The sequence below is a fragment of the Hyperoodon ampullatus genome (genome assembly GCF_949752795.1).
Source record: "Hyperoodon ampullatus genome assembly, chromosome: 3".
NCBI lineage: Eukaryota > Metazoa > Chordata > Mammalia > Artiodactyla > Ziphiidae > Hyperoodon > Hyperoodon ampullatus.
In genome coordinates this window covers 25,288,674-25,356,082 of record NC_136916.1, presented here as the reverse complement: position 1 = coordinate 25,356,082, position 67,409 = coordinate 25,288,674, and the positions used below count along the sequence as shown (strand labels likewise).

General features: G+C 44.7%; 1 protein-coding gene across 1 annotated transcript; it reads right to left on the bottom strand.

Annotated features, from left to right (window-relative positions):
- Positions 1 to 14,274: 14,274 nt before the first annotated feature.
- IL15RA (interleukin 15 receptor subunit alpha) lies at positions 14,275 to 58,917 on the bottom strand (the record flags this gene model as incomplete). Its single annotated transcript, XM_079700538.1, has 7 exons — positions 14,275 to 14,425; positions 17,264 to 17,348; positions 21,931 to 21,963; positions 22,539 to 22,733; positions 24,819 to 24,911; positions 26,686 to 26,880; positions 58,836 to 58,917. 7 exons carry the CDS (start codon positions 58,915 to 58,917, stop codon positions 14,275 to 14,277), a joined length of 834 nt encoding a protein of 277 aa, XP_079556664.1.
- Between the last annotated feature and the right edge of the window lie 8,492 nt (positions 58,918 to 67,409).

Here is a 67,409-nt window from a genome sequence, read left to right as displayed (position 1 = left end):
GGGCTTCCATGATTTCATTTAGTTGTTAATGTATTTTTGTGCACAGTTTTCTGTAGAAGTTTGTTTTGTTTTTACACCACGTAAATTGGGAGAAAAAAATAATTATAAGCTAGTTCCAAATATTTTTCTTTGGTTCATTAATTTTAAAATAATCCCTCTTATTTGATAACTTAGAGGAGTTCTTTTTTCAGTTGTTTAAGAATGTGCAGTCTACTGATAGCAAGTTCTAGTTTTTTTGTTTCAAAGTTAGGATTTCTGATTTGTCTCTGTCTTTGACTTTATCGTGTATATAGAGGTTCTGATGCAGAGTTACTCATATAAAAACAAATTCTGTTATGTCATAATCCATTTGTTTAGAAGGTATTTGAAATAAAATAAAAATTATTCTTGGAATAGAAGTGTTAAAATATCATAGTGCATTGTAGACTATGCATTAGTTTTTCCTTTCACATAATCTCAAAATGTATTTCAGATTTTAGATTTTTTAAAAACTAGGTGAGAGTATTTGACCAACCTGAAATGTTGGCATAGAGAAATTTTAAAATGTCACAGAACATCAGCACCTGAAATTGCATTCACTAAAGGTACGCCACTGTAGGAAAGGCTTGGGGAAACAAGATGTGTGTGGCTGGAGAATGTATATAGTAGGAGCCCGCTAGCTAGGGCCAGGTAACAAAGGGCCCCTGGACACGAAGGAGTTTGGGTGGTATCCTCAAAGATTATGAGTCAATGAGAGATTTTAAGACATCAGATTTTGTTTTCAGGAAGAACATTCCAGTTGTAGATTGGAGGATGTTTTAAGAAGGTCAGATCAATTAAGAGGCTCAGACTTGTGATCTCTGCAAGAAATGACAGCTGCTGGGCTGGACCAAGACAGGCAAAATGGGTCTGGTGAGGAAGGGATGGATCTAGGTGAGTGGTCCTCAGAGTGTGGCCCCAGGTGAGCAGCGTCAGCGTCCCTTGGGAACTTGATAGAAATGCATATTCTGTTCTTCACCCACATCTACTGGATCAGAACCCATGAGACAGGCCCAGCAGCTGGCATTTAACCAGCCCTACAGTGATTCTGATACACACTGAATTCTGAGAACTTCTGCTCTCAGGATTAAAAGGTAGAATCAGTAGGACTTTGTGCTTCAGTGGGAGTGGCGAGTTGGTGATAGGAATCCCGATGGGACCCCCGGTCTTCTGGCCTGTTTTCAGGATGGGTGAGGGTACCCATCATTGGAATAGAAAACACAGGATGTGGTAGGTTTGTATAAAAACAGTAATGGGTTTGGTTTTGACATGTTGAGTTTGGGTGCTTATGAGAAACCCAGGTAGATTTGTCCTGGAGGCTATTGGGGGAAACAGGTGTGTACATCAGCAGACCGGTTTGGGCTGGAAGCAGAGGGTTTAGAGCTGTCATGTGTAAGTGGTGGGTGAGGTAGATCAGTGTAGGGGTCTCCGAGCTCACCCCAACATAGGGTCCAGAGAGAAAAGAGCAGAGGACAGCCAGGCTTGGGAGGAAAAAGGAAGAGGATTCTGTGAAGGAAGTGGCAGCTAGTTCCAAAAGATAGAGCTGCCGCTGAATTCAGGAGAGGAAGGGGTTTAAGCAGGAGTGGGCTTCAGCATCCAGCACTGTCCAGACCGAGGGGAATGAAGGTACAGCGCCAGAGGTGACGGTGTTAGTGTGGTCAGTTTCAGTGAGGCCACGAGCCAGACTCTGGGGGCTAAAATGTGGGCGGGGTCCTTCGGGTAACTGGATGGACCCAACATACGTATGTACTTCGGTTGCTTCCTGAAACCATACTCCAGTGATGATAAATAGGATTCTTTTTTTAAGGCACAAACCTGTTAGGACAGAGACAACATGGAGGAGGTGACAGCCACAAGATTCTGGAAGTTGGAAGGCAGATAAGTGAGTGATAACTGACAGCTCACCCGAGAAAACTGAACCCCGAGCCCAAGAACTCTGAAAAGAGGTGGGACTCGATGGCGCCGGGAACCAGTGGAAGTAGGGATAAAGGTGGAGCTGGGAACAGTGGCAGAGAGTTTGTTTAAAAGCCAGTTAAATCCTCACGTTCTTCCTGTTCTGTATAACTGGGCAGCGTCTCATCCTCAGCCCTGGCAGAATCCAGAGGTTTAATCTCTGGGGAGGATGAAATCGAGGAGCATCTCATGTAAGAGACCAGGCACAGCTGAAGGCAGGGGCCATAGTGAATGTAAGGCCGTTGGCCTTAGTGAGCTCGTGCTGCTGCGGCGGAAGACTTGTAAACCACAGACACTGACTCCTCACAGGTCTGGAGGCCAGAGTGTAAGATAAAGGCGCTGGTGTGTGTTTTGTCTGCTGAGGACCTGCTTCCTGGTTCATAGACGTGGTCTTCTCACTGTGTCCTCATGTGGAGGAAGGGGTGAGGGAGCTCTCTGGGGTCCCTTTTATAAGGACACTAATCCCATCATGGGGGCTCGACCCTTATGACCTCACAAAATTCCCACCTCCTAAGACCATCACTTTGGAGGGTTAGGAGTCAACATTCTAGTTTGATACACATACGCACACATGCACACATGTGCACACACTTTACGTGGGAAATGGACAGCTCCTTCTCTAGGGAGTATAACCAGCTTCAGCAGAAACACCGACAGTGACGTAGAGTTTCCTTAGGTGACTGGCCAACCAGAGCACCCACCATCTTCAGGCCCCGCCTAAGTGCTCAGAGTTTCAAACAGGATTTTAGTGCTCAACTCTTATTAAATAGGAGCAGCAAACCAACCAGATGTGGATCGCCAGCTATTTGAAAAGAGCTTCCAAGATGAAGGTTGGATATCAAAACAAACAGAAGAGAATCAACTTGAAAGAAATGGTCTGGGGCTTCCCTGGTGGCGCAGTGGTTGAGAGTCCGCCTGCTGATACAGGGGACACGGGTTCGTGCCCCGGTCTGGGAAGATCCCACATGCCACGGAGCGGCTGGGCCCGTGAGCCATGGCTGCTGAGCCTGTGCGTCCGGAGCCTGTGCTCTGCAACGGGAGAGGCCACGGCAGTGAGAAGCCCACGTACCGCAAAAAAAAAAAAAAAAAAAAAAAGAAATGGTCTGTGCAGGGAAAAGAAAACATCTAAATTTCTTAAATATATTCAGAGAATAAGAGAAGATAGTGCATCCATGAAGCAGCAGGACCAAGTGTGTGTGTGTGTGTGTGTGTGTGTGTGTGTGTGTGTGTGTGTGTATTTGGAGACAGAAGTATAAAATAAAAAACCAGTAGAGTTGTTGAAAGAATTAAGTTGAAAAAATACCGAGGAAGTTGAGCAAAAACAGACTGAGAAAAGGAGGGATTTCTCTGGTGGCGCAGTGGTTAAGAATCCACCTGCCAATGCAGGGGACACTGGTTTGAGCCCTGCTCTGGGAAGATCCCACATGCCACAGAGCAGCTAAGCCTGTGCACCACAATGACTGAGCCTATGCTCTAGAGCCCGCAAGCCAAAACTACTGAGCCCGCATGCCAGAACTGTTGAGGCCCGCACACCGTAATGAAGAGGAGCCCCTGCGTGCAGCAATGAAGACCCAATGCAGCCAAAAATAAATTAATTAAAAAAAAAAAGAATTGGGGCTTCCCTGGTGGCGCAGTGGTTGAGAGTCTGCCTGCCAATGCAGGGGACACTAGTTCGAGCCCCGGTCCGGGAAGATCCCACATGCCGTGGAGCGGCTAGGCCCGTGAGCCATGGCCGCTAAGCCTGCGCGTCCGGAGCCTGCGCGTCTGGAGCCTGTGCTCCGCAGCGGGAGAGGCCACAACAGTGAGAGGCCTGTGTACCGCAAAAAAAAAAAAACATTGTACCAATTAAAAAAAAAAAAAAACAGTAGTCAGAACCACTTTAAGAGCTTGAGCATCGGGACGGCAAAGGAGTTTCAGGAAGAGAAATCAGCCTGGAAAAATTTATTTTTAATCATGAAAAATTACCCAGAACTGAATATGAGTTTCCAGGTTGAAATACTGGTAAAATGTATGAAGATGAACCTCCGGCAAGTCCATTGTGGTGGAGTTTCAGGAATAGTAGAGACAAAGATCCTATAGGCTACCAGAAAGAAGAATGTCATTCATCTGCGTACAAAAGTCCAGGATAAAAAGTTCAGATTATGCAGTCCCCGCCCTGTGGAGCTGCACCTTCAAAACCCAGGGGAAGTGATTTCCAACCTAGAACCCCAAACCCAGCCAAAGGACAAATAGAACAAAGGCACTTTGACACGTAAAAATGTCAGTCACCATGCCGCCTTCCTCAGGAAGCTAAGGAGGATTGAATTACAGCAAAGTCAAGGGCCAATCAAGAATGAGGAGGACCTTCCCCAGGAAACATGGAGCTCGACCCAGGAGGGTGGGGACACCTGGGCAGGATATTTAGTAAAGGGCTCTTGTGTGCCCTGGAGTTAGTGAGGAACACATAGAAAACCAAGCAAATAGGGTGGGGAAACAAGGCGATTATTAAGCCTTTAATAGTTGAAGGGGGCATGTGTTGTACAGGGGAGAGAAAGTGACCATGGTTTACCACCCAGCTCAGCTGCACATAATCTTCATAGTGTTAATAGTGTCCACACGTGCCCGTCGGCAGGGAGGTGTGTAATGGTGGTGAGAAGAGGAGGCTCCATCTTCCTCTTCCACAGTAGAAAGTCGGTTATGATGCCTGAAACCTAAAAACAGAAGTCACTGGGAGCTTATTACTTGCAGATCCAGAGATACACACCCAAACAATCAGCTACAAGGTTTTGAAATGCTTTCCTTTTGGGAAGGGAGGTGAGGTGCTTTCTGGTAGGGGACCGTATGTAACTCCTGACTTCATCTCTGTGCCGGGTGATAAACTTCGAGAACACGAGTGGGAGGTGGAGAAACGAAACGGACACCGTCCACATGGCCGAGTCTCAGGAAGCGAGGCTGGAAGAGGTGAGGTGTCAGGGAGGGGACTAGGAAATCTGGAGTGGAAAATAACAGCAAAGATGAGCTAGGGAAGACACAGGTCGTCGATGGGTTGGGACCTGAAATATAAAGGAAACCAGATCAGTGCACAGGTAAGTGATTAGGCGGAAGTTCAGGTGGCTCCCAGCCCGTTATTTTATTTTTAGTGAAGTCACAGGTAAGGTTTTGCAGAGGGAGTGTGGAATGTCTGGAGCAGGTGTCGACAGGTGGAAGCACCCACCCCACTGAGATCAGCACCGAGCTTTCAGTTGATGGAGAAGACAAGGGGTTAGATTTACTAAAACAGTTTACTAAACACTAACGTGGACAGAAGTACAAGGTCCCGTGTGGGAGATGGTCGTGTGTCGCAGGCCCAACCTGCTCCTGCAGTGGCGGCAGGCCTGCCCTTGCGCCGACCACCTGGGCTAACACAGGACTCAGGCACCTCTCCAGTCAGACTGCTGTGGTTAATGCTTTCCCTCAAGCCTCGCCGTTTCCATCAGCCCTTCCTAGTCACCCTGAGCCTCTGGGCCTTTAGGAATGTGGTGTAGACCCCACCCCAGCCGGGTCCCTCCGTCGCCCTCCCCCCCTCAGTAAATGGCACCACTGCAAGTTCTTCTGACGTTTCCTCTGAACTGTCTCAAGTCCACCCGTTTCTCTCCATCCTCTGACCCTTGGACCGGGTCTCTGTCTCGTCCCACCTGGCCTGTGCCAGCATCCTCAGCTGCTCTGCACGTCTCCTCTGGCCCCTCCCTTCCCTTCTCTACGTGGAAGGACATGTCTTTTTGTTGTTTTTGTCGTTGTGTTGTTGGCTGTGCTGTCTGGCTTGTGGGATCTTAGTTCCCCGACCAGGGATGGAACCCGGCCCCTTGGCAGCAAGAGTGTGGAGTCCTAACCACTGGACCCCAGGGAAGTCCCAGGACGCATAGTCTTAAAGTGAAGACTAAATTATGTCACCGCCCTGCTTAAAACCTTGCAGGGGTTTCTCGCTGCAATCAGACCATCAGTGTAACTGGGACTGCAAACAGATGGGTCCTCTTTGCAAAGCCTATTATCTGCTCTGCCTTCACCCAAGGTCATCCTTTAAAGAACCTACCCAGGGCCTCAAGAAGTAGCCGACAGGACTCAACATCCTGGATTGTTTTTTTCCTTTTTTAAGTGTCCAACTCAATGATCCTGGATTTTTTTTATGTAATCATTTTCCTAGTATTACGTTTTCTTGATCTGGAGCCCGTGGCAGAAAAGGTAACATTCTAATGAGTGGCTCGGAGCTGCACGAGGAAGGGCCACTGGCTTCCTGGCCTGAGGTGGAGGGACCTCACTGTCCTGTCCTCCCCCTGGGCTCAGCCCGTTTCACATCTCAGGGTAACTTACACTGTCCCCACTTTGTGTTACCAAATTCTGTATCAGGACACTTCGGGCCGTGAGTTCCCCAGACAGAAGCTCTAAAGGGCATTGAACAGGAAATGTGACGGTTCCGCAGAGGAGGGCGGGCCGTTTCTGGCCTCCCTGCCATCTCTAGTGTCAGCTTTGCGGCCAGGCTGGCTTCCCCGCGGCAGGCTGCCTGTATCTTGTCGGGCAGTGTGTCCAGATGAGCAGTGAGAAGAAAGCCTGTCCCTCTGTGTCTCTTGGGAGCAAGGAACCCTTCCCCAGGAGCTTCCCCTCACGTCTCAGTGGTCAGAACCGGGTCACTTGCCCATTCCTAACCCAGCCGCTAGCAGCAGGGTAGCTTAAAATAATCAGGATTTGCTTTCCTATAGTCTGGAATGCGGTCTGCTTCCTTGATACACATGATGGTGTGGAAGAGAATTAATACCCCAAAAGTGGGAACTCGTTTGAAAAGGGAGGAGAGGGGCAGGCGACTGCCAGGGCCTGATTGTCCAGTGTACGCATCGATCTCGCCCAGGAAACGACTGCAGCATTTATTAGCATGGTAGACATACTCGGGACTGCACATTATTTTATTTAGTTCTCCCAACAAACCTGGAGGAGCGGATGATGAAGCAGCCTTTAGAGTGATTGATCAGTAGCACATAGAATAGTGCTCGGGTTAAAACAAGTGTGATCTCCAAACCCGTGGTATTTCCAGAACCACCATGTCAACGGTTGGAACTAGAACTCTTCAAAAAGCCCACATTTGTCAAAAACAAAGCATCAAAGGCTTTCCGATGTTCTCAGCCATGGCATTCTTCAAACCAAATTTTACTGCCAGTTAATGTGTAGCTGCTGTAATTAGGACTTGGGGTGGCAACTAGAATTCTTTCTAAGCTCTCCCCCTGGGAAGCCCCCAGGCTAAGGCTGTAAGGCTTCTGGGAACAGACCAGAGACACCGCAGCCACATGCAGCCCAGGCGGCCCTGGACAACTTGGAATTAGAGAAGCTCAGGCGTCCTCTGGATCACATTCATCTCAAAGGGGGTTCTGAAGATTACACGCTTGTTTTGTAATTAGTGCTTTTGGCTCTCTGCCCAGAGAAGTGAGGAAACAGCCCTGGACAGATAACCATCCAAGTTCATGGTGATGGCGTCCATCAGAAGGGGGCCCTTGGGTAGCAGCTGGGACTTGCAAGACCCTAAGATTCTGCTGATTGCACTCAGTCCCTGCAAGACCATCGCTCTTTAAGGCTGCTTTCATTTCTGTTTGTTTATAATAGTCATCAAGCAGTCCTCCCAGAACGAGCTCATGTCACAGGCCACCCCAGGGGTTGTAAGAGAAGCACGGAGCTCCACAGTCTGCCTTCCACCTCATCTGTCATGTGAGCCCCACAAGTGGTCTGTCATTCCAACCGCCTCCTTCTCTTCTGAACTTGTCACTTGCTTCACTCTGTCTTTGCCTGTATCATTCCCCCTATTTAGAACCCTCCCTGCCTATTTCTATTTATTTAAATCACAACCACACTTCAACTCAAGTCCCATTACATCTAAAATACTCCTCACGTATCCAGGCCTTTTAGTGATTTCTTCCCCTCCTGAGCTTAACGTGATAATGTTGCTGTGTTCACGCCCCATGTGGCGTTTATATCTGCTAATGTGTGGTGTGAAGTTTTTGCTTCGCTTTGTTTTGCTATGTCTCCCCTTTTTTTGATCAGGCCGTAAGAACCTGGTCTTCACTTAGCATCTCTAGTGTCTAGAGAGAGAGAGAGAGAGAAGCAGTTTAGAAAGCACTTTCAAACACCGCATCGATCCTTACCTTTGTGAAAAGGACAATGCAGGTGTTGTTATCCCCACTTTAAAGATGGAATGTCGGTCCTTATAGCTTAAGTGACTCTCCCAAGGTGACAGGGCCAGCGAAGGGTAGAGTGAGAGCTTGGCACCCAGGTGGTCCGAGTCCTGCGCTCCTGCCACTGTTTGAGGTACTATTCAGCAAACTCCGCATTTATAGGACACGTAATAAAGGTTACAGGGGCTCAGAGGCGGACGATTTCACACACTTGAGTAGCTAATGAAGGCTCCCTGGAGCAGGTAGATATCGAGCTGGCTCTTGAAAAGTAGATTGGATGTAGAGAGGATGGCCAAGAACTGGCAGATGGGTTGACCGTGGACGTCGTGCTTGGCCTGTGGGGACACAGGGAAGCGGTGGGGGGAAAGGTGGAGGAGGCAGCCTGGAGCAAGGCCCTGGATGGCCCTTGTGAGGGCTGTGATTTAGTCGAACAGGCTGCTATGTGACCCTGAGGGTCTGGCTGGCATAATCAGTGAAGCTCTCTTCCTGTGCCCACCGGGGGTAGAACAGGGCCACAGGCGTCCTCTTGCAAGGTGACTCCTCAACCAAGGAAATAGCGATGCTGCCTTGAAGCAAGCGAGGAGCAGCGTTACCAGGTACAACGGGCTGCTGCTGAGGATGAGGGAGGGTCCCCGGGGGTAGAGTTGGGAGGCTTGTGAGCCTCCAAATTTCCCCTATATCTTTTTTTTTAATTGGGGTATAGTTGATCTACGATGTTGTGTTAGTTTCAGGTGTACAGCATAGTAAATCTTTATACATATACATATATCCACTCATTTTTAGGTTCTTTTCCCATATAGGTCATTACAGAGTATTGAGTAGAGTTCCCTGTGCTATTCAGTAGGTCCTTATTAGTTATCTATTTTATATATAGTATTGTGTATATGTCAATCCCCATCTCCCAATTTATCTCCCCTCCACCCCCCACCCCATTTCTTAATTCCAATCCTGGGGCCTTGTCCTCACCCAATCAGTGCTCTTCTAGCCCTCAGGTCTCTTAAACCTGCCGTGGCTGTAAATTCAGCTAACATGATTCAACACTGTGAGGACTTGAGCTCTTAAGTTGGGTTTCCTCTTGGCCTTGCATCTCGAAGGCATGCAATTCAGTGGTTACAGAATCTCTAGGTTTTAGACTGTGGCTTGAAACTTGAATAGAGATTTTAGGGATTTGAACTCGTGTTCTCTTATCTAAATTATTCAATGCCATGAATAGTAGCCACCCGGCTATGGCCTTGGATTTTTCCACCCACAATATTTTAGGCCAGCTGTGTTGCAGCCTCCCGGAGCTGGGCCTTCAGTGGGCCTGCCGTTCCAGGCCACTCCTGGGGAACTAGTTCACTGCCTGCCCTGGGCTGCTGGAGTCCCATCTCAGGCTGCTAGTCGAGCTTAAGCTGTTTTCTGCCCTCTCTAAGGCAGATAACCATTCGAAGCTACTCCTTCTTTCCCTACTTCTCTGTAATTTGCAATACCTGTTACTAGTACCAAATTCCATACTGGTGGGACCTTCTCAGTGACAAGTAATGAAAACTGAATCTGTAACAAGGAAAGAGAAGATGTATTGGAAGAGTGTTGGGGGCTTGTAGAATCACAGGAAGTTGGAGGATTAGGCTTGGGAAACAGGTAGGAACCACAGCAGTCTGGAGAGCTAGGAAACAGGCAGCCTGACAACGTTGGATGCCCCTGAAGCCTTGCTGGGCGCTGCTCCATCAGTTCTGTTGTGTTCCTTCATCCCATAGTCAACGCTTCTCACCAGGTGAAGGCATCTGATGGGCCTCATGTGGCTCTGCTGCCCACACCTGGTGGGAGTTGGTGGAGGGGATATTGGCCTTTCTGCATTGTGGGAGGGAGGGTGTCCCACACAGTGGTGGGTCCCCAAATTGGAGAAGAGGGAGTATTACATCCCAGATAGCTCAAGACCACGAAAGTAGAATGGGTGGATTTTTAGACAGGCCCTTAGGGGAGAACACACAATTCCCTCATAAGTGTAGTGCCATATATTTATAAATTCTGTGAAAATAGTCACACGTTGAATTCCTCATAGGTTCCCACAGTGTGAGGTGTTGGGGATGCTCTGATCTGAATCAGGCTGCTCTTGCCTTGAAGGAGCACAGTCTTATGGGAAAACAAGCAAACTCAAGAGTCTTATGGGAAAACAAGCAAACTCAAGATTCTCAGCTACGTTCTCAAAATTCTGAGGCCAGAATTGAAGAAAGTGGATTGGGCAATTAGAAACAAGGAGAAACCCTTAAATGTGGCTTTTTGGTCCCTGTTCTCCTACTTCCTAATGTCTAGAGGAGGGTTTAAAAAGATGAAAGTCAAAGTCTTATTTATTGATCAAGGAAAATTAAGTTAAGATAAAAAAAGTTGATAGGCAATCAGTTTTCTTCATGACAAATGTGGTGTAGCACAGGAAATGAGAGAGGAGGGAAAAATGTGAATTATGTAGGTTTGTAGCCAGCTGGCGACATCATCTGGGCTAAAGACCTAACAGCTGTAGAACTTGCAAATCCCTTTGGGTCCTATGTACCTTGTCCACTAAAATAAAAATAAAAAGATCGACTTTTCTCAGTGCCCAGCAGATACTGGCCCCCAATCATTCTCTTCACTCATTTGTCCAACATTTCCTGGATTTATGGAGTGCCGAGGATCGAAAGATAAAAGCCACTTCTCTGGTGCCCCTGGGAAGTACTCTGGTATAATCTCCAAAGATGGTTTCCCTTGATTCCTTTCCTCCTTTTTTGTCATCCCCCCTCCCCTTGGGGCTGGGTGGCCTGGCGACTTGCTTTGACCAATCAAATGCAACAGATGTGCCCATCAAATGTGCCAGCTCCTACCTTTGAGGGGCCTGGCGCTTTCTTCTTTCAGCCACCTGTAAGCAGTCTGGCTGTCCCGAGGCTGCCATGCTGTGAGGAAGCCCAGGCTAGCCACGTGGAGAGTTTACGCAGGGGAGCACTGGGGACCCAGGCAGTGAGTGAGGCCTTCTTAGACCTTCCTGCTCAGCCCAGCCACTAACTGAATGCAGCCGAGTTGATGACACAGAGCAGAACTGCCTGGCTGAGCCCAGTCAGCCCCCAGAGACAGTAACAGTGGTGGTGCGGAGTTGCTGTTGGGGTGGCCTGTGATGCGGTGACAGGTAACTGGAGGAGGTAGCCTCACACCAGGTCTGTCTGCAGGACCCTCCCAGGTTGGCTGGATTGGGGCTTCCGGGTAGGAGAGGGGCAGTGGTAGTTTTTTGGAGAACTCTCGCAGGCAGCCTACAGGTGGGGGCAGGTGGGAGGGAGTAGGAAGGGGGTCCTGATGCCACATAAGAGGTGCACCCGAGACCCCCGCATACCGTTTATCTGCCCTTCCAGCGTACGTTGTTATGGTTTCCATGTCTATTCCTCACTTCCAGGTCACCTTGTGTCCTCCCAGGCCAAGCCCTCTGGGCATCAGTCACTATTTGTGTGTAAAAATGGGGGCCAGATGTAGAACTTGAAGCAGTGCTTGGAGCTGTCAAAGAAGGCTGGGGAGATGGGTGCAAAAAGACAAGTGGCTGAGTGCCCCCCAGATCACTTCCTTTGTAGCTTTGCCTGAGAAACTGCTACCCTGTCTCAGAAAATTTGGCCTTACTGTGATTAGGAATCTTTTAATGTATTGATCTAGCATCTGTTAATGACCTTCAGGGCACTGCATCAGTCTCTGAGAATTCAAAGATGAAAGCACAGTTCTTACTTTTCAAGATGTTCATCACTGCTTGATGGATAAATTCTGAGGCCATGATATGTTCTGGCATCGTAGAGGTTACTTAAACATTTCCCTAGAAGGACTATACCACCTGATAAGAGAATTCATTTTACCCCTTTAGACTTAAAAAAAAAAAAGGAAGAAAGAAAAAAAGGTCCCGATTGATTGATTGATCTGTCCTCACCCAACCCGCCTTGGTCCTTTTAGACCTCAGCTCCACCCAGCCCTGCTTCTATGTCTAGATCTAATTTTTGTCGTATAATTTACCCAGCTTGAACTTGGTTGGTGCCTGGTAGATCGCAGACTTCCGTGCTGGACCTGAACCGGGTGATTCTGCATCTTCAAAACAGCACCCCACTGTCCCCCAGAGGTCATCATGTCATTCTTCCAAAGATGATGGTGATTTTGAACCATAAATCCTTGAAGTACCCCTGTGACTCAGCCCTCTTCCATCCCATAGAAACCTTTCAGATTCCTGGCTCCACTGAACATCTGCCTTTTTTTTTCCTGTCAAATTAGTTTTAAAAATAACAAGGGTCATACACTTAAAAATTCTTGTAAGAACAAACTGGATCCAGTTAATGGTAAACTCTAGAAACTTAGGGGCAAGCAGTTGAAGAGAGAAGCAAAAAGTTTAGGTAATCAGGCAGGTTCAGGATAATCAAGTACTTAAGGCCAATAGTGAATAGAATGGCCCAGCTCATGTGTTAGCAATGAGTTTTCCTACTTGTTGAAACAGATATTTGCAGATAGTGAAAATGGTGTGGCTCTGAAATCCCCAAAGCAGCCATTTAAAATTCCTCCCCTTCCTTCCTTCACTTAAAAAAAATTATTTATTTATTTATTTTTGGCTGCGTTGGGTCTTCATTGCTGTGCGCGGGCTTTCTCTAGTTGTGGCAAGCGGGGGCTACTCTTCGTTGCGGTGCACAGGCTTCTCATTGAGGTGGCTTCTCGTTGCGGAGCACGGGCTCTAGGCGCACAGGCTTCAGTAGTTGTGGCTCACGAGCTCTAGAGCGCAGGCTCAATAGTTGTGGCTCACAGGCTTAGTTGCTCCGTGGCATGTGGGATCTTCCCGGACCAGGGCTCGAACCCGTGTCCCCTGCATTGGGAGGCAGATTCTAAGCCACTGCGCTACCAGGGAAGCCCCCCTTCCTTTACTTTTGATGAAGCCATCTAAATTCATGACATGAAGAAGTTTATACGAAATGGTACTTTGAGAGCCGCGGCAGCTTGTGAATTTGTTCCTGTGCCTATGCCCCACCTCCCGTATGCTTGTGCTGTGTGATGGGGCAGCTGACACCTGGTTTATAGCCCTACCCATGCACCTGCCCCCATCCTGACTCTGTTCAGACTCTGGCATTAATTGAGCCACATGGCCTTGGGCAAGTCACTTCTCTAGGCCTCAGTTTTCCCATCTCTAAAATGAGGAGGTAGGACCAGGCCCATGATTTTATAAACAAAAATTATAAGCATCAAAGCATGAAAGAAAAGAAACCTGTAGGGAAAGAGACAGTGTGTGCACCAGGCATGCCTGGGCCATAACCTGCCACCCGTTGCTTCTGACATGGAAATGCTATTAAAAATTCTCCAAAACTGTGATCTGACTCGGATTCAGACAAGACTTTTTTTTCTCCTTTGAGAAAGAAAAGCTGAACTCAACCATTTGGGACTCTGCATTCCTGATCTCCTTTTTTTATTTGTGATACATTTCTCGTGATTCTTTCAGTGCATTTTTTTTTTTTGTATTGAAAATAGACATTTTATTTTGTTTATACAAGACACAATTTCAAAATACACATCTTATAATATGTAGCTATAAAAGACAAGGATATAAATATAAATGCACATCTATAGAAAATGTCACCAAGTTCAGTTTTCCTTCTGAACCTTTAAATCAAGAGCATTCACTGGGCACAACCTCTCTGCTCCCTTTCAGTGTGTACAGGGCACGTAGCTGAGAGAGAGGTTTTAGGAGCTGAAATGCTGGTGTCATCCTTGTAAACATCTCCCAAGCCAGGAGGAGCCTCGAAATTCACTTGGAGCCTCGAGCGTATTTCTTTTCTTTGTAAACTGCAGGTCCGGGTGAGGAATGGGAGAGAGAGTCGAGTGGATAAGCTGTCCTGAATAAATGTCATGATGAAATAAAAGCTCTGATAGGAAGACCTGAGGCCTTCACTCTCTCCTGGGAAAGTGTCGACCGCTGGGACTTTGGGGACTGGGCCTTGTGCCCCAGGGCAGGGAGCGAGTGTCCATCCTAAACCCGGAGAACCCACTCATACGGGCGGTACCTGAGCTGGGCAGTCGGTAAAATGGTACCAGGATGTTTTCTCACCCTGGCGGGCTTTTCCCCGAGGCCACCGCCCCAGGGCTTCTCTAGGTCCTCTTTGGCTGGAGCAGAGCTGGGCCTTCACTGTGGCCTTTGCTGTCCTCGGCGTCCCCTGGAGCCTCCTAGGTCGTGTGGTTCATTTTCTGTGCCCTCCCCTCTGGCGTCGGTTCCCCCAGTCATTGGCATGACCTCCATGCTTTCCATTTCAACACTGGGTATCTGGTAAGCTTGCCTGTAAAGCAGGTAATTCACAGGTTTTGAAAAGAGGAGAGATTAGGTCAAAAGGTAGTTCATTTGGGCACTCTGATGGAGAACACCTAGATTGCCTCCACTCACAGGTGGTATTTAAATCTTATTTTGGTATTTTAAGCCCTTTGTCCACCAAGGTTTACCAATGCTGTTGGAGTGGCCTCCCACACCTTGCCAATCCTCCCTCTGCTAAAGGTGGTGGTTCAAATGCCAGGCACCGTGGAAGGAGTGAGTCACCAGGAGCCCGGCTAAGCCAGGTGTGACAATCTTAATAAAAATGGTGTAATGGGGGCTTCCCTGGTGGCGCAGTGGTTGAGAGTCTGCCTGCCGATGCAGGGGACACAGGTTCGTTCCCCGGTCTGGGAAGATCCCACATGCCGCGGAGCAACTGGGCCCGTGAGCCAAAATTACTGAGCCTGCGCGTCTGGAGCCTGTGCTCCGCAACAAGAGAGGCCGCGATAGTGAGAGGCCCGCGCACCGCGATGAAGAGTGGCCCCCGCTCGCCACAACTAGAGAAAGCCCTCGCACAGAAACGAAGACCCAACACAGCCATAAATAAATAAATAAATAAAGCAAAACTGTCAACAACAACAACAACAACAACAACAAAAATGGTGTAATGGTTACAAAGCTTTTAAAACAGCTCCTGACATTTGCTTAGTAAGTGTTAAATAAATAAACAAATATTGGACTTTCCTGGTGGCGCAGTGGTTAAGAATCTGCCTGCCAATGCAGGGGACACGGGTTCGAGCACTGGTCCAGGAAGCTCCCACATGCCGCGGAGCAACTAGGCCTGTGCGCCACACTACTGAGCCTGCACTCTAGAGCCCATGAGTCACAATTACTGAAGCCCGCGCACCGCAACTACTGAAACCCGCACGCCTAGAGCCCGTGCTTCGCAACAAGAGAAGCCACCGTAATGAGAACCCCGTGCACTGCAACAAAGAGTAGCCCCTGCTCACCTCAACTAGAGAAAGCCCGCTCACAGTAATGAAGACCCAACGCAGCCAAATATAAAGAAATAGATTAGTTAATTTAAAAAAAAAACAAAGAAAAAAAACCAAATATTAATCAGTCCTTAAGAAGCCAAGAGTAGGGGATGCAGAGCGTCTTAATTCCACAGTTCCCTGTCTCGTTGGACATGTGTTTTAGGCCCTGAGTATGTGGGTCTGTGGATTATACAGTCTACCTCCTGAGGATAAGCAACTTTTAGGACATTTTAGAGTAAGCACTTTGAGCTCCTTGGAGTGAAGGCTAAACTGTAAATTAGGACTCTAGGCCAGTTTACCAAAAACAATTTTCTAAAAGCCAACTTGTTGAATGACAAATCTACCTAATAACCTATTTGCAAATTATCAGTTTATGGCAAGAATTGACTCACCAAATGCCCAAGTAGTCACACTTATCAGGTTTACCAATTCTTCTTATAGATATATTTATGATTTTCCATAAAATAATCAGTGAATATTGATGTTTTCCTTTTATGAGCATATTTATTGGCCATATATATCAAATTTACAAATCCTTTTTAAAAATATATTTTAATGTATTCTTAAAAAGGATTGTGTATATATTCTTTTCTAATATAGTCAATGAATATATTCATTATTGGGACTTCCCCAGTGGTCCAGTGGTTAAGACTCTGCCTTCCAATGCAGGAGGCATGGGTTTGATCCCTGGTCGGGGAGCTAAGATCCCACATGCTGTGGGGTGCACCCGAAGACTAAAATAAATAAAGTAATGGAAGGAAATTAAAAAAATATATATTCATTATAATCTCCTAAGAATGTAATTCCAAATACAACATTTTATGTGGAAATTATTTAGTTGTAATGGTATTCTTAAAATCCTTTTAAAAGTCATTTCTATTTTGCTAATATTTTAGCATTTGGGGGGATTTTTTGATGAATTTTTAGGTAAAATATCAACCTTATTTTGTTGATTTCTAAACTATGAGGTTTGTGGCATTTCTTTTGCTTGGGCTGGTATTAACAGCTTTTGAAGATTTGTGTGAATTTTTTGATGGCTGTTTTTCATTTTGGCTTTACAGTAGCATTTCATGAAATGTTCATTTTGTCAAAGTTAGGCTCGAAGGGTGATATAATCTTTGTATTGATATAATATTTAGAAAAAAATATTTTATTAACTAGTGACTAAAAGTTCAGTTTCAACACACCTGATATGTCTGGAACAGCCATATCACTATGGAATTCTAAAATACTGGCTACTAACTGATGGAAGTACAAAGTCAAGGCTAATATGCCACTTGAGGCTTTTACGAAGGAATAGTGAAAATGCGTAAAGATTAGAAAAATAATAAAAACTGAAATTTCAGCAAGTGGCAGAAACAGTCTTGCCACTACTGCTGAAATATAGAATTTCAAGTATTAGAAATTCCAAGGCCAACATGAATGAGCCTATTTATGGGGAAGCATATCTGTATTTAACGAGTACATTCAAGAAGAATACATTCGTGACTATATCATCAGAATTGCAGATCCGTCAGATTGGTTATTTGGAACCTTCTTTCCTTCTGAATCGGCTTTTGGTGAATTGGCCCCGTGTCATCTGTTGGCTTCTGGTTGCCCGGTTCTGACTAGTGGCCTGCGGGCTGCTTTGGAAAGTGAAGGGCACAGACCCGACTCAGTGACCGCTCAGCCCCGACACTCCTTTTGGCGAACACAGGATGCATGGAAGTGCCTGCGTCTACAGCCAGGAAAGGGGGTCTTCCTTGGACAGGGCAGGCCCGGGGTCATCCAGATGCAGCCCTTTTCTTGGGGGAGGCAGCATCTTGTGCAGTGCGAGTCTTCTGTCTACTCACCTTGACCGTATGTAACGTACGTAAAGTACCAGAAGACATGCCACGCACACTCCACAAAGCACGGCCACTGATGTGGAGATGGCCACTGGAAAGAGAGCAGAATTGAGTTGGCATTGAGCTCGAAGGCCCGGCAGCAGATTTGTTTCTGAGACTGAAAATTCTTTACAGTTTACATTCCTGCAGCGAGATCCAGATGCCTTCCTAGCCAGCTTACCATTACTAACAGTTCCCTGAGGTCCAGCTGTTCAGCCTATTCTACGTCTGGGCACAAAGGACACTCCTTTCCCACCAACACTGCCAGTTCAAACCGTCCCCATTCGCATTATCTGCATCCTCGTCCTTCCCGATCAACGTGGCATGGGTGACCGGGCAGGGACGGGAGTGAGGCCGGAGGAGAAAGTAAGGGCCTCAACGATCAGAAGCTGGGCATGAGCATCAGGGCAAGGGCACCAGCACCCCAGGAGGAGAGGAAGCTGCTGCTAAACCCGAAGGTGGGGAAATAGGGCAGGGATCCTCCTCGGTTTTCCCCACCACAATGTCCCCCTTTTCTCCACCTTCACAGAATCCTGATTTAGAAACAATAGCAGGCAGTGCCATTTTTCTTCCAATTTCGTCTTTACTATGTCTTTTTATTTGCAGCTTTTTACGGTGGTGTTAAGAAGGGTGTCATGAGGCAGGTGTTACAGATTAGAAGAGAATAAGGTAACAGCTTAGGAAAAGGGGAACACATGTTTCGTCGGGGGTGAAAGGACCAGCATTGGGAGGGGGACTTGAGGGTGGAGGGCCCCAGGCACATGGCTTGAGATTGTTAGGGAGGGTGGGATCTTCACGTGGAAGCGAGAGGACTGAGCCTGAGGGCAAGCTGAACAGAACTATCTTTAAAACATTTGTATCAATCATAAACGCCAAGCAGATTTGGCCAGTTTGCCTTACTATTGTGAAATCTCCCTGCAAAAAAACCGCCTATGTGCCCTGTGTGTAAGATGACAGCCCCGAACGACTGGGGACCCAGGAATCTCACTGTGGACCAGGAGGCACATTCATCTCCTGAACTGTTGAGCTTTTCAGACCTGCACCTATACGGACAGCACACAGCCGTGTGTACAAGGATGAATCACCCATGACATGGCCTTAAAAATAGAACTTGGGCTTCCCTGGTGGCGCAGTGGTTGAGAGTCCGCCTGCCGATGCAGGGGATGCGGGTTCGTGCCCCGGTCTGGGAAGATCCCACATGCCGCGGAGCGGCTGGGTCCGTGCGCCATGGCCGCTGAGCCTGCGCATCCAGGAGCCTGTGCTCCGCAATGGGAGAGGCCACAGCAGTGAGAAGCCCGTGTAACGCAAAAAAAAAAAAAAAAAAAAAAAAAATAGAACTTTCCTGGGCTTCCCTGGTGGCGCAGTGGCTGAGAGTCCGCCTGCCGATGCAGGGGACAAGGGTTCGTGCCCCGGTCCGGGAGGATCCCACATGCCGTGGAGCGGCTGGGCCCGTGAGCCATGGCCGCTGGGCCTGCGCGTCTGGAGCCTGTGCTCCGCAGCGGGAGAGGCCACAACAGTGAGAGGCCCGCGTACCGCAAAAAAAAAAAAATAGAACTTTCCTGAAAAACAGCTAAATATAAGGATGAGGGGAAATACCCAGATTCTCTGCAGGGTAGAAGAGGAAATGGGTGAAGTTTTTCTCAAGGGCACTTAGCACGTGTAACAGAAGCTTTGGAGAAGACCGTTTCCTTTGACTCTCTAAGTCCACTACTAGAAATTTATTCTAAGGAAATAGGAAATACGTATACAGTATTCACTAAAGTATTGTTTAAAATAATTTTTAAAATGTTAATCTAAATCTCTTATCAGTAGAAAATTAGTTAAATAAAATGTGGCATACCCACACAATGGAATATTATTCAGCTTTTTAAAACTATGAAATCTACATTTGTTAATGTGGAAAGATGTCTACAATGTCTTAAGTAAAAAAAGCTGGTTGACATAAAAACAAAAAAAAATTTCCAGTAAGCCATGTGTGTATCCATACGCACAGAAAAGTCTTGAAGGCTATATACCAAAGTATTAGGTAACACTTTAGGATTGTAGATAACCTTATTTTCTTTTTTAAAAAGTCTTTTTCTGATATTTTTGCAATGATATTGTAATCAAAAGAGACACTAAAGTTACAGAAACATAACTAGTTGCACCTAAGTAAATAAAAATAAGCATAGAAAAGTTGTTCCAAAAAAAGTAATGGAAAACATGGGAAATTAGTGGAAGTTGTTTTGAGTTTTTAGACTTAACATTAATCATCATTATGACTAAAAGACAAATTTTTTTTTATGTGACTCTGTTAAACTATTCCTTCATGTTGACTAATCAGGTTGGCATGCATTTACTGTTCATGGAGAGATTTATTGGAAAAGGCAAGCTGATGTTAACTATAGTTCCACTTTCACAATGCTGCTTTCTGTTTCTTCTTATTGAGAATAAAAACTGCAGACTCAAACTCAAGTGAGAAGAGCGCCCCTGAGCCAATGATATAACACAGCAATTTGAATTCAGCCATTTGAACTCAGACCCTTGGCCTCTTCCTCAGTTATTTCCAGGCAAATTTAGTAAAGAAACCAGAATCACCAAAACAATGGATTAATATATCAACTGCCACGTTCTCCACCCTTTTGTGTTTGCTAGGGGGCGCATGGATTGGAGAAAAAGGAAAAGAGATTTGGCGAGACAGAGGAAAGAGGGGAGAAAAGGTGGATGATTGCACAGGAGCCCAGAAGGGCCAGGAGCCCCCACCTTGACTTCAACCTACAGTGATGTTGGGTCTACAGTGGGGAAGGTGGCCGAGGTGGCCAGTGGCCACTGTTCAGTGTGGGTGATGAAAGGGTCCTCTGTACCCACAATGAGGTATCACCTCACGCCGTCATCAACAAGTCTACAAATAGCAATTGCTGGAGAGGGTGCAGGGAAAAGGGAACCCTCCTACACTATTGGTGGGAACGTAAATTGGTGCAGCCACTATGGAAAACAGTCTGGCGGTTCCTCAAAAAACTAAAAACAGAACTACCATATGATCCAGCAATCCCACTCCTGCCTATATGTCTGTAAAAAATGAAAATACTAATTTGAAAATATACGTGCAGCCCAAAATTCATAGCAGCACTATTTTCCAAGCCAAGACATGGAAGCAACCCAAGTGTCCATCCACAAATGAATGGATAAAGAGGTGGTACATATATATACAATGGAATATTGCTCAGCCATAAAAAAACAAAATGAAATTCTACCATTTGCAGCAGTGTGGATGGGCCTAGAGAATATTATGCTTAGTGAAATAAGTCAGACAGAGAAAGAGAAAATACCGTATGATATCACATATGTGGAATCTAAAACAATAATACAAATGAATGTATTTGTAAAAGAGGAACAGCCTCACAGAGAAAACAAACTTGTGGTTACCAAAAGAGAGAGGGAAGAGGGAGGGGCAAATTAGGGGTAAGGGATTAACAGATACAAAACATTATACGTAAGATAGATAAACAATAAGGATATACTGCACAGCACAGGGAATTATAACCATTATCTTATAATAACGTAAATGGAGTATAATCTGCAAAATTACTGAATCACTATGCTGCACACCTGAAGCTAATGTGATGCTGTACGTCAACTCTACTTCTATTTTAAATGTGTCCTCTGTGAACATGCAGGGAATCGTCATTTCTCGGCGGTCCCTGCAAACTAGTTCAGCCGCGGGGTAGTGTATTTGATGTGCCGTGTGCCTGCATCTGCTGAAGGTAGTTTTGAAGTGAGAATGTCAATTCCTTATTCCTGGGCAGTGGTTTCTTTTCCGTTTCTTCCAGTACTGAGCACTCTGCTGGATTCAGAGTGGGTAATCAATAAATACTTAATTGATCAAATTAAACCGTTAACCCTCCATAAGCTGAAGGACATGTAAAGTGCCATTTGCTTTTTAATGAGAAATCTGCATTTCGTTGCAGCTTAGGACCATATCTGGCACAGGATAGGAACTCAATTTATATTGTTTGAATAGATGAATGACATAATATAGGGGTAGCTCCTGTTAAAGGCTGAGCATATAAACTGCAGCAAATGTATTTCGGCTGTGAAAGATGAGAGGTATAATACAGTCTGAAAGATAAACCCTTTACTCCTGGTGCACTAAATGAATATGGCAGCGTAATGTGATGCACCAACTCTGGCTCCTACGCCAGTAGCCTGACAGTGAGAAACTACCAACATTAAGATAAATAGTCAAGGGCTTCCCTGGTGGTGCAGTGGTTGAGAGTCCGCCTGCCGATGCAGGGGACACGGGTTCGTGCCCTGGTCCGGGAGGATCCCACATGCCGCGGGGTGGCTGGACCCGTGGGCCATGGCCACTGGGCCTGTGCGTCCGGAGCCTGTGCTCCGCAACGGGAGAGGCCACAGCAGTGAGAGGCCCGCATACCGCAAAAAAAAAAAAAAAAAAAAAAAAAGATAAATAGCCAAGCTAGAATTCCATAAACAGGGGGATCATGTAACTTACCTAAACAGAGGCACTTTTGAGAGTGAAAGAGGCAGCTGTTGGTGACCATGCTGGGACAGCAGGCATAAGCCAGGTCCACCCACCACCCTGGCACTGAGATCCCCTGAGCATAAACACCACCAGGACAAAGGAAAATACTTACCGGTCACAGCTCTGGGATTGTACTGATATGCACCTGCAGAGAAGAGATTGCAGCTCAGTTATTGCCATGGTCCTAAAGGCACTAATTTCTCACTAAGCAAGAGAAATCCTGGACAATTTGGCTCCCATCTTAAAGCCTTGAGAGAGTCACGGCTAGCAAAACCAGCCTCACTTTAGCACAGAACCAGGGTCATTGATTTGATTGATGCTGGGCCATGCTTAAGAATCAGATACGCTCTTAGAGAAGATGCCGATTACCGAGCGCTCCCCCATCCCACACATTGTGATTCCAGATCAAGGAAAGCTTCCTCTGGCCTCCCATGTCGGGAGGAGGAAGATCTTATTCTGATTCTTGGCAAAGGCTCTGCCATGTGAATTAATATGGGGAGGCTTGTCACATGTAGAAGACAGGCTTTCTCTCCCTGCTGAGCTGAACCAGGGTGGAGCACAGAGAACCAAGGCTGTGGCAGAGAGCAGGAGGCAGAGGGCTGCTCAGTCATCCCGACTTTGGTTTGGATGGTGTGATGCGATCGGCTCGCTCAGGATCTGCGACTCAGAAGCAGCCTGTGGGAGCTGCCCTCTCCTCCAGCACGCAAAGCCAGCACTAACCGGGTGGGTCCTGCGAGGCCGAGGTGGTGTGTTCTGGAGCCTTGGCTGTTGTCTGAGCTGGCACTTGGGAGGGCTCATTATTGACTACCCCTGTGGTCCCTGCAGAAGGAGCTTTGGATGGCATCAGCCTGGAGCCTGGTCCAGTAGCCAGCCTTGTGGCCACTGTGGTGTCTGACTTGGAAGTAAAAGCTGGCTCTGCAGGGAAGTGCAAGACATGGACAACGAAAATATTGAGAACAGTGTCTTTTCTCGGCTTTGGAAGAGAGTGTACTAACACCGGCTCTCGTGAGCCTGACCCGGCCAGCCCGCCCCCAGCAAACTCCTCCACAGCTCTGGGGGAAAACCCCTTGAGTGGGTAACATCTTCATCCATCTAGAATGGCCAAGGGGCTTTTGAGGATGCTAGAGGATTTATGGCTATTTATCATGGGGCACATAAACTAACCATCCCAAAGATCTGAGTAGAACCAGGCACTAGAGAAGTGTTTACTAGGAGACCCAGCTCAGATAAACAGTGAAACTGTACGGGCCAAAAGACATTGGGATGCTGATTTTAGTTTACTTTTTACATGTTTGCACAAAACATTTGAAATCAGGGAAACCTGAGATTTGCCCTGAGGGACGTGTCCTGGCTTGGCCCCCATCTCGGGGAGGGTGGGCCACCTGCCTTGTGTTTAGGTCCTTTACCTCCCCATCCCTCACTGGCCAACAGCTGCCCCAAAGTGTAAAGTGTGGTGGCACAACTCTGCTGTTCTCTTTCTGTGAAAAATGGGTCTTCCACTGTGACAGTACGGTGCTTAGGAGCCCAGCCCTGGAGCAGAGGGTGCGCAAGCGTGGCTGTGAGTCCCACATCCCGGGCTGTCGGGCCATAGAGTCGGGCCGCTTCCCCATGCTCTCCCAGCCACCTGGGCAGAGCATGGGTGGGCACCCGTGGCCATGGCGCCCACCTGGGAGATCAATCTCATGTCTGAGGTTTCACTGTGCAGCTGCGTCTGCCAAGTGTTTGGGGCATGAAGGCAAGGCTGGGGGAGGCCACCAGAACCAGGTGTGACTTGGACCAAAGGGATTCTGGGTACTCCAGCCCCTTCCTTCTGTTTCTGATCGGCTAAGTAACTGGGAGGAAACCTTGCTCCCGCCTCTCCATCCTCCCTTCAGCAGTGGTTCTCAGCCTTGCGCACCTAAGTAAGGGTCCCCAGGGGAGCTTCTAGAACCCTAATTCCCAGATGCTCCCCAGACCACCCAGAGATCTAAGGAGATTTCAACGAGCATCCACGGTTAAGAACCGGCTTTCCAGGGAGGCGGCCTGAGCAGCACCGTCAACCACAGTGGGATGGCTGTGCCTGGAGGGAAAGGAGGAGACGGGGACCAGGAAAAGCCTCACAGTGGGTAATGGGCCACAGAAAACCAGGAGTCAAGAGAAGGTATTAGAGGATACAGCGCACGTTGTCCCAGGATGTTCAGCCTCCAAGAGCTCGGATTTTCAGGACGGTGATCAGGATGGTGCTGAGGAAATTGGGGTAGAGTTTACCTAAGACTCGGTGGAAATGCAGAACCCTGGCAGCTTCGTGCAAGCGTCTGAACTAAAGCAATCACAGGTTATTGGGAGACGGCTCTGCGTGGGTCTCTCCCGGTTCTGCACATCTTGCCAGCAGGGCACTGACGGCCCTTTCTTGGCACCGTCTTTTCAAGGATGCTTAGATGGCCTTGGAAGGTGGAGACAGTGCCTCCCCCTGGAACACAGGGCAAACATGTTCATGCCAGCAGTGAAACACTCAGGTTCCTGCTCAGGTTTCCCCTCCAGTGACGTAGGCTGCCCATACGGGCATCTGTTTAGGCCTGCTTAAGGCATGTGGGGACGAGGGACTTGATGAAACCTGCTGCCGGTCCTGCTGCCTGTGGTGCCGGGTAGGAACGTCCTCCATCTCTGACCCAGGAGGGTCAGGTTTTCTGCCAGCGCCCATGAGACCTGGGAAGGCTGACGTGCAAGGCATTCAGAACCTCAGACCCTCCCCTGTTCTTGAGGCTACGTTTCTACCACAAAGTGTGATCTGGCCTATTAAGAGTGGATTTTAAACCGTTATTAATTATGTACCTGTGAAGCCTGGCTATCAAGCTACTTTGGTTTAAAAGTGAAAATGAAACTAATGTCAATCCTCATTCTTGACGTGAATAAGAGGTGTTTATAGTGGGACCCTGGCAGTGGTCCACGGATCTGAGGGTTCTCTGTGGACCGGATGGCATCAGGGGATGAGAGTCCGGAGAGAGTCTGTGACATTCCTACCTTTCCCAGAAGGGTTGGGGCTGTCTGGCTCTGGGGTCACCCCTGTCGGTGCTGCTGTAGAGGGTGGCCTTTGGTGAGTCAGGGAGGGGTCTCCTAGAGAGAGGATAACCACATGGTGTTTATGATCCTGAGGGTGGAACCTGGTGTGGCTTCAGAACTGGATGTAAATAAAAAATAAATATATAAATTTAAAGTGGACACGTCTGGCTCCCTAGGCTAGGCCAGAAGCACAAGAGATAAACAAGCATCAGGTCTGCAGTTCCTATTGCAAACAGACTGCACACTATTTTTTTCTAGCCTTTCAAAAAGATTGCGTAAGTTAAGTATCACACGTGTTTTATTTTTGGCTGGGATGCTAGCAGCGATATCAACTCAGCTTTATAACGCTGGCTTTTGCATGGGAAAATAAATGATTACTCAAGGGATTGTTTTTGGCACAAGAGGTTGGGGAAAATAATGGAGGCAGCTGTTAGTGGTAAAAGGTGGGGGCTTTGGGGATGAGACCTAAAGGTTCCTCCAGTCTTTGGGTTCTAGAAGTCTACGATTCCAGGCCTCACCCCCTTCTTTCCTCTCCCCTTCCGCCTGCACCCCGCCCTGTTCAGTTCGCCATCCTCGATTCATTCACCCAGAGGAATTGGAACTTTGAAGAAACAGTCACTTTCCCTACAGTGGAAAGCCCTTATTTTTGCCCCTGGACTATGGTTCCAGTGGGTCCCTGGACTAGACCGAGGAAGACACCTGTGTTCTCCCTGAAGTTACTGTTCAGACCTGTCCTCACCCAGCTCATCCCTCCAATGGCCCCAGGATGCCGTGGGCGCCATGTTCCCAGCCCAGCTATTCCTCTACAACAAGCAGAAGGCTCCCTCCTTGCCCGGCCTCTGATGCCTGCATGGTGGCCACGCAGGGGGAGGGGAAGGGGTACAGGGCGATCTCAGCGCTACAGATTCAGTACACATTCAAAAAGCCAGAGGGAGTCTGGCTTTTCAAGGAGTCCCCCAGCTGTGAGTTTGCTGTTGAACAGCCCCGCTTGTCTGCTTTCCCCAGAGAGGAGTGGCGAATTTTCACAAATACTACGTGAGAAAGTATCACGGCTGGACATGCACCACGTGTGCAATAAATGTTTGTTAAATCATCATTCTCTTGGAAGACCACAGATTAACCTTTCCTTTTCTAGAGTACGGGGCTGAGTATTCCTGAAAATAGCACTATTGGCTTCCACTCCAAGATTGTTTGACTTCTGGTGTGGTTATCCAGCTGTGGATGGTTTAAAAAAAAGGGATTCTGGAGATCTTTCCTCACACTCAGTCTTGAGCTCTGGCGGGACCCCAGACATGATAACTGGGCTAAGGAGGTCTCTGCTCTGTGGGTCTCTGCACTGCTCTCTGGGGAGGAGAACGGGGAGTGATTTCCTTGCAGGCTGTCTCCCAGGGAGGAAACGGAAATGCTCTCTGGGAAACAAGCATGCTGTGAGCACACACCTTTGTCTGTAGCCAAATTCTTGCTTCTATGATCTTAAAGCACTGAGGTAAAAATAGTTAATATTTACCAGATTTCTCTTAATCCTCCTACAAGCCACAATGTTGACATCAGCTCCATTTTCTAGATTAGGAACAAAGAGATCCAAGACATTAAGGCCCTCACCCCAGGTCTCACGGATGGTTTAGTGGCAGAGCCAGGACTTGAACCCAGAACTGTGTGACCCCAAAGCCCATGTATTTCCACCTCCCGGAGGTGTGTTTAGAAGCCCATTGGTTTATTTAGTCTCAGTCCTCAACCCAGATGTCAAGGCCACCTCATTCTGCTGCCCACACTGCAGTCTGCTCTCTGCGTGGCCTTGGCAAAAGGGGCGGAGGGACAGTGCACTTACTGATGCACTTGAGATTGGGAGTGGTCCAGTGGGCGATGTTCAGAGTCTTGTTAAACACGCACTCGGTCAGGCTGGAGGTCCCGGCTTTACGCTTGAAGCCAGAGTTACAAACATACCGCTCCCTGGAGTTGAGGTTGTAACTCTTGACCCAGATGTCTGCATGTTTCACAGATGTGGGAGCTGGGCACGTGATGCCTGCAGAAGTGCAGATGAGAGGGGAGAGGTGAAGAGATTTCAGCTTGCTCCGAGGGAACACTTGGGTGGTAGTCAATAACTTTATAGTTGGGGTCTGGATTATCGTAGGGGCCCCTGGGGATACACCTCAGATTCCAAGCATGTGGAAGATGTTGAGGAAGGGCCCCCACTCTCTAGAAGCTGTCCAGAATCTTGCCTCAAGTACCAGCCATTCAGCATAGCTAGATACCAGGGGTCATCAATAGAGACCCCTCTCTCTTGCCCTCCACTCCCATCAGTCTCCAGCCTCAGTATCTCTTAGCCTCTGGATTGCTATCCCTACAAGCCTTTAATCCATTTCCACAAGGCAGCCGGCATCATCTTCAGATGACTTCAAGTTTGATGACTTCACTCTTTCTCGGTTGCCCACTGCTCTTAGAATAAAAACTAAAATCAAGGCTCTGCTGGACCCGGCCCTGTCTGCCTCTCCAGCTACTCTTCCCTCTGGCCTCTGGTCCCCCCATGCCTCTCACCATGCACCTCCCCCGCCTACTCCTGGCTGGCCATCTCCTGCCACCCTTCTTAGCTTAGTTCATCATCGCTTCCTCAGGAAAGCCCTCCCTCAGCCCCACAATCAGAATAGCTGTTGGCATTAACCAGGACCCCGCGGGGTAACCACTGGCCATAGATGAAAGGCTACACCGATGAGGACTGGAAGAATATTAGTCGTGTATATATTATATACTGTTTTAAATATGTGAAATACTTCATAATAAAAAAGTGGGGGAGGGGACTTTAAAATACCCTGCCACCGGAAGTGAGAAACCTTGGCTGACCACAGGGCAAGAGAGGGCTAAACCATGCCAAGGGTGGGTATTCAGTGCTTTGGCTGCTAAATGAATGTGAAAAATGTAGGAGATCCTAGAATTAGGAATTTTCTCCTTTCTCTGGGCAAGTTAGGGCAGCTTAGGGTAAAATTGAAGCCGAGAAGACTTGTGAGGCCATTTGGGAGGATTCTGGACAGGCTTTTGGGAGACAAGACACAAGTCACTCCCAGCAGACTGTGAATGTGACAAAGTGCACGTGGAGTGAAAAATAAGATACGTTTTATCAGAAGAATGTTACCAAAAGAAGGTAAGAGCCAGAACTAAAACAATTAAAGTTTTCTTAATAATTGCCCCCTTCTAATTCGTTGGAAGTTGAAAGATTTGAGCAAGATTTAGACCCTAAGATTTTCTTTGTATGAAACTTGATGGCTAAAACCAGTGTCCTGGGGTTTGCCCCATCCTGGACCTTCATTTCATTTCCGAGGCACCTGTCTGTAGATAGATGCTGAATAGATCAGCAATCAGCTCCATAGCTGGTCTAGTGCTGTTAGCATGACACCTAGTGAAGTCCTTTGTTCTCATATCTGAGTTTGGGAACAGGCTAGGATCAGACAGTGCTAGTCTGAAAGTCTGCTGATTTAGCCACCTGAGAGTACTGGGAACAGCCCAGCTCCCAAATGGATGAGGTGGGCTCAGTCACCTATCCGGATGAGATGGTGTCCTATCCAGATTAGAGCCTGTGCTACGCCCGGAGGGGGACAGAGTCTGGAAAATGTGACCATCTTCCACAGTTTTGCATGACGTGCTGAGGATGCTGGATTCCAGAACATGAATCTTCATCTGCCTTGGAAAATGTCTCTGTCTTCACCCGTGTGTCCTGGTGGTGCTGAGTTCCTTCTACAGCCTTCGAATAAGCAAGCCAGTCTTGTTTGATTTACCCCAACAGAACCTGTGCCTGCTTCCTAGAAATCCGAACCTTCCTCTGGTCGGGCAGGATCTGGGGTCAGCTTTGACTAGCCACGGGCCCCCCAAATAGCAGCTTTCACCATCTTTCTCACTTCCTCCCTGTGGACTGGGCCGCCTCTGTCCAGAACCCTAGCTTTCTGGACTAGGGACTGCCCCTCTGCCGGTCTTGTCCATCTTCTCCTCCAGAGGGCATCCCCTGGATTTCCACACTCCCCAGCTGCTGGCCTAGGTTTGGATGTCAGAGAATGACTGCCAGAATCACCAGGACACTTACTCACCTGACTCTCAGCGTCACCACCACCTGGACCCCTTATGCCACATCCTGCTGGCCAGGTGGGCCTCTTTAGATATCAAAATCACAAGCAGCCATCTCCAGGGACTTCCCTGGTGGTCCAGTGGTTAAGACTTCGCCTTCCAATGCAGGGGGTGCGGGTTCGATCCCTGGTCGGGGAGCTAAGATCCCACGTGCCTCGCAGCCAAAAAACCAAAACATAAAACAGAAGCAATATTGTAACAAATTCAGTAAAGACTTTAAAAATGGTCCACATCAAAAAAAAAAAAAATCTTAAACCAAAAAAAAGAAGGAGCCATCTCCAGATTCAGAGTGTGGTTGGAACCATCCACGGTCAAGTGCCCGGCAGCCTGCAGACAGGCCAGCCCACTGCTGGGGCAGCTGTCAGACCCTCCCCTCCTGCTTCAGGCTCTGTCACTGAGGTGTCAGCATCCTCATACCGGAGCCCACCTGAGCTCGGTGGGTCAGTCACTCCAGGCTTTACTTTGGTCTCCCTAGTCTCAAGAGGGAAAATGGATTGTTTGCTTTTTGTTCTTAATCCAACCCCTGACTCTTCTTTTAAAGCCCCATTGACATCTAATGCTAGATTTTAAAAACTATAACATACAGCTTGCCGTCCTTTATCACTCCATCCTGATGGTGACAACGTTCTCTTTTCGCTTACGGGGCTTCTATAGTGGGCTCAAACATTTTCATTTTCTTTTCAATGAGATCATAAGATAATCGTTATTTCAATGTACCACTTTTCTAAAAAAAATTTTTCCTACTAATTTGTATGAACAAAGTTCATAGTGAAGAGAAGAAATCTGGCTGTTTAGGTTTACTTCCTTCATCTTCCTCTCTCTCCCATCTGGTCTTTGAGTTGTACCTCTTTCGCCTGAATCCCTTCCCAAACGTTTTTATTTGCCGTGTAGTCCTCAAGTTCAGCTTAATCCACTGATTCTAATTTCAAATGATGTTCTTTTTTAAAAAATATTTATTTATTTGGTTGCACCAGGTCTTAGGTGCGTCAGGAGGGCTCCTTAGTTGCAGCTCCAGGGCTCCTTTAGTTGTGGCTCACCAGCTTCTTAGTTGCAGCACATGGTCTCCTTAGTTGCGGCATGCAAACTCTTAGTTGCGGCATACACGTGGGATCTAGTTCCCTGACCAGGGATCGAACCCAGGCCCCCTGCATTGGGAGCATAGAGTCTTATCCACTGTGCCATCAGGGAAGTCCCTCAAATGATGTTCTGAATCTATTGATCTTTCCTCGGCCACCTTTTTTCAGTCTTCACTGTTTTCTGTGTTGTTTTCAGATTTGGGATTTTTGTCAGCAAATTGTTCTACATCTTCTAAGTCTTAAAATACTCCCCTCCATTTAGGGCAGCGGCTTTCAACTTTGAGTATCTGTGGCACTCTCTGAAATAAAACATTTGTGCCCTCCCACTCAAGGGGATTTAAAACATTGAGGCAATGGCGACCGTGCCAGCAAGTTATAAAGAGCCACTGCCACAGCATAAGGGTATCCATGCTAATGTGTAACTCACTTGGTCATCCTTCGGGGCTGGCTGCTATGTGGGTGGGATAGTTTATTGCATATAAAAGTACCTAAGTTTATGGTGTATATAATAATTCAGAGTTCTTACAGCCTTCAGTAAATATGCAGTCTTCTCTGTGGTGGTTTGGCTTCACCTTAGATTCATAGCAGGTAGTACCCCTCCCTGCTCGACACCCCTTCTGCCAAACATTGTCATTGCCGGTATATTCACTTGAGCAACAGTGAATTTTACACACTGATCAGGAAATGTGCTGTGAACACAGTTGAGGACCTCTGTTTTACAAGGCAAAGCATGCTGGGCCAGATCCTGAGTGAATGAGTAGTGACTTCTTGTAGCATCCGTAGATTTTCCTCCCAAGCCCATCTCTGCTGTTAAACCTGAGGGCAAAGGTCTGAAGTCACTGTCATCCCTCCTTTTCTTCCTGATTCTCTACTGGAACCAGTCATCAGTGAGTAAGACAAACTCAACCCAGGGTCCTCACTGTTGGAGGAAGAAGTTACAACTATGGAAATGGGGAGGGGACGACTGGAATGCACCCTGTGTTGCTGGGATAGAAATGGGGTTGGAGGTGTCAGGATGTAATCATAGTGTGTGTGTACACGTCTTTGTATATGTGATTCTGTGTGTACACGTGAGTGTGTGCGCACACGCTACCTGTGTCCTCTGACAGTGCCTGGAAGCAATGACATATAAGCAGAAAACATATTTAGTACCAAGATCTTGGTCTCCGCTAAAAGGAAACTCAGCTTCTTGGAGAAAAGGCTGACCCGGGGCCGGGAGAGGGAAGGCACAAGGTGAGCGTGGAATATCTGGTACCAGAAAGTAGGGAAGGGCTTAGAGAATGATGGCAACATGTCAAAAGGATTTGGTGGCCAGGTTGAACTGGCTATTGCTGGCCAATCTGGGACCATCTGAGTGTCAAAACAAATATACTAACAGATTAAGGAATAAAATAAAACAAAACTCGTCTGTGCTAATATAAATAAATAAAGGACTAATAACTAAATAGGGGAGAAGAGAAAGCCTTCAGTATAATGCTAAGTAATAAATATAGACAGGATGATGGAATAAGAAAAAGGGACAATGGATGCAAAAATGAGGGACATAGTATTTACATAGTGTGGCAGATTTGCCCTGCGTCAGTTTAGCTGAGCTGGACACACACGCCCTAAATTCCCCTCCCTGCACGGTGTCCAGTTAGCCTGTGACAAAACAAAGGTTTTATGTTCAACCTGGAAGGAGGGCAGGAGCATCCATGTTCCTTTGCACTTGAGAGACGGGGGCCGCTGCCGCTCACGCACTGTCACTTATCTGCAGGCTCCCTTGGGTGACCAAACAGCTCCTCCAGCCCCGTGACTCTTTGCTGCAGCTTCTCCCACCTTTGGGCCAGGTGTGTATCTACTGCCATGATGAGGAGCACCAGCTTCTGCTGGACACGCTCCTCGTGGAAGCTGGAGTCTCGGAGGGAAGGTGAAAGACCAACATGGGATCCAGCTTGGCCTCACGGCTCCCAGGTGGCTCTTGCTTCCCCCACTTCATGACCATCTTCCCACTCAGACCGTGGCCTGGAGGCTCCGGCTCCAGACATAGAAAGAACAGCTCACCTAGATGGTAACCGGCTCCCACAGCTGCACAAGGTGGTTCTGCTCTTCTTAGATTCTTAGGACCACAATCCTGACTGGTACATAGAGTCCTAAAGAATCTTCCCACAATTAGTTACTAGTTACAATGGGGAAAATGGTAACTATATTGGAGAAAGCTGACAAACACCACCTGAACCAAGTAATCACAAGTAATATCACCAACACTTGGACAAATAGCTGTCATATCCCTCCTGATCCGATTCACTGGCAAGGACACAAGCATCACATCTGTGGTCTCTCTCCCCCAAATCCATAACTGGAATCTAACCACGAGGAAACACCAGATGAACCTAAACTGAGGGACATTCTGAAAAGTAGTTGGCCTGTATTCACGATCAAGAAAGATCAAGAGGGACTTCCCTGGTGGCATGGTGGTTAAGAATCCTCCTGCCAATGCAGGGAACATGGGTTCGATCCCTGGTACGGGAAGATCCCACATGCCGCGAAGCAACTAAGCTCGAGTGCCACAACTACTGAGGCCCTCATGCCTAGAGCCCGTGCTCTGCAACAAGAGAATCCACTGCAATGAGAAGCCTGTGCACCGCAATGAAGAGTAGCCCCCGCTCGCAGGAACTAGAGAAAGCCCACATGCAGCAACAAAGACCCAACGCAGCCAAAAAAAAAAAAGGCAGAGGGAATGTTCCAGACTGAAAGAGGCTAAAATGTGACAACTAAATGTGATACATGGTCCTGGATTAGATCCAGAATTAGGAAGAAAACAGCTAAAAAGGACATTAGTGGGACAATTGACAAAATTTGAAGATGGACGGAGCATTAGATAATAATATTATGTCAAGATTAAATTTCCTAATTTTGATAGTTGTACTATGATTATGTGGAGTGCTGTTTTTTAGGAAGGTATGTAAGAGAATGTGTTCTTAGGAAACATACTGATATATATAAGCATAAAGAAGCATAGTGTCACCAACTTAGTTTTAAATGCTTCAGAAGAACATGCACGTGTATAATAAATGTAGATTTATTTAGAGAGAGGGGGAATGGTAAAGCAAATGGGGAAAAATGTAAACAGCTGGCGAATCTGGGTAAAGGATGTTCCGAAGGTCTTTGTACTATCTTTTCAACTTCATGGTAAGTTTGAGGTTGTATCGGAATAAATAAGTTAAAAAATAAGTATCCAAAGAAAAACCACCTGATGAGTGGCACTTGGGGCCCTTTCTTTGAGATTTCCTCTTGAAGGAAACTCTATGAGCCCTTGAGAACTCAGACCAAGATTACCTTTTGGTCAGGAAGATTTTAATTATTTCCCTAATTGTGGTTTTCATGGTGCCAACCTCCCCTCTTTTCCTGTCCTCTCTCCACACCTTTTAGAGTTTCTTCCTCATTTCCTGGGGCCAGTAGTGGTGCTTCCGCTCTTTCTACGTTGGTCATGATTGTAGCGTTAGTCTCCATCATGGCCACATTGGAGGCCTTGCTCTGCTACATCAACTCTGCTCCTTACTGCCTTCATCACCAAAACCCCCTGGAGGGCCTGTTAAAACACAGGGTGCTGGGCCCTCTTCCCGGAGCTCCTGAGTCAGTAGGTCCAGGGCAGGGGCCAAGCACCTGACTTTCTTTTTTTTTTTTTTTCGTTTGTATGTTTTAAATTTTATTTTATTTATTTTTGGCTGCATTGAGTCTGCGTGGCTGTGTGTGGGCTTTTCTCTAGTTGCCGCGAGCGGGGGCTACTCCTCGTTGAGGTGCACAGGCTTCTCATTGTGGTGGCTTCTCTTGTTCCAGAGCATGGGCTCTAGGCGTGCAGGCTTCAGTAGTTGTGGCATGTGGGCTCAGTAGTTGTGGCTCACGGGCTCTAGAGTGCAGCCTCAGTAGTCATGGCGCACGGGCTTAGTTGCTCCGCGGCATGTAGGATCTTCCTGGGCCAGGGCTCGAACCCATGTCCCCTGCATTGGCAGGCAGATTCTCAACCACTGTGCCACCAGGGAAGCCCCGAGCATCTCACTTCCTAACAAGCTCCAGGTGATGGTGATGCTCCTGGTCCAGGGACCATGCTCTCTGGTATTTACAGGTGCATGAGTCTCTTGGCATCACAGCAAGTTACAATACTTTTCAGCACACACATTAACACTTTTTGTTCATACTTTTCCAGGTCATGGTATTGATTCTATCAATGAGGATTTCTTTTACAGGTTCTTCCTGGTGTGCTTTTCTGAATTTCTGTTCTAATACTTTATTTTATTCTTTTTTTTTTTTTTTGCAGAACGTGGGCCTCTCACTGTTGTGGCCTCTTCCATTGTGGAACACAGGCTCTGGACGCACAGGCTCAGCGGCCATGGCTCACGGGCCCAGCTGCTCCACGGCATGTGGGATCTTCCCAGACTGGGGCACGAACCCATGTCCCCTGCATCGGCAGGCGGACTCTCAACCACTGCACCACCAGGGAAACCCTAATACTTTATTTTAATTAAAAAATTTTTATTTTAATTTTTTGATGGCACCACACGGCACGTGGGATCTTAGTTCCCCAAGCAGGGATTGAACCCACACCCCCTGCATTGGAAGCACAGAGTCTTAACCTCTGGACCGTGTTCTAATACTTTTTAATTGGATCTAATTCCCCCACCTCCATCTCAAAAATGTTGTGTGGGGCTTCCCTGGTGGTGCAGTGGTTGTGAGTCTGCCTGCCGATGCCGGGGACACGGGTTCGAGCCCCGGTCCGGGAAGATCCCACATGCCGTGGAGCGGCTGGGCCCGTGAGCCATGGCCACTGAGCCTGCGTGTCCGGAGCCTGTGCTCCGCAACGGGAGAGGCCACAACAGTGAGAGGCCCGCGTACCGCAAAAAAAAAAAAAAAAAAAAATTGTGTGTGTGTGCGTGTGTGTGTGTGTGTGTTTACCTTGGCAGTACCACACTATAAAATCTTAAATTAAATCTCAAATTTTTGCTACCAAAATCTTAAATCTGCATCTGGGGGGCTTTGCCGTATGTTAACGGAGCTGGGGAAATACTTAGAGATGGAGGGGTGGGGTGAGTGGAGAGGAATAACCATAAAACTCAACTCTGAAAACATTTGACAATGGACCAGAATGGATAGTGTCATAAAGATACTAGACTTCGCTCTATGATAAAATGTTCCTTCCTTCTGAGGGAGCCCGAATCGACCTTGGATCTTTGGACGCCTCAGGTTATATCACTGGTGACTGGATGGCCTCCATCCAGCCACAGACTAGTAACTAGAGAATACAAGAGATGTGAGGTCCCCAGTGGAGGAGGCTAGGCAAAGACTGGATTTAGTTGGCAGGAGTGTATTTAACTGGTTTTTCCTCACCTGCCCCTTTCCTTCCTTATGCCAGTTCTGCTCTTTGGAGCTGACAGCATTGTTGTACTGGGCCTGGAAGAGCCTGTGATATCACAGAGTCAAGTGCTGAGTCTCTGGGGGACTGATGACCTCTGCCATGGGTTATTCTGAAGCCTCGGAAGGGAGAGAGAGCCTGAGAACCCCTACCTCACCCCAAACACCATACACATGGTGATTCACAAGACCAGGCCATTTCCTTGGGATTGCAAAGACAACTTGCTCAAAGCTGTGTTTGTCTTTTTGTGATTGGCTTATCTCAGTTAGCATAATGTTCTTAGCATAATCCATATTGTAGCATATTGCAAAATCTCCTTCCTTTTTAAGGCTAAATAATATTGCACTGTATGTGTATACCACATTTTGATTATCCATTCGTCTGTTGATGGACACTTGGATTGCCTCCACAATTTAGTTATTGTGAATAATGCTGCTATGAACATGGGTATACAAATATCTCTTTAAGACCCTACTTTCAATTAATTTGGGTATACACCAGAAGTGGAATTGCTAGATCATATGGTAAGTCTATTTTTTAATTTTTTTAGGAGCTGCCATACCATTTTCCAACAGTGACTGTACTAATTTACATTCCCACCAACAGTGCACAAGGGTTCCAATTTTCTAAATCCTTGTCAACACATTTTTTTTTTTATTAACAGTCATCCTAATGGGTATGAGGTATATCTCACTGAAGCTTTGGTTTGCATTTCCCTAAAGATTAGTGATGTTGAGAATCTTTTCATGTACCCATTGGCCATTTTTATATCTTCTTTGGAGAAATGTATATTAAAGTCCTTTACCTATTTTTTTTTTTTTTTTGCGTTACGCGGGCCTCTCTCTGTTGTGGCCTCTCCCGTTGCGGAGCACAGGCTCCGGACACGCAGGCTCAGCAGCCATGGCTCACGGGTCCAGCCGCTTCGCGGCATGTGGGATCCTCCCGGACCAGGGCACGAACCCGTGTCCCCTGCATCAGCAGGCGGACTCTCTACCACTGCACCATGAGGGAAGCCCCCTTTACCCATTTTTGAATCAGGTTATTTGTTTTGTTGTTATTGTTGAGTTTTAGGAATCTACATATTCTGGGTATTAATCCCTTATCATATATATGAATTGCAAATATTTTCTCCCATTCTGTGGGTTGATTTTTACTTTCTTGATAAGGTCTTTAATGCAAAAATTTTTGATATTTTCATAAAGTCCAATTTGTCTATTTTTTCTTTGGTTACCTTTGCCTTTGGTATCACATGCAAAAAATCATTGCCAAATCTAACATCAGGAAGCTTTTGTCTTATGTTTTCTTCTAAGAGTTTAATTGTTTTAGGTCTTACTGATCCATTTTGAGTTAATTTTTGTATGTTATATTAGGTAAGATCCTACTTTCATTCTTTTGCATATAGATAGCCAGTTTTCCCAGCACTATTTGGTGAAAAGACTGTCCTTTTCCAGTTGAATGGTCTTGGCACCCTTGTCAAAAATCACTTGGCCATAAATGCAATGGTTTATTTCTGGGCTGTCTATTCTATTCCATTGGCCCGTATGTCTTTATGCCAATACCACACTGTTTTGATTACTGTAGCTTTGTAGTAAGTTTTGAAGTCAGGAAGAATGAGTCTTCCAATCCATCTATTTATGTCTTCTTTAATTTCTTTCAGCATATTTTGTAGTTTTCATTGTATAATTCTCTCACTTCCTTGACTAAGCTTATTCCTAAGTATTTTTATTCTTTTTGATGCTATTGAAAATGGAATTGTTTTTGTAATTTCCTTTTCAAATTGTTAATATATAGAAATGAGACTGATTTTTGTGTGTTTACTTTGTATTCTGCTCCTTTGCTGAATTGATCTATTCAAATATTTGTGTGTGTGTGTGTGTGTGTGTGTAATCTTTAGAGTTTTCTACATATAAGATCATACCATTTGCAAACTGAGATAATTTTACTTCTTCCTTTACAGTGTAGATGCCTTTTATTTCTTTTCCTCGCCTAATTGCTCTGGCTAGAACTTCCAGTACTATGTTGAATAGATGTGGTGAAAGTAAGCATCCTTTCCTTGCTTCTGATCTTAGAGGAAAAGCTTTCAGTCTTTCACCATTGAGTACGATGTTCACTGTGGGTTTTCATATATGGCTTTTATTATATTGAAGTAGTTTTCTTCTATTCCTAGTATTTTGAGTGTTTTTATTATGAAAGGGTATTGAATTTTGTCAAATGCTTTTTCTGCATTAATTGAGATGATTATGTGGTGTTTTCCTTTCATTCTGTTAGTGTGGTATATTATATTTATCAAGTTTCGTATGTTGAATCATCCTTGCATTCCACAAATAAATCCCACTTGGTCATGGTTTATAATCCTTTTAACATGCTGCTGAATTCAGTTTGCTAGTATTTTATTAAGGATTTCACATCAGTGTTCATAAGGGATATTTGTATGTAGTTTTCTTTTTTTTTTGGCTGCACTACGTGACTTGTGGGATCCTCGTTTCCCAACCAGAGATTGAACCCGGGCGCCCTGCAGTGGCATTGCAGAGTCCTAACCACTGGACTGCCAGGGAATTCCCTGTAGTTTTCTTTTCTTATTCTGTCTTTGTCTGGCTTTGGTATAAGGGAAATGCTGGACTCACAGAATGAGTTAGGAAGTGTTCCTTCCTTTTTAACTTTTTGGAAAAGTTTGAGAAGGATTAATATTAGGTCTTTTTAAAATGTTTAATAGAATTCACTAGTGAAGCTATTGGGTCCAGGGTTTTTCTTTGTCAGGAGATTTTTGATTACTGATCCTTACTAGTTATAGATTTATTCAAATGTTCTATTTCTTTATGATTTAGTCTTGGTAGGTTTTGTGTTTCTAGGAATTTGTCAGTTTCATATAGGTTATCTAATTTGTTGGTGTATAATTGTTCATTATACTCTCACAATCCTTTGTATTTCTGTAAAATTGGTAGTAATGTCCCCACTTTCATTTCTGATTTTAGAATTTGAGTCTTTGCTGTTTTTTTCTTAGCCCATCTAGCTAAAGGTAAGTCAATTTTGTTGATCTTTTCAAGGAACCACCTTTTGATTTCATTGATTTTCTGTATTTTTCTATTCTCTATTTTGTTTATCTCTGCTCTGATCTTTACTATTTCTTTCTGCCAGCTTTGGGATTACTTTGTTCTTTTCTAGTTCCTTGAGGTATAAAGTTAGGTTGTTGAGTTGAGATCCTTCTTATTTTTTTCTTATTTTTTAATGTAAGTGTTTATAGCTATAAATTTCCCCCATAGCACCACTTTCACTGTGTCCCATAAGTCTTGGTGTGTTTCTCTCTGCTTCTTTCTTACTTCCTCTTCTGAGACTCCCACAATGCATATGCTGCTGGTTTCCACAGGTCCTTTAGGCTCTGATCACTTTTCTTCAATCTTTCTTCTTTCTGTTTCTCAGACTTGATAATTTCTGTGGTCCTGTATTCAAGTTTGCTAATTCTTTCTTCTGCCTGTTCAACTCTGCCTTTGAATCTAATGAATTTTTCATTTGAGTTATTGTATTTTTCAGCTTCAGAATTTCTTTTTGGTTCTTTTTTAGATTTTCTGTATATTGATATTTCCATTTTGTTCATACATCATTTTCTTTGACTTTCTCCACTTCTTCCTTTAGTTTTTTTTTTAAGTTTTAAAAGTTATTAATTTATTTATTTATATAAATTTATTTATTTTATTTATTTTTGGCTGCATTGGGTCTTTGTTGCTGATCACGGGCTTTCTCTAGTTGCGGTGAACGGGAGCTACTCTTCATTGCAGTGCGCAGGCTTCTCATTGTGGTGGCTTCTCTTGTTGTGGAGCATGGGCTCTAGGCACGGGATTGAACCCGTGTCATTGGCAGGCAGATTCTCAACCGCTGCGCCACCAGGGAAGCCCCTTTCCTTTAGTTTTTTGAGCATCTTTAAGACAGTTGTTTTAAGGTGTTTGTCTAGTATATCTCCCATCAGGTCTTTTTCAGGGACAATTTCTGTTATTTATTTTTTCTTTTGAATGGGTTTTACTTTCCTGTTTCTTTCTATGACTTGTGACCTTTGGTTGAAACTGGACATTTGAATCTAATAATGTGGTCTATCCTACTCCAGGGTTTACTTTTTTCGTAATTAAAAAAAAATTGTGGGCTGTCTTTGTGCCAAGGGTCAGCCTGAGGTGTAAACCTAAGGTCTTCTTGGGTGTTTTCTGAACTTCTCCCTGGATTACACAGTCACTTTCTAATTTTCCCTGTATATACAGTTGTTTTTGAATGTCCTAGTCTTTCATGTCTGGGCCACAAAAGGGAAAACAAAGAAAAATGGAGTGGGGGTGGATAAAGAAGAGTGCTACCCCTTTAAAACCCCTGGGAGTCACTTCAGCTGGTCTGGGAGGGGCTGCGACAATGGGGGGAGGTACTATAGCAATGGTTGCCCAGCCCTTTGGTGGCACCTCTGTGATCAGAAGCAGCAATCATCCATCACAGCACAGATCCCTGATATTTTTAGGACAGGGTCCTTGTTGCCCATCCTGGCTCCAGCAAGCTGTATGCAAGCTGCTCTAGGAACACCTGCACAGCTTCCTGCCACATGGTTGGGGGTGGGTAGCTGCTACTGTGCTAAGAGCTGAAGTTGACCACAGGTGAGTGCAATTTACCATCCAGTTCTTCCTCTGAACCTTGCAAGCCTTCAATAGACTCCAGAGTTCCAAATAGTTACATCAGACAAATTCTGCCAGTGCAATTATTGTCTAAGTGGGGAAATAGATTCCAGATACTCCCTACTCTGCCATCTTCCCAGAATCCTCTCCATTTTACCCTGTTGTTTTGAATGTTATCCTGGATATACAATTCTAGGCAGATGGCTTTTCTTCCCAGCACTTGAAGCTTTCTGGCTTTTATTGTTGCTGTTGCTACTGAAAAGCCCACCTGTGTGCCTATTTATTGTTTCTTTAACAGTAATTGTCCTTTCTTTCTGGATACTTAAGATCTTCTCTTTGTCTTTGGTGTGCTGCAGATTCATTGCAATGGTTCTTGGTATGGGTTTCTTTTTTGTTTATCTTGTTTGGTTGTGTTTCCCAAATTTGATCTTTCGTGTCTTTGGTGGCTTTGATCAGTTCTGGAAAATACTCAGCTGTTATCTTCTTTAATGTCATTTCTTCTACTTTGTTCATATTTTCTTCTTCTGGAACTCTGATCATGTGATTCTCATTCTGTCTGTCTTAGTTAAGGCTGCTATAACAAAGTACCATAGACTGGGAGACAACACATGTTTATTTCTCACAGTTCTGTAAACTGGAAGTCCAAGAATGGGGTGCCAGCATGGTCAGGTTCTGGTGAGAGCCCTCTTCCTGGTTTACAGACTGCTGTCTTCTTGCTGTGTCCTCACATGGTGGGGGGAGAGAGAGAGAGAGAGAGCGAGAGAGAGCACGAGAGTGAGCACGCTCTGGTCTCTTTCCTATTATCAGGGCACTAATTCCATCAGGGTTCCACCCTCATGACCTCATCTAAACCAAATTACCTCCCAAAGGCCCCACCTCCAAATATCATCACATCTGGGATTAGACTTTCAGCACATGAATCTTGGGGGACACAAACACTCAGTCCTTAGCTCTAGCCTTCATATCTTTTAAACTCTCCTATTCACCATCTGAGTAACTTCTTCAGATCTGTCTTCTAGTTCACTGATTTCTCTTTAGCTGGCTGTAATTTGATGTTTAATTTCTGTTTTGATTTTTTTTTGAGTAAGGATTTGAATGTTGATTTTTTGCAGTTGATTATATCAGTTTATTGTTGACAAGTATTGATTAGAGTAGATCAATAATCATTTAGTCCCAGAAGTTGTATTTGAGTCAGGATAGTACTCTCCTCCTCAGCACCCTCTTCCTCTTCTGTACATTCCTAAAACACTTTTTACTGTGTGTTTATATATAAAAGTATATAAAATGTTTATGTGCAATTTAAGGAATAACCGTGAAAAGAAGACTCATGGAGAACAGTATGGAGGTTCCTTAAAAAACTAAAAATAGAATTACCATATGACCCAGCAATCCCACTACTGGGCATATACCCTGAGAAAAACATCATTCAAAAGGACACATGGGGCTTCCCTGGTGGCGCAGTGGTTGAGAGTCCGCCTGCCGATGCAGGGGACACAGGTTCGTGCCCTGGTCCGGGAAGATCCCACATGCCACGGAGCGGCTGGGCCCGTGAGCCATGGCCGCTGAGCCTGCACGTCTGGTGCCTGTGCTCCGCAACGGGGAGAGGCCACGACAGTGAGAGGCCCGCGTACCGCAAAAAAAAAAAAAAAAAAAAAAGGGACACATGTACACCAATGTTCACTGCAGCACTATTTACAATAGCTAAGACATGGAAACAACCTAAATGTCCAACAGGAGATGAATGGATTAAGAAGATGTGGTACATATATACAATGGAATATTACTCAGACATAAAAAGGAACAAAATTGGGTCATTTGTAGAGATGTGGATGGACCTAGATTCTGTCATACAGAGTGAAGTAAGCCAGAAAGAGAAAAACAAATATCATAAATTAAAACATATATGTGGAATCTAGAAAAATGGTACAGATGAACCTATTTGTAGGGCAGAAATAGAGACAAAGATGTAGAGAACAGACATGTGGACACAGTGGGGGAAGCAGAGAGTGGGACGAATTGGGAGACTAGGTTTGACATAAATACACTACCATGTGTAAAATAGATAGTGGGAACCTGCTGTGTAGCACAGGGAGCTTAGCTCCGTGCTCTGTGATGACCTAGATGGGTGGGATGGGGGGGGATGGGAGAGAGGTCCAAGAGAGAGGGGATATAAGTATACATATAGCTGATTCATTTCATTGTACAGCAGAAACTAACACAACATTGTAAAGCAATTTTACTCCAATAAAAAAAAAAGAAGACTCATGTACATATCAATCAGCTTAAGAAGTAGAATATTCTCAGTAACTTAGGGGCCACTGAGTACCCTCCCTATCTGTAGCCCCCTTTATCTCTCGAAGAGATGAACACCATACAGTAGTGATGTTTGTAATAATTATTCCCTTGTTCTTATTTATGGTTTTATACCATATAAATATTTCCATATAATATATAGTTCTTATATTTTTGAATTTTTTATAAGTTGAATCGTACTACATATATTCTTCTACATATGCTTCCATCACACAATGTTATGTTTTTTATTTATGATGATGCATGTAGCTGTAGTTTATCCACTTCTGGTATTAAATTATTCTGTTGTATGGCTATGCCACAATTTATCCATTTTACTGTTGTTAGACATTTGGATTGTTTCTAGTCTTTTTGCTATTACAAATAATAATGCTATGAATATTCTTGTGTAGGTACAAGGGATGCACATGGGAAAGTTTCTTTAGGGTATTTTCTTAACAATGGCATTGCTGGGACATAGCACATTATCTTTTTTTGTGTGTGTGTGTGGTATGCGGGCCTCTCACTGTTGTGGCCTCTCCCATTGCGGAGCACAGGCTCTGGAGCACAGGCTCAGCGGCCACGGCTCACGGGCCCAGCCGCTCTGTGGCACGTGGGATCTTCCCGGATCGGGGCACGAACCCGTGTCCCTTGCATCGGCAGGCGGACTCTCAACCACTGCGCCACCAGGGAAGCCCTTGGTTTCATTTTTGAAAGATACTTTTCCTGATTATTAGAATTCTGGCTTGACAGTTTTGTTTTGTTTTGGTACTGTAAAGATGTCACTCCATTTTCTTATGGCTTGCATAGTTTCTGATGAGGTCTACTGTAATTCTTATCTTTGTTCCTTGTGTATAATGTATCTTTATTCTTTTTATCATGATTTTCTCTTTACTTTTCAGCAGTTTGAATATGATGTGTCTAGCATGAGGTTTTTGGGGGTTTTTTTTGGCAGGGGGCCATTTATCCTTCTTGGTGTTCTCTGAGTTTCCTGGATATGTGACTGAATATCTTTTATAAATTTGGGGAAATTCTCAACTATTATCTCTTCAAATATTTCTTCTGCTCCATTCTCTTCTGTTTCTGGAATTCTGATTACACATATATTAGACTACTTTCTATTGTACCACAGCTCTTGGATACTCTTCTATGGGTTTTTTTTTTTCTTCCATTTTTTCTCTTTATGTTTCCGTTAGAGTAATTTGTACTGACCTATCTGCAAGTTTACTGATTCTTTTCTTGGCTGTGTGAAGTGTTCTGATAAGCCTGTCCAAGCCTTGCTTCATTTTGTTTTTTAAAAATTTTCTAACATTTCCATTTGATACTTTCTTATGATTTCCATCTCTCGGCTGAAATTCCCCATCTACTCGTGAATCCTGTCCATCTTTTTCACTTGAGCCTTTAACATATTAATGATAGTTAGTTTAACTTCCAGTCTGATAGTTCCAATTTCTCGGTCAACTCTGAGTCTTGTTTATTGCTCTGTCTCTTCATAGTGGGACTGTGCTATTGTCGCTTTTTTGTGTGTCTCATAATTTTTGATTGAATGCTGAACTATGTGTGTAGAACTGAGATAAATAGTATTTATGCCTGAAAATGTGAACACTTCTGCTAAACTGATGATGTGGGGAGGATTGAGTCAATCTAGTCAGCTGTTGAATTGGATTTGGATTTTGTTGTTGCTATGGTTACCTTCAGAACACCATTGGCTTCAAATTCCTCTAGTCTTATCTTGTGCTTAGGGTGGGGGCTAGAGTGGCAGAAGATTTTTCTCAGTGCTCCTGCCCCACCCTCATCTTTTGTCCTTTTCTATTTATCTAAACCACAGGGGTTATCCTTCCACATTCTTGCCCACCCCACCTTGAGCAGTTGACTGCTGTGTTTTTTACTTGGTGCTTGCTTGCCTGGATGTGATGGCATCAGGGGAAGTTCTCTGTGGTCTTCGTCCACCCTCACTCTTAGGCTGGCCCTGTGTGCTTGGCTCTCAGGGTTGGAGTTTTCAGCTATATTGCTTTTTCCTTTCATGGCAGCCAGCCTCTCCCTTGTATCTTTGACAGGTTTTGTGCATTAAAAAACTTCCTTCCTCTCATCTGGCAGCAGCAGTAGTGGACCTCCAGTGGTATTTATTGTAGGATCTTGACACAGGACCAAGTATATGTGGGGTTATTTATGGACTTGATATTCTGTTCCATTGATATATTTGTCTATTTGTTAATCTTGACACCAATACCATGCTGTCTTGATTACTATAGCTTTATAATAAGTCTTAAAGTCAGGTAGTGTAAATCCTCTAACTTTGTTAATTATTTTCAAAGGTGAGTTTCGTTCTTTACTGGGTTATAGAGTCAATATAACAATTTCTCAGTATATCAATTTCTAACTGGAAAAAAACAGCCTGCTGAAAGTTTGATTGGAATTGCATTAAATTTATAGATCAAGCTGGTGAAGAACTGACATCTTAGTAATATTGAGTCTTCTCAATATCCATAAACACAGTATCTTTCTTGATTTATTTACGTCTTCAGTAGTTTATCAGAAATTATTTTTAGTTTTCAGTGTACTAATCTTGTATAACTTTTGTCAGATGTATTCCTAAGTATTTCATATTTTTATTCCAACACAAATGGCATTATTTTTATTTCAATTTCTAATTGTTTGTTGCTAGCATTTTGTATACTGATATTTGTAAATTAATTGTGTACTCTGCAACTTTGCTAAACACATTCTAGTAGCATTTTTGTAGATTCCATAGGATTTTCTATGGAGATGGTCCCATAGAAATTTCATGATTCTTGGTTGTATTATTTTAGTGGTTGCTTTCGGGTTTATAGTATGTGTCTTTACCTCATCACAGCTTACCCTCAGGTGAAATTATACTACTTCACATATATAGTATAAGAGCCTTAAACAATATACTTTCATTTCTCTCTGCCCAGCCTTTGTGCTATTTTGTCATACATTTTGCTTCTACATATTTTATAAGCACCACAATACATTATTATTATTTTTGCTTTAAACAGTTGATTACCTATTTTATTGGCTATGGATTTTAATAGATGTTTGCTCTGTATTATTTATCATTTCTGGGTGTTTTTTTCAGCAGGAGAGTTTTTCAGAATACCTACTCTGTCATTTTGCTAAAAAAAGGAGTCTACTTTCTGTTGTGAACAGTCCTCAAAGATAGATAAATCCATGAATAATTGATACATGAATCCACAAGGGTATTAGTATACTGCAGCCAACCCAATCAGCCACATACTGGCCAGTAACTAACTTTACAAAGCTAGACTCTTTCACAAGTGCATTGGAGATAACACATTTGATTGCATCAATAACCTTTCATTTCAGAGGCCTTAAACACATCTTTTGATACTTCAATTATAATTTCTCTATATATTCTCTCATAACATTGTTCCCTAGATATTCAGTGTAAGCAAGTCTCACCTTGTTTACAATATTGTAAGCTCCTGAAGGTGGGGAATATATTCCTCTGGTACTCTTACAGCTCTAACTAAGCCCAGTATGTGATGGCTGTTTTCTCAAGTTAGTTACTAGCTTATGAATCTATAGAGTGGAATGGATGAAGTAATGGAAATGGGAGAAAATGTAAGATTCTGGCATTTTCAAAGCTCTTAAGTAGCAAAAAATATACATAACAAGTCCTAACAATCATTTAAATGAAGTCACCAAAATAGTTGTGTAGGGCCATACCTCTTTCACTTCTCAGAACCTGTGAATCAGACTTTTTTATCAAGTCAGTTTACACAGTCTAGTATGAGTAAGTAGCCCTGGCCTAGTCTTGCATCCAGAGTTCAAGGGTAGCAGGCCCCTCCCATTCTTCAAGGAAAGTCAGAATCCATTCCAGTATTTTCTTTCTCTTATTCTACCATTTAAATGCCTATAGAATGCTGACTGCTGTAGGATACAAAGACGTATAGGATATGGTTTCTGCTCTCAAGCTCTTTGTGACGCTAATGTCTCAAAAGCATAAAAGCCTCTCTGTGTTTGCAGTAATCCATTTTTCCTCATTATTTTTCTGGCTGAAACGCCAGCCAAGCCAACACATTTTTTTTCCTATTGGCACTCAGTGTAAGTACCAACCACAGCCAGGTCATGCCCTTAACTCATCAATTCTCTTCTCTCTCAGGCTCATTCACCGAGCTTCTTTTTTTTTTTTTTTTTTCAGTACGCGGGCCTCTCACTGTTGTGGCCTCTCCCGTTGTGGAGCACAGGCTCCCGACGCGCAGCCTCAGCGGCCATGGCTCACGGGCCCAGCCGCTCCGCGGCATGTGGGATCCTCCGAGGCCGGGGCACGAACCCGTGTCCCCTGCATCGGCAGGCGGACTCACAACCACTGAGCCACCAGCGAAGCCCCACCGAGCTTCTTAATCTACCTTTTGTGTAGTAGGTGGGTTCATCACAGTTCAGGTCCTTAAATTATGACTTTTGAAGGCTTGGAAGACTTGAGTGGCTATAGGTTGAAGGGCAAACAAAAAAGGGAAAGAAGGAAATACATTCTATACTTGTAGAACTCGAAAGGAAATCTGCCCCCTCTCCTCTCCCTTACTGACACTGCCTTGCTTCAGGGTTTCATCACCACTTACTGAAACTATTGCAAAAGCCTCCAACTTAGCTTCCTGCCTCCAGACCCTCTTAACTACAGTTTGTTATTCACACTCTTGATAAGAGTAGCCCCTTCCACCATGCAGCTCCAATAATATCCCCCCACCAGGGCCTTTAATTAGGTCCCTTGTGCACAGAAGAAAAGTAAGTCTTTCCAAGTAGAAACATTCAAACAACATCAATCATGTGTAATGAGTAACATGGATATGACTCCAAGAGTATATACTAGGGGATTTTATACATGAATTTACTTAGTTACATACTATTCGGTAAAATCAATTTGGCAGAAGTGATTTAGCCCAATACAAGTTAGTTGAAGTGATGATTTGATTGAAAAAGAATATCCTCAAACATTTCTGCCATTTAAAAAAGACTTTGAGGGCTTTCCCCTTGCCTTTTTTGTTCTTTATAGCTAATTTTCATCCAGTTATTCCTACTCTGTGCTTTTTAGAATATCAGACATTTTGAAACAACCTAAATATCCAACCATTGGGAGGTAACAGAAGCCTACAAATAGCTCTAACAATAAGGAATTGTTTAAACAAGTTGTAAAGGATTATAAATGTATGTATATAATGCACAAATATATGCAGTGACTTTATAGAACCTGATTTTGAGCAATTTGCAAAATTTATAAAGCCACAAAAACATTGGCAAACAAGATCGGCTATAATTAATTAAAGATGAATTAGAAAAAAATTCCAAAATTCTAGATCTTTTTTGCATTATTTCTTTTGTAATTTTATTTATTTCCTTTCATTACAAAAGCAATTCAAATTATGACAGAAAAATAAGAAAAGACGGACAACTACACACACACAGACACAGACATAACCTATAATTTTTCTACTCCGTGACAACTACTAGATCTTCCAGTAAAAACTGAATCATATGATGCATACTATTTGAAAGCAACCCTATTTTACTTATGCAATCCTCCACTGTTGGACATTTAGGTTGATTTCAACAAATCCCATATTTTGTACATTTAAATTTTTATCACTTTTTTTGCTGTCAGTAGCAGCACAAAGCAATCATGAGATAAAAACGATTTGGAAAAAAAATGGTTTTAGCAAAACTTCCCAGATTCTGAAAAACGGTTTAAAAAATGTTTAAAGACATAAGTTTTACAACCACCCCCAAGTACACTAGCACCTTGCACAACAAAATCCAAACTGATGAGCAGGGATATTCATCTTCAAACAAATCATTGTCATTTCCAGCTGCTTTGGGCAAATCATCTGCAGCCTTTCAGGTTACGAGGATCTTTAAGAAGCAAATGACCACCTAGCCGAGATGATGGGTTTCCTCTCCAAATCAGGCCTTTTGAATAAGAACATGACAACAACTTGCTGTGTCTGTTAGCGCTGAAAACTAGCAGGAACAGATCTGAGACTATTATTTACCCAGCTAGTTGTAAGGAATGAGCTGCCCTGTATAATTCCTGACCAGGATCATACTGCCAAGTAGCAAATCTAATCATCTGTATCCACTTCCCTTCTAAGCTCACTTAAAAACATCAGGCACCCTCTGTTCTGTAAGCTTTTTGTCCATCTTTACACCAATACCACACTGTCCTGATTACTGTAACCTTCTAACTCTCAATATCAGAAGTGCTGATCCTCCAACTCAATTGTGTTTCTAAGTTGTTTTGGCTATACTAGGTCTTTTGCATCTCCGTGTGGATTTTGGAACCAGTTTGTCAATTTCTATAAGAAAGCCTGCTGGAATTTTGATTTGGGGAGAATTGACAGCTTAACAATATTGATCTGTCCAATGCATGAACATGATATACCTCCATTTATTTAGATCTTCTTTAATTTCTCTCAGCAGTGGTTTGTGGTTTTCAGTGTACAGGTCTTTCTCATTTTTGTCAGATTTATCCCTAAGTATTTCATACTTTTTGAAGCTATTGCCAGTGATATTGCTTTTTAAGATAATTTCAGTTTCCAATTGGTCAGTGCTAATGTATAGCAATATAATTGATTTTCATGTACTGATGTTTTGTCTACAGCAGCCAACACATATATAAACAGCTGATGCTCAAAATAGGTGTAAGAGCAATTCAGCAGAGATATCTTTCCAACAAATGGTGCCAGAATGATTGGATATCCACATGCAATAAAACCCAAAACCAAACCAATACAAAACCTGCAAGCCATACTTCACATTATATGAAAAATTAATTCAAAGTGAATCACAGACATCAATGTAAAACCTAAGCTATAAAACTTCTAGAAGTAAACATAGAAGAAAACCTTTGTAACCTTGACGTACGCAAAGATTTCTTAAATATGACACTGAAGGCACAGTATATAAAAGAAACAATTAATAAGCTGAACTTCATCCAAATTAAAAAATTCTGGGCGGCTGAAAGCGCGGAGCCCAGTAACGGGCGTGGGACGCTGGGGCTGCTGCTGCCGCCGCCAAGAAGCCTGTGTGCGAGCGCAGGTCACTGTCCACACCGCCCTTCCGGGAGCCTGTGCAGCCCGCCACTGCCGGGGTCCCGGGATCCAGGGGCGGCTTCCCTGGGAGAACGCACGGCGCGCCTCGGGCTGGTGCAACGTCACGCCGACCTCTGCCGCTGCAGGCTCGCCCCGCACTCCGTGCCCCTCCCTCCCGCCCGGCCTGAGTGAGCCAGAGGCCCCGAAGAGGCTGCTCCTTTAACCCTGTCCTGTCTGAGCGAAGAACAGACGCCCTCCGGCGACCTACATGCAGAGGCGGGGCCAAATCCAAAGCTGAGACCCAGGAGCTGTGAGAACAAAGAAGAGAAAGGGAAACCTCTCCCAGCAGCCTCAGAAGCAGCGGATTAAAGCTCCATAATCAACTTGATGTACCCTGCATCTGTGGAATACATGAATAGACAACAAATCATCCCAAATTGAGGAGCCAGGAGTCAGTGCTGTGCCTCTGAGGTGGGAGAGCCAACCTCAGGACACTGGTCCACAAGAGACCTCCCAGCTCCACATAATATCAAACGGCGAAAATCTTCCAGAGATCTCCATCTCAACACCAGCACCCAGCTTCACTCAACGACCAACAAGCTACAGTGCTGAACACCCTATGCCAAACAACTAGCAAGAGAGGAACACAACACCACCCATTAGCAGAGAGGTGGTCTAAAATCATAAAAAGTCCGCAGACACCCCAAAACACACCACCAGACGTGGACCTGCCCACCAGAAAGACAAGATCCAGCCTCATCCACCAGAACACAGGCACTAGTCCCCTCCACCAGGAAGCCTACACAACCCACTAAACCAACCTTAGCCACTGGGGACAGACACCAAAAACAACGGGAACTACGAACCTGCAGCCTGCAAAAAGGAGACCCCAAACACAGTAACATAAGCAAAATGAGAAGACAGAAAAACACACAGCAGGAGAAGGAGCAAGATAAAAACCCACCAGACCTAACAAATGAAGAGGTAATAGGCAGTCTACCTGAAAAAGAATTCAGAATAATGATGGTAAAGATGATCCAAGATTCTATTTCCCAGATCCATAATCTTGGAAATAGAATAGACAAAATGCAAGAAACAGTTAACAAGGACCTAGAAGAACTAAAGATGAATCAAGCATCGATTAAAAACACCATAAATGAAATAAAAAATACTCTAGATGGCATCAATAGCAGAATAACTGAGGCAGAAGAACGGATAAGTGAGGTGGAAGATAAAATAGTGGAAACAACTGCTGCAGAGCAAAATAAAGAAAAAAGAATGAAAAGAACAGAGGACAGTCTCAGAGACCTCTGGGACAACATTAAATGCACCAACATTCGAATTATAGGGGTTCCAGAAGAAGAAGAGAAAAAGAAAGGGACTGAGAAAATATTTGAAGAGATTATAGTTGAAAACTTCCCTAATATGGGAAAGGAAATAGTTAATCAAGTCCAGGAGGCACAGAGAGTCCCATACAGAATAAATCCAAGGAGAAATACACCAAGACACATATTAATCAAACTGTCAAAAATTAAACACAAAGAAATCATATTAAAAGCAGCAAGGCAAAAACAAGTAACACACAAGGGAATCCCCATCAGGATAACAGCTGATCTCTCAGCAGAGACTCTACAAGCCAGAAGGGAGTGGCAGGACATAATTAAAGTGATGAAGGAGAAAAACCTGCAACCAAGACTACTCTACCCAGCAAGGATCTCATTCAGATTTGATGGAGAAATTAAAACGTTTACAGACAAGCAAAAGCTGAGAGAGTTCAGCACCACCAAACCAGCTTTACAACAAATGCTAAAGGAACTTCTCTAGGCAAGAAACACAACAGAAGGAAAAGACCTACAATAACGAACCCAAAACAATTAAGAAAATGGGAATAGGAACATACATATAGATAATTACCTTAAATGTAAATGGACTAAATGCTCCCACCAAAAGACACAGATTGGCTGAATGGATACAAAAACAAGACCCATATATATGCTGTCTACAAGAGACCCACTTCAGACCTAGAGACACATACAGACTGAAAGTAAGGGGATGGAAAAAGATATTCCATGCAAATGGAAACCAAAAGAAAGCTGGAGTAGCAATTCTCATATCAGACAAAATAGACTTTAAAATAAAGACTACTAGAAGAGACAAAGAAGGACACTACATAATGATCAAGGGGTCGATCCAAGAAGAAGACATAAGAATTGTAAATATTTATGCACCAAACATAGGAGCACCTCAATACATAAGGCAAATACTAACAGCCATAAAAGGGGAAATCGACAGTAACACAATCATAGTAGGGGACTTTAACACCTCACTTTCACCAATGGACAGATCATCCAAAATGAAAATAAATAAGGAAACACAAGCTTTAAATGATACATTAAACAAGATGGACTTAATTGATATTTATAGGACATTCCATCCAAAAACAACAGAATACACATTTTTCTCAAGTGCTCATGGAACATTCTCCAGGATAGATCATATCTTGGGTCACAAATCAAGCCTTGGGAAATTTAAGAAAATTGAAATTGTATCAAGTATCTTTTCTGACCACAATGCTATGAGACTAGATATCAATTACAGGAAAAGAGCTGTAAAAAATACAAACACATGGAGGCTAAACAATACACTACTTAATAACGAAGTGATCACTGAAGAAATCAAAGAGGAAATTAAAAAATACCTAGAAACAAATGACAATGGAGACACGACGACCCAAAACCTATGGGATGCAGCAAAAGCAGTTCTAAGAGGGAAGTTTATAGCAATACAATCCCACCTTAAGAAACAGGAAACATCTCGAATAAACAACCTAAACTTGCACCTAAAGCAATTAGAGAAAGAAGAACAAAAACATCCCAAAGTTAGCAGAAGGAAAGAAATCATAAAAATCAGATCAGAAATAAATGAAAAAGAAATGAAGGAAACGATAGCAAAGATCAATAAAACTAAAAGCTGGTTCTTTGAGAAGATAAACAAAATTGATAAACCATTAGCCAGACTCATAAAGAAAAAAAGGGAGAAGACTCAAATCAATAGAATGAGAAATGAAAAAGGAGAAGTAACAACTGACACTGCAGAAATACAAAAGATCATGAGAGATTACTATAAGCAACTCTATGCCAATAAAATGGACAACCTGGAAGAAATGGACAAATTCTTAGAAATGCACAACCTGCCAAGACTGAATCAGGAAGAAATAGAAAATATGAACAGACCAATCACAAGCACTGAAATTGAAACTGTGATTAAAAATCTTCCAACAAACAAAAGCCCAGGACCAGATGGCTTCACAGGCGAATTCTATCAAGCATTTAGAGAAGAGCTAACACCTATCCTTCTCAAACTCTTCCAAAATATAGCAGAGGGAGGAACACTCCCAAACTCATTCTACGAGGCCACCGTCACCTTGATACCAAAACCAGGCAAGGATGTCACAAAGAAAGAAAACTACAGGCCAATATCACTGATGAACATAGATGCAAAAATCCTCAACAAAATACTAGCAAACAGAATCCAACAGCACATTAAAAGGATCATACACCATGATCAAGTGGGGTTTATTCCAGGAATGCAAGGATTCTTCAATATACGCAAATCAATCAACGTGATACACCATATTAACAAATTGAAGGAGAAAAACCATATGATCATCTCAATAGATGCAGAGGAAGCTTTCGACAAAATTCAACACCCATTTATGATAAAAACCCTGCAGAAAGTAGGCATAGAGGGAACTTTCCTCAACATAATAAAGGCCATATATGACAAACCCACAGCCAGCATCGTCCTCAATGGTGAAAAACTGAAACCATTTCCACTAAGATCAGGAACAAGACAAGGTTGCCCACTCTCACCACTCTTATTCAACATAGTTTTGGAAGTTTTAGCCACAGCAATCAGAGAAGAAAAGGAAATAAAAGGAATGCAAATCGGAAAAGAAGAAGTAAAGCTGTCACTGTTTGCAGATGACATGATACTATACATAGAGAATCCTAAAGATGCTACCAGAAAACTACTAGAGCTAATCAATGAATTTGGTAAAGTAGCAGGATACAAAATTAATGCACAGAAATCTCTGGCATTCCTATATACTAATGATGAAAAATCTGAAAGTGAAATCAAGGAAACACTCCCATTTACCATTGCAACAAAAAGAATAAAATATCTAGGAATAAACCTACCTAAGGAGACAAAAGACCTGTATGCAGAAAATTATAAGACACTGATGAAAGAAATTAAAGATGATACAAATAGATGGAGAGATGTACCATGTTCTTGGATTGGAAGAATCAACATTGTGAAAATGACTCTACTACCCAAAGCAATCTACAGATTCAATGCAATCCCTATCAAACTACCACTGGCATTTTTCACAGAACTAGAGCAAAAAATTTCACAATTTGTATGGAAACACAAAAGACCCCGAATAGCCAAAGCAATCTTGAGAACGAAAAATGGAGCTGGAGGAATCAGGCTCCCTGACTTCAGACTATACTACAAAGCTACAGTAATCAAGACAGTATGGTACTGGCACAAAAACAGAAAGATAGATCAATGGAACAGGATAGAAAGCCCAGAGATAAACCCACGCACATATGGTCACCTTATCTTTGATAAAGGAGGCAGGAATGTACAGTGGAGAAAGGACAGTCTCTTCAATAAGTGGTGCTGGGAAAACTGGATAGGGACATGCAAAAGTATGAGATTAGATCACTCCCTAACACCATACACAAAAATAAGCTCAAAATGGATTAAAGACCTAAATGTAAGGCCAGACACTATCAAACTCTTAGAGGAAAACATAGGCAGAACACTCTATGACATAAATCACAGCAAGATCCTTTTTGACCCACCTCCTAGAGAAATGGAAATAAAGACAAAAATAAACACATGGGACCTAATGAAACTTAAAAGCTTTTGCACAGCAAAGGAAACCATAAACAAGACCAAAAGACAACCCTCAGAATGGGAGAAAATATTTGCAAATGAAGCAACTGACAAAGGATTAATCTCCAAAATTTATAAGCAGCTCATGCAGCTCAATAACAAAAAAACAAACAGCCCAATCCAAAAATGGGCAGAAGACCTAAATAGACATTTCTCCACAGAAGATATACAGACTGCCAACAAACACATGAAAGGATGCTCAACATCTTTACTCATTAGAGAAATGCAAATCAAAACTACAATGAGATATCATCTCACACCAGTCAGAATGGCCATCATCAAAAAATCTAGAAACAATAGATGCTGGAGAGGGTGTGGAAAAAAGGGAACACTCTTGCACTGCTGGTGGGAATGTGAATTGGTACAGCCACTATGGAGAACAGTATGGAGGTTCCTTAAAAAACTACAAATAGAACTACCATATGACCCAGCAATCCCACTACTGGGCATATACCCTGAGAAAACCATAATTCAAAAAGAGACATGTACCAAAATGTTCATAGCAGCCCTATTTACAATAGCCCAGAGATGGAAACAACCTAAGTGTCCATCATCGGATGAATGGGTAAAGAAGATGTGGCACATATATACAATGGAATATTACTCAGCCATAAAAAGAAATGAAATTGAGCTATTTGTAATGAGGTGGATGGACCTAGAGTCTGTCATACAGAGTGAAGTAAGTCAGAAAGAGAAAGACAAATACTGTATGCTGACACATATATATGGAATTTAAGAAAAAAAAATGTCATGAAGAACATAGGGGTAAGACAGGAATAAAGACACAGACCTACTAGAGAATGGACTGGAGGATATGGGGAGGGGGAAGGGTAAGCTGTGACAAAGTGAAAGAGCGGCATGGACATATATACACTACCAAACGTAAGGTAGATAGCTAGTGGGAAGCAGCCGCATAGCACAGGGAGATCAGCTCGGTGCTTTGTGACCGCCTGGAGGGGTGGGATAGGGAGGGTGGGAGGGAGACGCAAAAGGGAGGGGATATGGGAACATATGTATATGTATAACTGATTAAATTTGTTATAAAGCAAAAAAAAAAGGTTAAAATATATAAATAAAGAAATTAATTAATTAAAAAAAATTTAAAAAATAAAAAAATAATAAAAAAATTTTAAAAAAAAGAAATAGATTTCATAAGGCTATACGGTAGCTGCCATAGATAATGGATCTGGGGAAAGTCAATTAAAAACCTAAAAAAAAAAAAAAAAAATTCTGGGCTTCCCTGATGGTGCAGTGGTTAAGAATCCGCCTGCCAATGCAGGGGGCATGGGTTCAATCCCTGGACTGGGAAGATCCCACGTGCCATGAAGCAATGAAGCCTCTGTACCACAACTACTGAGTCTGTGCTCTAGAGCCCAAGAGCCACAGCTACTGAGCCCACGTGCCACAACTACTGAAGCCCACGTGCCTAGAGCCTGTGCTCTGCAACGAGAAGCCACCGCAGTGAGAAGCCCGAGCACTGCAAGGAAGGGTAGAGCCCGTGAGCCACAACTAGAGAAAACCCATGCACAGCAATGAAGACCCAACACAGCCAAAAATAAATAAATAAAATAAATAAATTTATATAAAAAAATTTCTGCTCTTTGTTAGATGCTTATTAGAATGAAAAGACAAGCCACACACCCTGAAAAAATATTTGCAAATCATATATCTGATAAAAGACTTGTATCCAGAATATAGAAAGAACTCTCACAACTCAATTCAATAACTCATTTTTTTTTAAAGGGCAGAATATTTAACTAGACACTTTACCAAAAGAAGATATATTGATGGAAAATAAGCACAAGAAGAGACGGGAGACACTCAACATCATTCATTATTTGGAAAATGCAAATTAAAACTATGAGAGACCACTACACATCTATTAGAATGGAACAATTGAAAAGACAGACTGGGGCTTCCCTGGTGGCACAGTGGTTGAGAGTCCGCCTGCCGATGCAGGGGACACGGGTTCGTGCCCCGGTCCGGGAAGATCCCACATGCCACGGAGCGGATAGGCCCTTGAGCCATGGCCGCTAGGCCTGCGCGTCCAGAGCCTGTGCTCCGCAACGGGAGAGGCCACAGCAGTGAGAGGCCCGCGTACCACAAAAAAAAAAAAAAAAAAAAAAAAAGACAGACTGGCCATACACACACACACACACACACAGAGGGTTTTTTTGGTAACTGTGAGATGATGATGAATGTGTTAACTAATCATATTGTAGTGGTCATTTCACAATATGCACATATATCAAATCATCATGTCGTACACCTTAAACTTACACAATATTATATACCAATTACATATATCTCAATAAAGCTGTAAAAATATTAAAAGTTCTAAAAGTTAAACAACAAAAAAAGACTGGCCATACCAAGTGCTGACAAGGATGTGGAGGAAGTGGAACTCTCACCCACCGCTGGTGGGAGTGTAAATGAGTACAATTACTTTGGAAAATAATTTGGCCGTTTCTTTATAAATTAAACATACACATGTCACGTGATCCAGCCATTCCATTCCTAGCCGTTTTCTCTACCCAAGAGAAACAAAAACCTCTGTCCACATAAAAACTTATATGTGAATGTTCATAACAGCTTGATATGTAATAGTCAAAAACCGGAGACAACCCCCAAAATGTCCACTAACAAGTGAATGGATTAAAAAAAACCTGCAATATCCATGCAGTAGAACAGTGCTAGTAATAAAAAAGAATGGGCTGTTGATACAAGTTACAAGGCTGGAGAATTCTCAGAATAATTACTATGAGTGAAAGGAGCCAAACAAGAAAGAGTACAAACTGCATGATTCCGTTTATATAAAATTCTAGAAAATGCAACAAATCAACAGTGACAGAAAGCAGATCTTTGCTGCCTGGGGGACAGGGCTGGGAGGTCAGGATAAATGCAAGATGTAAGGAAGCTTTTGATAGTGATGATCATGTTTACTCTCTTGACCGTGGTGATGGTTTCATGACTATACATTTACCTCTAAACTTGTCAAAGTGTGCCTTTAAATGTATACTGTTTATTATCTGTCAGTTGTACCCCCAAGAGAACTGTTTAAGAAAAACTAAGAAACACCAGGAGCTAAAAGATGGCAGCAATGCCTTTGTGGGGTCAAAGAGCTATGCTGGTTGATGAGCTTTAGAGAACTTGCCTGCAGTGTCCTCTGCATTTGTAAGCAGATGGCTCATCTTTGCTGGGTTGTGACTTAAGCTGAATTTCACTTTCACATTGTCCAGTAGAGTTGCCCCAGTGCTCTGGCAGTCACCCACATCTCCCCAGGGGTCATGTGGGACACTGGCTAGCCAACTGACTCCGTCACCAGCATAACTCAGATTCTCAGAAGTTGGGGGAAATGCAAACGTAGTCTCAGGAAAATTAAACTTTAGGAAAGCCTTCAGAGCTATGGGTTCACAGCAGGCCAGCCAGCCACAACTGTGGATGGAAGCCTCTGATGGAGTAATGGGTAGACTGGCCCGACTGGAGGTAAGTTATTAGGAGTGTTGCCTTAAACACACACACATACACACACATACAGATCATGGGATTACTATCTCCTGGAGAGTCCATGGTTGGTCTTTGGGGCCCCAAACCCCAAAATTATATGCAAGTTTTGGAAGTATGTGCATTCATGTATTTTTCAGAGGAGAGGGTTCGTAGCTTTCATCAGACCCTCAAAGAGCTCCGTGACTGTAACAAGATTAAGGCGCACCAACGTGGATAAAGCCAGACCCATCTCTCCTTTCTCCTCCCTCTTGTCTAGCTCTCGGGACGAACATCTACAATCTATAGGACACTCGTTCGAGTCTAACCGGGAAATGACATCTGTGCGACCTAAAGTTCTTCCCGAACACACCCAGCCATCCTCAACTTCGTTCTTCCCCGTTTGCTTGGGACCGCGTACTCCGGGGCGCTCCCCCCACCCCGCGCACTCTCTCGGTTTCCTAATGCTGAAGAATTTGGAGCTGTTACCAGGTCCCCCAGGTGTGCAACCTGCCCGACATGTTTTCACTCCTCCGGGACGCACGCAGTCCGTACCCCGTCCTACCCCCACCCCCGCATATAACCTGCTTTGGTCGGAGGGTAGAGACCAGTCGTTTTCCCCGGACGGCCCCGCCCCCCGGGGGGACTGCCGGCGGATGAACGCGCGCACAGCTTTCCTCACGGGGCTGATGCGTTTCTCGAAATCGCTGTAAAACTCCCAACTCCGAGCCCGCATTGCAAACCCCGGCTTCTTCCCTTTGTCTCGGAAATTGGGGAAAACGCAGAATGAAAAGCCCGGCCACTCGCTCCCTGCCTTGAGAGGCCAGGCGATCCGGGGCGCGGGGCCCTGAGCCGACGGTCCCCGCGTCCCTCCATGTGTCCCCGGCGCGCGGGCGCACACCCTTGTGCTGGGGGCCGCCCCCAGCCCGGCTTCCCGCTCCCCGTGCGCTCCCTACCCGGCGTCGCCGGCGGTCCGAGCAGCAGCAGCAGCAGCGCGGGTAGAGCGCCGACCCCGCAGCCCCGGAGCCGCCCCGACATGGCCCGACCTTGGCCGCGCCCCCGCCGTCCTCCTCCCGGGCTCGCCCCGGCCGTGACGCCCCGCCGCTCGCGCGCTCAGATGCCCACTGCCCGGGAGCAGGCGGCGGGCGCAGCTCCGAGACCGGCCGCCCCGCGAGCCGCATTCGCTTTCGCTTTTGCTTTAGCCCCCGAGGGCTGGAGAGGTGAGAAGCGGTGACAGACCCGTGACTCAGCATCCCCACCCGCCTCCCCTGGAAAAAGACGCTATGACCCCCGCGCCGCCGCCCGGTCCCCGCAGCGCCACCGGCAGCGCGGGACGGGGACCCGGACTGTGCCCTGAGGAGGCCCGGGGTCCTCCCCGGCTTTGCCCTTCTCGCCCCTGGTGACCCCAGCAGTCCATTCCGTCGTGTGTCTCCGCGACGAGCGGGAGAAGCTTTCGGGAAGCAGACTAGTTCCCGTAAACACGGCCGGTGGACGTCACACCTGGCTTCGGCTCCACTCGGTCACCTCGCCTCGCTTGTCTCCGCTTGTTGCTCCGACTTCGAAGGTCCTGGACCAGGAGCTGGCGAACGAGTGGCCGCGCGTCCCGCTGTTCCGGGCCGGTGACGCTGAGTGACAGCGGGGATATCGCCGCGGCGCGGCTGGCCCGGTCACCTGCCCGGTGCACCCAGGCCCAGACCGGGAGCGAAGCCCAGGCCGCCTGCCCGAATCTTGACTGGCTCCCGGCACCGCCACTTTTCTTACTCCTGCTGCATCTTTCTTCCCCAAGAACATTTAAACTATTTGAAGCGGGCGTGGGAGGGAGGACCGACAGTTATTCACCTCTGTGCCTTAGACGATTCGGCTAGCCTACCATCCTGCTGCTTTGCAGGTGGCTTTTTTTCTTTCTTGGGATCTCCAGTTAAGCCTGACATTATTGAGAAGCGGGTGTGCAGTGAGAAAGCTCGGGACGCAGAATCAGAAATCCCCAGTTCTGGGAGTGAAGTTAGGCAGGATGGGTCGTCTCTGGGCTCGGGTCTCCATCTGTTCTCCCAGTGGTAAAATCCTGAATAACTCCAGTACAACAGCACAAGAAGGGAATGTCATTGATGCAACCCCCAGACCTTACTCAGATTTAGTCCGTTTTCCATGCGCTCAATGGAGCGTGTGTATTCAGTTCTGGGCACTACACGTCACATATGTAGGTGTCTGTGACCATCACCGTCAAGACGGGGAACAGTTATCAAAAGCATCCCTCCCACTACGACTCTTTTAGTCACAGCCACCTTCCACTCTCACCTTCTCCCTAAGCCCTAGCAACCACTGATCTTTTCTCCATCTCTATAATCTTGTCATTTGAATAATGTTATGTAAATGGAATCATACAGTTTGTAACCTGTAGAGGTCAGCTTTGTTCACTCAGTATAATTCCCTCGAGATCCATTCAAGTTGCTGTGTGTCAGTCGTTTGTTCCTTTTTATGAGCAATACTGATGGTTTCTTCTTTTAAAAACATGTGAATCTCTGCCATCCACACCCAAACAGCCCTGTGCTTTTGTATGTGTATTATTTTGCTAGGGCTGCCTTAACAAAGTACCAAGAACTAGGTGGCTTAATGACAGCAGGAATTGGTCCTCTGATCTTCTGGAGGCCAGGAGTCCAAGATCCAGGTGTCTGCAGGGCCATGCTCTCTTGGACGGCACCAGGGGAACATCCTTCCTTGCTTCTTGTAGCTTCTGGTGTTTGCCGGCAATTCTTGGTGTTCCTGGGTGTGTAGGTGTGTCACTGCAGTTACGTGGCTGGCTTCTCCCTGTGTCTTCACCGCGTCCTCCCTCTGTGTCCAAATTTCTCCTTTTTATATGGACACCAGTCGAATTGGATTAGGACCCACCCTAATCCTAATGACCTCATTTTCACGTGGTGACCTCTTAGAGACCTATTTCCAATAAGGTGACATTCTGAGTTAGTGGGGGTTAGGACTTCAACATATCTTTTTGGGGTGACACACTTCCACCTATAACAATATGGTATCTTTATTTCTGAGAACAAAGTCCAAGACCTGTTTTCTCAGGCCAAAGGAACTGACCTGGCTGCAGAACAGTTGGATCCCTGCGGTACAGTGTCCACACCTCAAGGGTGACTCAGGTGGGAGCTTGTTTGGGGCCTTCAAATAAGAAGGTCCCTTACAGGGCTGGGGAGCTTGGTCAGCAGCCACCACTCAGAGCAGAGCTGGAGTTGAGGACAGGGCTGTGGGGTCAGGAGAGATGGTACCTGGGAGCTGGGTCTTCAGCCATCGGCTGTCCTCTGGAGGGGGGCAGACAGTGAACCCTCAGGATGGGAGGGTAACATGTCACACTGGGCCACCAAGAAGGGGAGGCTATGGATCAAGGCTAATGGATTATTCCCCAACCCCTTCTCCTCTTCCTCCTTCTTTAGAATCTTAACTATTTAAAGTAAGATATAATTCCTATAACAGTAAATTCACCACTTTATAGAGTATAATTCAGTGGTTTTTATTCATGACATTGTATAACTATCACCGCTATCGAATTCCAGAATAATTCCATCACCCCAAAGAGAAACTCAGGGCCTGTTAGGAGTTCCTCCCAATTTCCCCCCTTCTTAGTCCCTGGTAACCTCAAATCTACCTTCTTTCCCCATGGATTTGACTATTCTCAATATTTCACAGGAATGGAATCAGACGATATGTCCTTCTGTGTCTGGTTTCTTTCACTCAGTGTAATGTTTTTCAAGGTTCATCCATGTTGTAGGGTGTATCAGTACTTTATTACTTTTTATGACTGGATAATATTCCATTAAATAGATATTTCACATTTTGTTTATTCACTCACCAGTTCATGGATATTTGAGCTGTTTCCAACTTTTAGCTGTTAGGAATAATACTGCTATGAACATTCATGTACAAGCTTTTGTGTGAACATATGTTTTCAGTTCTCTCGGGTGTATGCCGCCCGAGAGGGGGCAAAGGGGGAACTTATGGCGGCATCCTCAATTCAAGTCTTTATCTAAATGTCCAGACTCTGGGTGTGAGTAAGGTTATCACAGTGTAAAATAGCTCAGCAGCAACTCAGAAGACAAAGTTGTTTTTCTCAATCGTTTTGTTTTTTTTTTTCTCATCGCACCAAAGCACCAAGAAGATAGACAGGGAGGCCCCATGAACAGATGGTGAGGATAGAAACTCCATCCTGGGTGGAAGTTCCAACAGCTGGGACCAATATTCCCACTTCTGCTCTCACTTCCTACAGCAAGACAACAGCCAACTAAGGTGATAAACTTGTAAAGCAAACCTCCCCGAGCTGAATCAGCTTTGTGTTCCACTTTCAATTACACCATGAGAATCCCCTACTGACCCTCCTTCACCCAAGAGCCCAATTTGGCCTGTCACCCTGGGAGTTCTTCCTTAAATCTGCCCCTCCTCTCCTGCCCCCAGCCCGGCCTCTTCTTCCTCCCTTATCTCATCTCCTCCTCCCTTATCTCATCTCCTCCTCCCTTATCTCATCTCCTCCTCCCTTATCTCATCTCCGTTGAAGAGGGCTTGAAGAAGAGGAACAGCTTTCATGAGCCTCCTGCTTTCTCCTTTGTTCTTTAGTTCATCCATAAATAACTCAGGGTAAATCCAAGGAAGAAAGTGACAGAACCTTAGGGTTTTAAAAATGCAAACCCATGATTTATCCTGGAATCTCAAACCCAAATGCCCTTAAGGACCCGATGGCAGGTTGGTAGACATGAGAGGAAGTGAGCTGAAAGCTCTTGCAGACTACGGGAGTAGTGTGTGTCCAGTGCCACTAGAGTTTTAATTTTTGAAGAAACATTGGAAATATAAGTCCATGTGATATCTTCTGGTTTGCAAATAGTGACTATTGCTTTAGAAAAAAATCAAACCACCATGCAAGCGCAAGAAAGCCCATTCGTACGCTTTGCGACATCTAATATGTAGTAATCTTTTTATGCAGACAACTACTCAAAGTGTTTCGATTCCTCCACTATGCTAGAAATCAGAAATATTAATTTATTGGAATGAGTTTGGTTCACGAATTTTAGAATCTTAGATCTATGACCAATCACAGTAGGTGACCCATGACCTCTTGGAACATTTTGCAAAAGTTTTTTTGAGCATGCTCTTTTCTGCAGAAAAGACCCATAACTTTCATCAGTGTTTGTTTCAAAAGGGTCCTTGACCTAAAATATTAAGAATAAAATATCTACAAGTTATAATATTTTATAGACATTGTAATTTTTTTAATGTAAGAACTTATAGATTCTGAGTTGAAAGAGAAGGTATTTATGAACCTAAAACTCTTACTGATTTCTTTGGGGTTAGAGTTATTGTTAGTGTCATTTCTTTCTCTCTTTCTTTTTTTTTTGCAAAATGATTTCTCCAGATATGTTATAAAAAAATGTGTTAAGAAACATCTTAATAGTTGCGAAGATTGGAAATAACCCAAATGTCCATCAATAGGAAAGTGATTGGATAAAATATGTAACATGCATACAAGAGAGTATAGTACAGTTGTAAAAAAGTTAGTTCTCTTTCTACGAATGTGGAAAGATCTCCAAGATATATTGTTTAGAAGACAAATAACCAAACAATATGCAAAGCTATGTATAGTATGCTGCCTTTTATGTCAGAAGGGAGAAAATAAGAATATATTTATATTTGCTTGTATTAGCACACATATTTGATAACACCCTGGAAAAGCACACGAGAAAGCAATAAATGTGCATTCCTATGGAGGTGGTAACTGAATAAATGGGACATGGGATGAAGGGGGGATGCTTCAATGTATACGTTTAGTTTTACCCTTTTTTCCATATTTTTGAAACATTATTTATTCTTTTAAAAATATTTATTAATTTATTTATTGGCTGCGTCGGGTCTTAGCTGCAGCACGCGGGATCTTCTTTGGGGCATGCAGAATCTGTCATTGCGGCGCACAGGCTCCTCTCTAGTTGTGGTGCGTGGGCTGCGGAGCGCGTGGGCTCTGTATTTTGTGGCACGTGGGCTCTCTCATTGAGGTGAGCGAGCTCAGTAGTTGTGGTGCACGGGCTTAGTTGCCCCGCGACATGTGGGATCTTAGTTCCCCGACCAGGGGTGGAACCCGCGTCCCCTGCATTGGAAGGCGGATTCTTGACCACTGGACCACCAGGGAAGACCCATATTATTTATTCTAAAAATTAAATTTAAAAAGTCTCATGACGACATTAAACATCTTGTTTTCAAACAGGAATTTTTAGCTCATGGGTAATTTTAAGAAATTGAAACAAGACAAAAGCCAACAGCTCTGATGTGGTTTTGCAGGTATACTTTCCAGTGAAAGTTTACTTATTTTAAGGTAATTTCATGCTAGTTATTATGGGACTCCTGAGTTTATGAAAAAAAGCATGCTTGGGTTTGTACTTGCATCAGATCCTACATGACTTCATGGGGAGATTTGGTTTTAAGAGTCATTGAGAGCAGATTGGGCCATAGCCTTTATCTCTTTTTTCCAGTATAAAAATAAAATAACGAGAAAATAAAACACAACAAATTACATATTTTTGAATAGTCTTCAGATAACACAGCTGTCTCTTAAAACTTCAGTCCACAACTCCTCTCTTATTTATTGGCCAAAGCAAGTCATAGAGCCGTGCCTGAGTTTAAGAGGGTGGTGGAGGGCTTCCCTGGTGGTGCAGTGGTTGGGGGTCCGCCTGCTGATGCGGGGGGCGCGGGTACGTGCCCCAGTCTGGGAGGATCCCAAGTGCCGCCGAGCGGCTGGGCCCATGAGCCGTGGACGCTGGGCCTGCGCGTCCGGAGCCTGTGCTCCGCAGCGGGAGAGGCCACAGCACTGAGAGGCCCACGTACCGCAAAAAAAAAAGAGGGTGGTCGAGGGAACCTCCTGCATGGTGGAGCGCTGAATATTTGTGAGCACTTGTACCCATTAGAGGCACAGTGTGTCCCACTCTACTTGCAGTTTATTTATTTTCTAATATTTTTGTCTCTAAGGGTCCAGCACATGGTTTGTCCATTTAAAATGACTGAGACATCTCTAGGGAGGGAACTATGGGAGAAGAGGAAAGGAAAAGCCCACAAACCCCACAGATGTACTTTTGGGGAGCAAAGATGCCATCTGATTCCTCCAGGTAGAGTGAGCAGACAGCTGCCCTCACAGGACCCGGGTGGCAAAAGCATTTTAGAGTAGAGACAATAATTTCTGATTCTAAACCTCTGACCTGCCAGGTGCATTCCATCCTGTCTCGCCCACTCCATGCTTTCCCTCTGTCCACTTCCGTAGGCTCTCAGGTCAATTATTAACTGACAGTTTTGTTTAAAATTCTATCCCAGGATTCCATTACCCGCTTCTATGGAGGGGGGACGTCTCTCTTCCATTTCTGCCCCGATGTCTCCAAGTGGTAAGTGAGGGTGTCCTGTTCCAGGCCCTGAGGGTGACATCCTGCAGGTCGTTGGGTGCCATCAAGTCCTGGCAGGAGATCCGCTGACATTCTTGGCCTCAACTCCCTTCCTGCACCCAGACTCCTCCCTCGCTGAGGCCTGGAGAGTATGCGGTCCTTGCCCGCAGTCCCTTCTGGTCCCCACATGGGCACCTGGAGACATTTGGATTCTGTTCAAGCCACGTTCTCCCCGAGGGGAGCTCAGAGCTTAGACCACCTCTGGAAGCTCTCTCTGGCTTTTCCCACTTCTAGGGGTGCAGGATTTGTGTTCCTGCCTACTCTCAAAACAGCCAGACTTCCCTAGGCTCTTTTTTTTTTTTAAACAGCTTTATTGAGATATCTTTGACATATAAAAATTATATACACTTAGGATGTACAACTTGATGTTTGATACATGTATACATTATGAAAATATCACCAGGATCACGCTAATAAACGTCTCTGACACTCTACGGTTGCTCCTAGGTTTGTGGGTGTCCCAATTTAATGGGGTGCCTGTATCAGAACCTACCCCTCTCCGCAGAGCGCGGAGCAAGGGAAGGTAGAGGCGCTGAGCTAGACTGCACCCCTTCTCTTCCTTCACCTCGAGGAGGAGGGCCTGGGAGAGTGGGCGTGGGGAAGGAAACCAGTTCTCCCGGTTGTCCTGCAATCCCCCACCTGTTTTGTCCCACGCCTGGTGGAGTGTTCTTTGAATAGCAGATTAACATCTGGTGACTTTGTTTTCATGCGTACGAGTGTAGGTGGTTGCAGGGGCACAGAAGAGAGTTTAGTGCCTTAATTTCTAGCTCTGCCAAAACATCATACTTTACATATCACCCTATCACACCGTCTATGGAGCCGTTTGTCTGTAGGTTTTCCCTAGAGAGTGGTGCTACGTATTTGTAAAACGAATATGTGTGAAACTCAAAATCCAGGGGCCCTAACAGAGGTTTCAACACCGTCGTTTTGATCTACGTGGACTGGATGTCCTGCTCACTGAAATTCACATGTCTCTGGGTGTGTCTGGTGAACCTATAGGGACAGGATTCAGGAATCTATTTGCAGTTTTGGAGAAGTGAGCCCAGGGGACAAGCATAGCGAGGAAGGGAGGACATCCTTGTGTCTGTCTGAGACTGTCCCGTTGGTCTGGCCCCTTGGCCATGAGTGAGAACCTGATGGCAGGAAAAGCTATAGGCATGAGCTGAGGCTACAGGATTCACGGAGGACTTGGTGAGACTCCAGGGCACATGGAACTTGTTTTAGAGCAAATACAGTCCTGACAACCAGATCCCAAAGGTGTCTGAGTGAGACGGTGTGTGTGTGTGTGTGTGTGTGTGTGTGTGTGTGTGAGAGAGAGACTGTGAGTGTTGTGCGTGTGCCCGTGGGTGTGTGCAGGGCTAAAGTCCTACACTAGCAGGTAGAGCAAGAGCAAGGAATTATGGGTTATCACCAACAGCCTGGCTTGGTCTGAACCTACTGGCTCGTGAGGCCAGAAGACATTTCAGTCAGAGACCAGTCCCCTACCCCAACACCTCAAAAACCCAGAACCCTGCCAGGAATTTCAGACAGAGGCGAATTCTTTAGAAAGCGTTTTATTGGGGGGTTAATTGAAACTGCACATACATGAAGCGTACAGTTTGATATGTTTTGACATGTCTGCACCTGTAAAACCACAGTCACACAAATGCCCCTTTGTAACCCTCACTCTGCCCCTCCCTGCCTCTCCCCTGACAATCTGCTTGCCGTCACTGTATATTAGTTTGCATTTTACAGAAATTTATATAAAATAAATGGAATCAAGCAGTAAATACTCTTTAAAAATTGTGGTTAAAAACATATAACACAAAATGCACCGCTTTACCCATTTTTAAGTGTACAGTTCGTAGCATTAAGTACCTTCAGAATGTTCTGCGACCATCACCACCGTCCATCTTCAGAACTCTTTTCATCTTGCAAAATTGAAATTTTGTACCTGTTGAACAGTAACTCACCGTTCCCTACTCCCTGCAGCCCTGACAACCCCCATTCTACTTCATGTCTCTGATTCTGACTACTCTAAGTACCTCATATGAGTGGAATCAGACAGTATTTGTGTCTTGTGATTGG